General features: G+C 42.8%; 3 protein-coding genes across 8 annotated transcripts in view; all 3 read right to left on the bottom strand.

Annotated features, from left to right (window-relative positions):
* The window catches only part of LOC124000204 (trichohyalin-like), a 12,006-nt gene extending 1,848 nt beyond the window's left edge, over window positions 1-10,158 (bottom strand). The window contains exons 1-7 of one of the 2 annotated variants that reach the window (XM_046306407.1): window positions 9,185-10,158; window positions 4,200-4,296; window positions 3,303-3,380; window positions 2,443-2,636; window positions 1,212-2,259; window positions 880-1,045; window positions 1-593 (exon numbers count right to left, since the gene is read on the bottom strand). The exon at window positions 1-593 is cut by the window's left edge and continues 1,848 nt beyond it. In XM_046306407.1, the coding sequence (XP_046162363.1) occupies window positions 900-1,045; window positions 1,212-2,259; window positions 2,443-2,636; window positions 3,303-3,380; window positions 4,200-4,296; window positions 9,185-9,259 (1,638 nt within the window). In that variant the 5' untranslated portion in view covers window positions 9,260-10,158 and the 3' untranslated portion in view covers window positions 1-593; window positions 880-899. The remainder of the gene's footprint in view (window positions 594-879; window positions 1,046-1,211; window positions 2,260-2,442; window positions 2,637-3,302; window positions 3,381-4,199; window positions 4,297-9,184) is intronic. The other variant, XM_046306408.1, reaches the window with a different exon arrangement.
* Window positions 10,159-48,514: 38,356 nt separating this feature from the next.
* On the bottom strand, window positions 48,515-51,116 carry LOC124000372 (modulator of macroautophagy TMEM150B-like). 4 transcript variants are annotated; one of them, XM_046306687.1, is made up of 8 exons: window positions 50,955-51,116; window positions 50,563-50,671; window positions 50,362-50,444; window positions 50,121-50,180; window positions 49,802-49,869; window positions 49,513-49,640; window positions 49,145-49,322; window positions 48,515-48,846 (listed from the first exon to the last, which is right to left on the bottom strand). In XM_046306687.1, exons 3-8 carry the CDS (start codon window positions 50,424-50,426, stop codon window positions 48,563-48,565), a joined length of 783 nt encoding a protein of 260 aa, XP_046162643.1. In that variant the 5' UTR covers window positions 50,427-50,444; window positions 50,563-50,671; window positions 50,955-51,116; the 3' UTR covers window positions 48,515-48,562. The 4 variants fall into 4 exon arrangements, with proteins under 4 accessions (XP_046162643.1, XP_046162642.1, XP_046162640.1 ...); XM_046306686.1 differs by having other exon boundaries at window positions 48,515-48,849; window positions 50,362-50,436; window positions 50,955-51,111; XM_046306684.1 differs by having other exon boundaries at window positions 48,515-48,849; window positions 50,955-51,110.
* Window positions 51,117-51,898: 782 nt separating this feature from the next.
* LOC124000351 (adenylosuccinate lyase-like) lies at window positions 51,899-65,424 on the bottom strand. 2 transcript variants are annotated; one of them, XM_046306648.1, is made up of 11 exons: window positions 65,179-65,317; window positions 62,138-62,341; window positions 61,953-61,997; window positions 61,690-61,769; window positions 58,928-59,146; window positions 58,693-58,783; window positions 58,470-58,539; window positions 57,858-58,096; window positions 53,849-53,938; window positions 53,495-53,671; window positions 51,899-53,230 (listed from the first exon to the last, which is right to left on the bottom strand). In XM_046306648.1, exons 2-11 carry the CDS (start codon window positions 62,300-62,302, stop codon window positions 53,144-53,146), a joined length of 1,263 nt encoding a protein of 420 aa, XP_046162604.1. In that variant the 5' UTR covers window positions 62,303-62,341; window positions 65,179-65,317; the 3' UTR covers window positions 51,899-53,143. The 2 variants fall into 2 exon arrangements, with proteins under 2 accessions (XP_046162604.1, XP_046162603.1); XM_046306647.1 differs by having other exon boundaries at window positions 51,906-53,230; window positions 65,186-65,424.
* Window positions 65,425-71,844: the final 6,420 nt, after the last annotated feature.

Below are 71,844 nucleotides of genomic sequence, written 5' to 3'. Positions count from 1 at the left end.
CTTGACAAGCATGATCTGTCCACTTCTTGGGATAATAAACCATGCCTTGGATGAGAATGTGAAGAGTTTTTAACCGACTTGATCTCTACTGACTGGAGTGGTTTACTATGCTGTTCAAAAGTCACGAGGGAGGTCCAATAGCACTGAGTCCAACGACAGTCCAACATCCTTGTGAACGTTCCAACGTTCATCCAGTGTTCCGATGATATCTCCCAAAGTTCTAATGTTGTTCCAAAGATCTGTTCCAAAGTTCTAATGTGGTTTGAATGTTCTGTTACGACGTTCCAACTTTCTTGATCCGACTAGAGAAACATCTTTTTTTTAATAGGAGATCATCTTTTGATGGATCAGACATATGTTGATGGATCACCTTAGCCTCGTATGTATTTACATCCCATTCTTCTTGTCCCATATTTCTTTCCATCCAAGGGTTTGTTTTGGGTTCACCAGACAATCATTAGTACTATTAGGGAATACCTCACGGTCACAGGACGAGCAGGTTACTGACACTCGAATATTAACTCATAAGAAAGGAATGAACTGCTCGGTGTCGCCACTGGATTGTCCACAACAAACACAGAGAGCATCACTCCCTGGATGAGAAGGAGAAACAGAAAAATTGTTAAAATTGTTATATTCTAGACCAGGTAGAATATAGTTTTTGTATATGAATATACACTTTTCTGTGGAAAGTGTGTGGAAGGGTTGGGAAAGTATTTGAAAACTGTTTGCAAATACCTTGCCCAAAAAAGTATTTTAAATTGTTATTTGAAAGTACTTGGAAAGTATTTGTGGTATTTGAAAGTACTTGGAAAGTATTTGAATGGGTTTGGAAAGTATTTGTGTTAGGAAACCGTTTCTATCCGTTCTATCTCTCACCTTCAGAGAGATTGTAGGTTCTACATTAGCATTGCTCTCATTGCAGCCTTGCTGATACGCTTGCGGTTGTTCTTCCTCATTCTCTTCCTAGTTGGGCCGGGCCGAGCAGGTGGCCGGGGACCAGCCAGGACTGAGGGCGCTCGCGTCAAAGTGGGTGAAACTGTGTCTGGGAGAATAGGAGAATATTAGATTCAGATGATTTAACAGTTTGGAATACACATGAAACTGAGAAACATAAATCCAAAACACATATACACACACACAGACACAGCCACAGCCACACAGACACACACCACACACACACTTGCTAGCTCACAATGTTCTCTATCTACCTGTTCTTTGTGTGGTGGTTTGAGTTTGATGTTTATGATTAGGCCGATGGTACTGCTGCTCCTCTTCTTCTTGCTGTTGTTTCTGTTGCTCACGTCTCAGGAGCTCCTTCTCATCGTCCAGCCTCCTGTGGAGTAACAACAGCTCCTTCCTCTCCTCCTCCAGCTTCTCCTGTTCCAGTTGGAGAGCGTGCTGGAGGCTCCTCTCTGAATCAGGGGTCTCATTGTCTTTACGTCTTTGATCAGCTTCCTCAAGGGGAGGGAATCTGCTCTCGGGCCTCTGATTGGTTTCCTCCGTAGGATGGAATTGCTGTTCTGTTCTTTGATTGGCTCCCTCTCTGCTTTTGGTTTCCTCTGAGGAGGAGTTGGTCCCCTGTCGCTGTTGCTTTGATGTGTTGGTGCGTAGCGAGGGACTCTGTGTTTGTGTGGCTTGTCTCTGTGTCTCTTGGTCTCCCTCCTCTTCACTGAGGCTCAGACTACCCTGCTGCCTATCTCCCCTACTGACATTTCCCTCAGTAATGTTAAATAGCGAGTCCCCACGCGTCTCGACCCTGTCTCTCTTCTCGTGGTCAAGCTGTGCCATGTCGATGTCCATTGCGGTTGTAGTGTCGTTGACACTACTACTGTCTCTCCCCTCCTCCATGTCATCGTGATGTCGAGGTTCGGTCCACTCGTTATCCCCCAGCTGTCTGGTAGCGTTAAGCACCCACTGAGGATCCATTTTGTCATGGTCCAGCCCATAGCCCCCTTTCCTCTCCCCTGCGTCTGAGGAGGTGTCCTTGGGGTTCCAGTGCAGGTCCAGCAGGTCTTCCAGCTGGATCCTCTGGTTGTGCTTCAGCTCATCTCTGCGGTGCAGCTCCTCCTTGGATCTGGCCTTGGCTGGATGGCCCTCTCCTTTGTTGTCTTTCTGCTGTCTGCGGGGTGTGGACTTCTTCTTGGGGGCGGCCGGGGGACGAGGGGCGGGCTGGCAGCGACACTCCACGTGGTCGTGGACCGAGACGACTGCCTTGGAGTAGTTGGGCCGCTTGTCCACGTACTGGATCTTCATCACCTAGTGAGGAGGAGGAGGCGGGAGATTCAAAACGACTAAATCGCTTTTTATTTTTTATGACTAATCCTTTATTTGACCAGGTAGGCCTAAGTCAGCTGAGAACATTCTCTTTTACAGAAACAACCTGGGAAAAAGTTTCAGGGTAGAGGACAGGTGTTGAGATGGGGGGTGGTGTATATGTACCTGTAGGTGCCTGGTGTGGGTCAGCACGGGGACACACTGCAGGCTCTTGGTGTTGCAGCAGCCAGAGCATCGCTGTACCTCCACACAGGGAGGCCACAACATGAAGTTGGCGTTGCTGCGGTCCAACATGGCACGGGTCACCTCCATCACCTCTGTCCTCACCTTACATAGTGCCTGCTGAGCCGGCTGGGCGTCTGAGACAACAAAGACAGACAGACAGACAGACAGACAGACAGACAGACAGACAGACAGACAGACAGACAGACAGACAGACAGACAGACAGACAGACAGACAGACAGACAGACAGACAGACAGACAGACAGACAGACAGACAGACAGACAGACAGACAGACAGACCATTTAAAACCTCCCATATTACAGACAGGTTTCATAAGATGGGACAGTGTACATTAATCAGCAAATCAGACACATAATTGTAAATGTGCTGGAGCCTCAGGCTTAATGTTAAAAGCATACCATCTACACTGCTCAGTGCCTACAAAACAGCCAGCACATAGGCCTCAAAATGTATAAAACATTTTGTTTACACTAATTCTACTGAAGGTATATTACTTATGCTGTTTAAAGAAATCGCATGCTATTGAAACAGTGTATGCATGAATCTTCATACGTGCTGGAGTGTAACTTGGAGTTGCAAGTCATAAGGCGTTTGTTCAGCAAATAACTAATGAATCGCAATATGGTGACATACTTTATATGTTTCTTTACCACAACATGCATTACACAACTCATTTTGGATGAGATACAGCTGTCCAAAACCACCCAAGTCAACATGAGTGACGGAAATATGTGGAATTATAGCCTAGCGTCAGAGACTATGAGGAAGGTGAAAACTCACCCAGACTCCTTGGCAATCGGTTGCTAGTGTTGTTGGAGTGTTGTCCACTCGGCAAAATATTGTCCGAGAAATCCTCATCTGACAAAAAAATAATCCAATCCAATATTAGTTTACAGATCTAATCAGCTCGTTGCTTCAATTGTTTATTTTTAAAAAAAAATTTTTTAGGGGTTATGACTTTTACTCTCTCTGTGTGTATGTGTGTGTGTGTGCGCGTGCACGTGCATGCATCTGTGTACGGTGCATGTTTGTGTTTATGAGAGAGTTTGAGGCATTGTTTACAAGTTGAGCTTCCCCTTAATAGATGTCTGTTTGTGTGGGAATTTCTTTCTGTCATGACCTCATGTTTGTATGTTTTTGTATCTTGAGACACTGAATAGTTCCCTCTTTTGTTTCTCTTATCTCGTTGAGTTTGTATATAGTGTTGACTGTATGTGATGTTCGCTAATTCAATGATGGGAATATGTGTATCTATTTAAGAAGTCTTTCTGCCCTCTGTGTCACTGACGGTTTTGTCTGTTAGTCAGTCTGTGAGATTCTTTTTATAGTATTTACTGTGTGTGACGTCGGCCTGTCCCTGTTTGGGAATGAAATCTGGGCATCATGTGACAATAGTTTTCAATTTCTTTCCCTCAGTCTCTGTTGGTCAGGTTAGTTCATCTGAGAGAGCCTCCATCTCATGGCGTGACCAGTGTGTCTGGCTGGCTTGTGGTCCTGTACCGCTCAGTTGTTAGAGCATTAGGCTTCGGGAGCCAGGATGTGGGTTTGAATCCCAGGGCCACCCATACGTAAACATATATGCACCTATGACAGTAGGTTTCTTTGTAAAACCGATTCTGCTAAAATGCATATGCATGTTGATGAGTATCAGCATAGTACAACGTTAGAGATATTTACCTACGGAGTCACTGAGCAGCAACAGCTGCAGGTCCTCTATGGAAGAGATAGGGTTGCTCCTAACCAGCTCCACCAAACCTGGAGGGAGAGGATCCCCCTGAGAGAAAGAGATGAGACAGGAATAAAACTAGATTCTCCCAAATCAAATATTTTCTCAGCTTCCCCATTTATTCTGTGTAGATATGGAAGCATAGAGACAACAGCAGTGGTACATGTAGGCAGTGGTGTAAAGTACTTCAGTAAAAATATTTTAGAGTACTACTTAAGTAGTTTTGGAGGGTATCTGTACTTTACTTGACTATTTCTGAAATGTTTTATTTTTTACTTCACTACATTCCTAAAGAAAATATTGTGCTTTTTACTCCATACATTTTCCTTGACATCCAAAAGTACTGGTTACATTTGAAACGCTAAGCAGGACAGGAAAACGGTCCAATTCACACACTTATCAACAGAACATCCCTGGTCATCCATACTGCCTCTGATCTGGCAGACTCACTAAACACAAAAGCATTGTTTGTAAATGATGTGTTGTTATTATGAGTGTTGAAGTGTGCTCCTGGCTATCCAGGATATATATTTACATATTTATACATTTTAAAAACAAGAAGATTGTGCCGTCTGATTTTTATTATTTTCCTTTTGATACTTAAGTACATTTAAAACCAAATACTTTTAGACTTTTACTGGTGACCTTCACTTTTACTTGAGTCATTTTCTATTAAGGTATCTTTACTTTTACTCAAGTATGACAATTTTTCCACCACTGCATGTAGGTAGGTGTGGGTTCGGGTTAGGGGGTTACCCGACTTACCCCCCTAATCATTAATGAAACAAGAGGATGAAGGAAATGGCTGCTTTGATTCACAATGGCCACTAAGAGGGGGTGAATGACTATTGGCCTTGTGTCACCTCATCTGCTAATACTTAGGGGTCACAGGAGTCAGGAAGGGTTCAGGAAGTAGTGGGGGATGGAGTGATTGAGAGGAGGAGGAGGAGAGGTGGATCAGAACTGAGAGATAATGGAGGGATGGGTGAATAAAGGAGAAGAAGTTGCATCTATGGAGATATTAACTCTTGCTAGCTGGGTCTACCACTGTTTGACCTATTGGGTCCGAATCCCAGGTCTCATGCACACCACGATACAGAGTTAGCTCTCTGAGCTAATGCCGTTGGCATTCATTCAGGGAGCTATCACAAGTCGAACCACCTCTGTCCGTTACATTCATCCATTCAGTTTCTTGTGAGAATAAAACTAAGCCCTTTGGGGAGTGCTTTGAGGAGGAAGAAGCCATGCGTGAACGGCATTCACACACTATTAATGTACATAATGTACTTTTCCCCATTGTTGTTGGGCACTGAAGAAAGTCCAGCCATACAAAAGGAAAATGCCATGAGTTAAATTAACATCTCTATTTGTGTAGCAATGCCCCCGAGGAGCCATCCCAGTTATTTCCTCTCCTTGGCCCCAGTCTAAGGGCTGAGGCTCCAATGGCACCCTATTCCCTATTTAGTGCACTACTAGCAATGTCATTTCGGACGCACTCTAACTGTGCTGGCTGCGCATTATGGTCTGGGCCTTTGTTCATAGAGTGGCCGTTGCCATGGCGATTTGTGTCTGGGCGGGGAAAATTAAATAAACACTTCACCCCCTGCAACTGATGTAAACAGAAAATCATAACCTTCACCCTATAATACTGTAGGAATCCAGGAGTTACTCTGGTCCTAATTGGTGAACTCTAAATCAGAACTCTAAATCACACACACAAGTCAGCATCTGACTGGGTCACATCTGGAAGTTCTGGAACAGTCAGTGTCTTCTAAAATGTACTGTCATTCTTCTGATCACACAGACTGAGACAGGCACTTATTTTAGAGCCATCATGCAGTAGACCTCCATCTCTCTGAATAGAGATGGAAACAGAGACAGTCCCAGTCCCCGTATTTCATACATAGTGCACTTAACAGGGAATACATTGCCCCAGTGATGTTTAATGGGAAGTGGGTTGAGCTGAGGAATCCCAGGTACAGGCTATAGGAGTAGAGAGGTGAGGAATAAGGATACATGATTATGGGTCTAGTTTTGCTACCTGCCGGCATGCGAGTACACACACACAAACAAATGTACATACGGCTGCACATTCTCACATGCAATCCCTAAAACCATGCCTATGAGCACATGGTTTATGCATACGTTTATAGGAACACACACAAACACATTCAGACATTACATTATACAGCTAGAATCCATTCTGTGGGATTTAGTTGACTGAGGTAATTCCCTGATGGTATACCTCAAAGACACCTCATGTGATCACTAGCTACAGGCATGTACACCAATACATCACTGGATGGGAGGATGTATAGATAGAAGACAGAGGACTAGTTCGACTATACATTAACAACACTTTCTAATCAACCATTACTGCCACCTCCAACAACCTGTCCTCAGGGCAATTCGTATGATTTGGGACATTTATTTGCATCCCTCCAAGGCTGCCTCCAAAAGCCCAGTCTTTGACATGACAAATGTGGTGGAGAACACACACCACTGGCAGCTCTGGGAACAAGACACACTAGAGGACTGACTTGCCTAGTTAAATAAAGGTTGAGTATAAATAAATAAATAAATAAATAAATAAATAAATAAATAAAAAGGAAGTCATCGATCTGATAGCATGAAAGCAACTGAACGGCATTCTGGGAAACCCAGCAAAGAAGGGGTGGCGCCGCATTTCGCCCTGTTTAAACATCCATTTCCCATAACTGAAGACTGTGTGTGTATGTTGTTATGACCCACATAGTCAGAGCTTTGTTTCACTATAGTCTCTTCCGACAGCCGCTACTGCCCAATCCTGTGAACTTCCCAAAGATGGCCCGATGTACCTCAGTCGGGAGAGTATAGTGATTGCAATTGGGGCGGCAGGGTAGCCTAGTGGTTAAAGCATTGGACTAGTAACCAAAAGGTTGCAAGTTTGAATCACTGAGCTGACCAGGTACAAATCTGTCGTTCTGCCCCTGAACAGGCAGTTAACCCACTGTTCCTAGGCTGTCATTGAAAATAAGAATTTGTTCTTAACTGACTTGCCTAGTAAAATAAAGGTAAAAAAAAAAAAATGCCAGGATAGTCGGTTAAACTCTTGGGACCACTAGCATGTAAAATGCAAGTTGTCTTGGATAAAAGTGTCTGATAAATGGTATATATACACTTAGTGTACAAAACATAAAGAACACCTTCCTAACATTGAGTTGCACCCCCCTTTTGACCCCAGAACAGCCTCAATTCAGTGTGGCATGGACGCTACAAGGTGCCGAAAGCGTTCCACAGGGATGCTGGCCCATGTTGACACCAATGCTTCCCACAGTTGTGTCAAGTTGGCTGGATGTCCTTGGGTGGTGGACCATTCTTGATACACAAACTTGTGAAAAACCCAGCAGCATTGCTGTTCTTGAAACAAACCAGTGCCTACTGACATACCCCGTTCAAAGGCCTTTAAATATTCAGCATTGCCCGTCCACCCTCTGAATGGCACATATACACAATCCAGGTCTCAATTGTCTCAAGGCTTAAAAATGATTCTTTAACCTGTTTCCTCCCCTTCATCTACACTGATTGAAATCAATGTAACAAGTGACATCAATAAGAGATTATAGCTTTCACCTGGATTCACCTGGTCAGTCTAGGTAATGGAAAGAGCAAGTGTCCCTACTGTTTTGTACATTCTGTCTATATTAGTATTATATTCAAGTTAAGGGCCACTTTGGCCTCTTCTCAAGTCTCTCAAAATGAGACCCTCAAACTTGAATTATATCTCCTCTTTTAAAAGATATAAGCCATAATGGGGACGGGACTCATCATGGTTTAATTCACCATGCACTTAACATGTGTGTCATATGCAGGACGTATCCCGAGGAAGGAACTTCTAGGACACTCGCTGTGTATGCTACGATACAAAGTACATCCAATCGACTCCAGCAGTCAAGACGAGACCCCTCTCCCCTTGAGTTGAACACATTTCTTCCTATTCTTTTTAACCGTCACCGTGTGTATTAAGGCCCCCGGCACCACGATTCAAGACAATGGTCAGCCGTAGCATAATCAGAATGATTTATAGTTGTGTTGCTGTGACAAGCGCTCATCCTATTGCTAGCCTGTCAAATATCCTGTGGACACACACACACACACACATTTGGCCTTGCTTTAGCTCCCAGGCGTGTTTCGTGATGGGTCTGGTGAGATTTTAGATGGCCTTCGGCCTTCCACTCATATGATGTTTATCAACAGGTTTATGCGTTTAGGCCCATGTTGAGCATGAGCACGTGGACAAGAATTGGAGGAAAGATTGTTATTTTCACTTAGGGATTCCGGACTATAAGACGTTTAGGTTCTGTAGACGGGTCTGCCATGTGCTGTAACTGTTCCATGGTTACCTTGTCAAGCAGGGCCCAATCGGATGTCCTCACCATGAGGCCCTCACAGCCTGAAGTGAAACTTAGGACTGTTTCAAATCAATTGTATGTAGAGCATTAAAGCCATGAGGTGAGCTGTCATAAGGTGTGGTTCGGAGGATGAGCAGTTTAACTTACAAGACGCAGCTTAATTAATCAACAATAACAAGTGCACATGTGGTTTTATGCCACAAACATACACTAAGTGGAGGGGTGAGGGGCCTGGTTCACATTTATTTTGTACAAAACATTACTGAATGTAACAAGTTGGGGCCTTTTGTTTGGAGAGCACACAAGCCCTAGTGCACACATTGTTAAAATACAATGACCCTGAAATTCAACAATGGTCTATAATTGGGGCCCGGTGTCAAATATACTCAACAATGGTCCCTAATTTTACCATTCACAGTGAAATTAAACAAAGAAAATAAACGTAGCCTTTCAAATGAGCTAAACAGAAAAAACATATATTTGGCAACGGACTTTGGGCAATTAGGCTTACATTTGAATGAATTAATTGACTCATTGTCACATACCTCTGCGCTGCCCGACCGCAGACATGCCGCAAGCAACGCGAGCAGCTGAACCCGAACCCAAACCCACGAGCTCATCTTGCTGCCCAGGCTGGATTCTCCGCGATAGACCAAGCATTTATGGGAACAGCACGAGTCTCTCACTCAGCACTAGGCGTGGGGACAGCGGCTCGCTCTGTGGAATTGGAACTCCTTGCCTTGCAAGTGGACGGACACCTACACTTGTCGTCTCAGCAAAGTATCCAGTGAATTAGCAATTGTAGCCTGCTCAATGATACGCTTCCCACACAGAACGTCCACCCAGTTCGAAATTCCACTAGAGGAGTAAGGCGACTTTTTTAAAGATGATTTGGTCCATTTTCAATTGATGTCTTTAAATCCCCCAAGGAAGTGTTTGTGGTGTGTTCCAAACACAATAATCTCCTGCAGTCGGGATGATAGTCTCAGACTGTTTGGTATCACACAATTTAAAAATGTTTTTAAGACACCAGTCGATACATTAAAAGTCCAGGTGCGAAATTAAAACGCCCAATGTTATAGCCTATGGCTTTAAAATAAACATCTTACATTATCCTACAAAATAATCAATATAATGAGAAAAAAAATCTTCAAACATTTTAAGTTACTTGTATATATCAAACAAAGTTTACAAACAAACAATATTCTAGACTAGATTAGTAAAATGTTATTTATACTACACATTAAATACAGGCAAATGCTAGGTTATCCCTCGAGACATCAAAACTCTTCAAGTTGATTAAAATCCCTTTTTAGTTTCCTTTTTCCACGCGTTGTAGCCTACACGAGGTTATTCTCTCCTTATAACGCACGGCGCGCCTCTATATGGTACGTAGCCTACAATGGGTGTTTGCTGTCCGCTGCCTCGTCACAGGCTTATCAATATCCAAAGCTCTCTGTGGCACAGTGCGCTTCAGCCCTGTTCCCTCCTGATTACGCCTCTACCGCACTTGACCGGAGAGCAGATTTCCAAGAGTTTGTACAGTATCTCTCCCGCCCCCTGAAGGCAGGGCCATCATCTACACAAAAAAGGACTGACTGGGCTCTTGAGGGAAAGGTCTTAAAGGAGAAGTCTCGTGTGAGTTATTGCAAGGGTTTATGTCTGCAACCATGTATTATAAGCTGCAAATTCACACCGAAATGTGTGTCATAGATCTGTCATTCTCATTGAAAGCAAGTCTAAGAAGCTATACATCGGTTCTATATGTGCTCTATTTCTAAGCTTTTCTTCTTAAATTTAGTTTTTGCATCTTTTACTTTCGTTTTTGTACACCAGCTACAAACTGCTGAAAATACAATTATTTTGGTTATGGTAAATATATTTCACAGCGGTTTAGATGGTACAAAGATTCTCTACACTTCCTTACACTTGCTTTTTTTGTCACATAAACTGAAATTAGGTGAACTATTAGAATTTTAGCAACCAGAAAATGGCAGAGCGATTTCTACATATTTTTAATAGCCCATTAGCACAGATGTTTGAAAGTACAGTACACTGTAAAACAAATCATGTGATTGTCACAGTGAATTACTGTATAATCAGCAGTAACATACTTATAAACTGAATACAGTAGATTACAGTAAATTGCATTGCATTGTGGGAAAAATGTATATGTCAGGGAAATATTTGTTGTATTTTGGAATATCACTGTAAAAATTCTGCATAAAACACAGTAGCAGTTTACTTACTGTATTTGTGAATATTCCAATAAAAATGCCACACTCAAAGCTACAGGCAACAAAATCAAAGCAAATCCTCTAAAGCAAGACAGAAAACGTTTTTGCTTAATTGTTATTATAAATGGAATATTTATTCTTCGTTAATTAGTACAAGTCCAGGCAGACTAAATATCCCGAAGCTTCTGCACATGTGCAGATCATGTTCTGTGCAAGTGCATATTTTCTACTTTATGCAGAGAGAACAGGCTACTGAGGAGATGAATGCTTTTTTAAAAGTCAGATCAAAGCTGAATCAATGTCTGCAAGGTCACATAATGATAGTATTCTACATAACAGAACCAAATATTAATAGTGTAGTATAAGATTACTGTAAGACAACCATGAGACATCCCTGCAGAATCTGCAAACCAATTATTTTATCTCAGTCAGTTTCATGGGGATATACGCTACCGTTCAAAAGTTCGGGGTCACTTCGGAATGCCTTTGTTTTTGAAAGAAAAGCACTTTTTTGGTCTATTAAAAAAACATAAAATTGATAAGCAATACAGTGTTAATCTTGTAAATGACTATTTTTTTATGGAATATCTACAGAAGTGTAGAGGCCCATTATCAGCAACCATCACTCCTGTGTTCCAATGGCACGTTGTGTTAGCTAATCCAGGTTTATCATTTTAAAAGGCTAATTGATCATTAGAAAATCCTTTTGCAATGATGTTAGAACAGAGAAATTGCCAATAAGCTAAAAATCCCGTACACCGCTGTGTACTACTCCCTTCACAGAACAGTGCAAACTGGCACTAACCAGAATAGAAAGAGGAATGGGAGGCCCCGGTGCACAACTGAGCAAGGGGACAAGCACATTAGTTTGAGAAACAGACACATCACAATTCCTCAACTGGCAGCTTCCTTAAATAGTACCCGCAAAACACTCCTGAACTTATTTAAGCTTGCTATAACAAAGGGGTTGAATACTTATTGACTGAAGACATTTCAGCTTTTGATTTTGAATGAATTTGTCAAATGAAAAACAAATCACCACTTTGACATTACGGGCTCAATTATGTGGTGTATAGGCCAGTGACACAAAATCTACATTTAATCCATTGTTAAATTCAGGCTGTAAGACAACAAAATGTGGAAAAAAGTCAAAGGGGTTTTGTAACTTTCTGAAGCCACTGCATGTAATGTGTTGTCATAAAGAGTTTAATTTGAATGGTAACATTTGCCTAGGAACTCACTTGGTGAAAGCCACAGGACAGAAAATGAAGGAATTAAACAAATCTGTCAACATTTCCCAGTAGCACCGGGCATAAGGAAAATAATTCAATACAACGTTGGGGTTTGTAAAGACAAAATGCCTTAAATCTCAATGAATTCATGAATGCATTCATCCATTCATTCATTACATATTCACGAAATAGATGCTGCATTTACAATGACCATGTCATGAATAACCCACGCTGACTTCAGAACAGAGATGAATAGGCTACTGCATAACGCAGTGCCCTTCCTTCCTCCATCTCACATGATGAGAGGTCGTGATCGTGGTCCCGGTGTCCTTTACCCACATCGCCCCTAGCGAGAAAGTAGGCCTAAGAGGTGTATCTAAACACCACCAGAGCTATTCTCAGATATTATGACCTTTCCTATCTGTTCACGTTTATGGAACATTTCTGGACAATACCGCCTGTGACTCATCCTAACTTAAACTCACTTAGACTTGAACCCCAAAATAGTGAGCCAACATTATGGACTGGATGTAATGCGTACAGGTTGATTCGATTTGTTGATATGTCTCTATTTCTACAAATTAAAACATGTGTCACTTGTTTTTTTTTATAGTTGTCTGTAGAAGGGGGAGAGAAAAAAGAGGGGAGAGAAAGAAAAAGGAGAAAAGAGAGAGAAGAAAAAGTAACAGCCAAAAGAACTAGCTCCCCCGAGTGAGCTTCAGCAACGGTGTTGAGAAACACCACATCACTTGTTAGCAGATAAGTATGTCATCAATGTAATAGGAAAATAATGTAGTGCTTTGCTGTCAATTGCCAGGGACAAAACCGCATACCGGTCAGGGAGGAAATGTTCATTGCTCACAGACAGAGAAGTGACTGTGTTTGGCATTTTACGCTGAGGCTCATAGAAGCTGTGTGGGTGTCAGAAGAATCGGCCAGTGAAACCGTTCAGTGAAACATTGTGGTTTTAAAAGAGAGGACCAGAGGTCAAGTTTGGATGAGCCACTAAAATGTGGCAAGGCTGAACTCTATTCCCCTGTCCAGCCTCGTTCAGGCTCTCTGCCTTTATGGACATGTGCCCTCTTATCTCATCATGATCATTGACCTTAAACAGGACAAATTTATATGAGCTTTATGCTATAATTATGCTATATTTAAATTCCGTTTCATACAGTAAGTAGGGAGTCGCCTTACACTTCCTGAGAAATAAAGCATGCCGAACTCCAGACAGCACCACACTCCATAATTACAATGGAAACACACTCCATGATATGTGTTGCCTGCAGTTATGGCAACATAAAAAATCTCAATTTCCTTCGGAGGTTGCGTTTAAAGAATAAAGACTAGTTCCATAGTCCCTGTTGACCACACATGACCACCAGTAGGGCTGCAGCCAGAACGTGGCCTAATTAGAGCCTGATGAATAATAGGATGCCATTGTTTCTGTTCGGACTGCAGACAACGGAGGAAACTGAGCTGTTGAGCTATATATATATATATATATATATATATATATATATATATATATATATATATATATATATATATATATATATATATATGTAACGTTCACACATTTATCCAGGGCCCATTATGAGTCAAGTCACTGGTGGAAGTATTAGTCATGATAATGACAGAATGAGAGAGAGAGAGAGAGAGAGAGAGAGAGAGAGAGAGAGAGAGAGGGTCAGAGTAGCGGTTTAAGAGGGGCTTGGGGGGACTGAAGTGGAGTAAGGGTCGAGGCCTATGTTAGGGCTAGAGGTAAGCGCAACACCAAAGGTTAATGGACCAGAATTAGGCAGCAGGACTGACTTTAACTCAACTCTGAACTGGCCCGAGGCTCCACTGCCAACACCAATCTACACCAACCTCCCCACTCTGACGGAAAAAAAGTAAACAAACCCAAAACAGGATAGCTTGTAATGCTTAGAAACATAATATATATACAAACAGCTTCATGTGTGTGTTTATATTAAGGACATTTATATTGAAGGATTTTAATACAGGGTGCTAGCTATTTAACCGCTCGAGGCCATGATGGGAAAAACGGAATAAAAGTAAATACCAAGAGCAATGGAAAATTAGATCTGGAACCCTTGACCCCCTTTGGATCTGTGAAAAAGCCCTCAAATATTTTAGTGAGTGCTGTCATTTCTCAATGGCCAATAAAGCTCTCTCTGTTTGGAGGAAACGGGGGTTAGACAAGGCCAGTGTGTGTGAGTGTGCGAATGTGCGAGGGTGTACATCATTGCACATTTAATGTAGCTGAATGCTGTTCAATGATCTGCCTGTGTATAAAACTATCCATCTTATAAAACGATCCATCGTTGTGTGTATGCGTGCATGAAACGTTCACCTTTCTGTTTTATATCTTATATGTGGCAAGAGGTATAAGATTGTTCCGTACATGTATGTTGGTATGAACGTGTGTGTGTGTTTTGTAGCAATATGTGTGTCCATGCTCCACACAGTATGAATGTGATGTGGTTATTAAGTTGTCACTTCTGTAGAGGGTGATTTATGCCTCTCTCTCCACTTCATGGTTTTGATGTGAGTCGTTATGGTCCCAGGTGCCTCTGGGACGCAGGCAGATGTAGGATCCTCTGTTTGATCTGAGTGCTGGTCTTGTCTGTGGGGAAATCCCTCTCTCATCAGATGCACACTGTACCTGCTCCTCCCTTTCCATTTCTATCTCTCCCTGGAAACCAAATACAGGTGCACACTCCACTCAAGCTGCAAGACGAGAGGCTATAGTTTAACTTTTTTTTTAAATGGTTACTTTATATAGCAAGTGAAGGAAGATTGACACAAGTCATTGTTAACATGTTTTGTGTGTGTGCAGTTTTGAGCTGGCTCATCAGGATTGTACAGTATGATTCTTCTCTATATTGCCAGCATTGGAGTCATCGACTAAGTATCCTACTAAATCCTGGTCTACAGTTTCTCTACTCCCCGTCATCTACGATCTTCACCTCTTGAGATATTAAAGCTACACCTGCACACACAGCAAATGGTCCAGTGTTAAATCAAAACTGAGTGTTACATTTAACACTGGTCCAGTGTCTATATGGGTCCACACTTTTTATTGTTAAATTAACACACTGCTTAGTGTAAAGCACATTGGCATATTTCCCATAGTGCCTGGAGTTTCGAGTGAGTGGTACATTTAACACCCATGACTGTATTTGTTAGTTACAAAGAAAGACATGATGGTTGCATTCGTCCATTTTTTGTCCTGTGTCCTTCACCAAGTGATATCCTAAGTGATGTAATTCCTGTTGGAATCCAGCCATAGTGGGGATCTCCAACATTTGCCATTTGTATTCACCCGCAACCTGCATTCAGAATGACTGAATATATGAGACTACCTAAAGCATTTAAAATAAGTCCAAGTAACAGATTGGAGTGGTTTGGAAAAATGTATGTTTTTTATATTTGAGTAGCATACAATTAATTAATCAATCAATGTACATTCCTTAATGATAGCTATTGAAACAAACAATTGTAAAAATCAACCTGCAATAGAGCTGGGAAATGTGATAATGATTTATATTGGTTTAACACTTGTTTATTACCTCCAACACTGGAGTTATCAGCAGCACCTGACCCCTTAAATATATTCATAAATGTGGACCTATATTCATAAATGTGTTACCTATATCCACATGGAAAACTTTATATCTTGTCTATTCCATGCCTATTACAGGCCATATCATTTCATTCTAGGTGATATCTGGCCTATTCCATGCTTATGCTGTTCCATCTTGCCCTTGATCCACGACCAGTCCAGCTCCAAGAATGTCTCAGTAGGGAGCCTTGTGGAACGCCACAGACTGATCTTCCATTAGTGCCGAGCCTGCTGATAACAGAGTATCAAATACACCACATGGACGGCAGGGAATCATTAGCTCCACCTTTATGCTAGCACCACCATTACCATTCACATGGCTCAGGTTCCCTTGCTGGGTGGAGGAATGTGGCTATCTTGATAAAAAAATAAAAATACAAAAAATTATTCGGCTAGAGACAAAACCAATTCTTATGTGGAGACGATGCAAAGCAAACCAAGGACCCATCTTGGTTCATAGGGCTCACACTGAATTGTGATAGTGTAAGTTTCCACAGAATAAAAGACCACAATGCATGATTATTTTTCAAGATAAACCAATAGCAAGATGTTATTTGAAAAAACGTTTACCTGGCAAGCATGTTTTCTGTATAAGGTGAGAGAAGATGGGCAGGTTGTCAATTGAACCCAAGCCAAAGCCTTATTTGCATCCAAGCAGAAATATTCAAGGACAGTCTAAAGCTCTTTAGGATAGTGCACAGATTACTTTGGCAGGCAACAGTCCGCATCTCGCCCCAGGTGACCATAAGTTAACTAATGCTACAGATGAATGTGGTCTACATGCGTGATTCTTATGAAATAGACAAAATGCTCATCTGATTACGTATTACTGCACGTCAGCAGTAAGCATCCTGTTTCCTTTGATCATCCTTGAGATGTTTCTACAACTTGATTGTAGTCCACCTGTGGCAAATTCAATTGATTGGACATGATTTGGAAAGGCACACAGCTGACGTTATAAGGTCCCACAGTTGACAGTGCATGTCAGAGAAAAAAAACAAGCAATGAAGTCGAAGGAATTGTCCGAAGAACTCCGAAACAGGATTGTGTCAAGGCACAGATCTGGGGAAGGGTACCAAAAAAGCAGCATTGAAGGTCCCCAGGAACACAGTGGCCTCCATCATTCTTAAATGGAAGAAGTTTGGAACCACCAAGACTTTTCCTAGAGCTAGCTCCCCGGTCAAACTGAACAATCGGGGGAGAAGGGCCTTGGTCAGGGAGGTGACGAAGAACCCGATGGTCACTTTGACAGATCTCTAGAATTCCTCTGTGGAGATGGGAGAACCTTCCAGAAGGACAACCATCTCTGCAGAACTCCATCAATCAGGCCTTTATGGTAGAGTGGCCAGACAGAACCCACTCCTCAGTAAAAGGCACATGACAGCCAGCTTGGAGTTTGCCAAAAGGCACCTAAAAACTCTCAGACTATGAGAAACAAGATTCTCTGGTGTGATGAAACCAAGATTGAACTCTTTGGCCTGAATGCCAAGCATCACATCTGGAGGAAACCTGGCCCCATCCCTACTGTGAAGCATGGTGGTGGCAGCATCATGCTGTGGGGATGTTTTTCAGCGGCAGGGACTGGAAGACTAGTCAGGATCGAGCCAAAGATGAACGGAGAAAAGTACAGAGAGTTCCTAGATGAAAACCTGCTCCAGAGCACTCAGGACCTCATACTGGGGCGACGGTTCAGCTTCGAACAGGACAATGACCCTCAGCACACAGCCAAGACAACGCAGGAGTAACTTCGAGACAAGTCTCTGAATGTCATTGAGTGGCCCAGACAGAGCCCGGATTTGAACCCGATCGAACATCTCTGGAGAGACCTGAAAATAGCTGTGCAGCGATGCACCCCATCCAACCTGACAGAACTTGAGACGATCAGCAGAGAAGAATGGGAGAAACTCCCCAAATACAGGTGTGCCAAGCTTGTAGCGTCATACCCAAGAAGGCTTGAGGCTGTAATTGCTGTCAAAGGTGCTTCAACAAAGTACTGAGTAAAGGGTCTGAATACTTTTTTATAAATGAGCAGAAAATTGTAAACCTGTTTTTGTGTGGTATTGTGTTTTGACTGATTAGGGAATTTAAATGATGAGAGAATTTTTTTTTAACTAACATTTTTTTGAATAAGGCTGTAACATAACAAAATGTGGAAAAATGTTGTCAATACATGTTAGTATCACCTTTGGCAGCGATTACAGCTGTAAGTCATTCTGGGTGAGTCTCTAAGAGCTTTGCACACCTGGATTGTACAATATTAGCACATTATTCTTAAAATAATAAAATAATTATTCAAGCTCTATCAAGTTGGTTGTTGATCATTGCTAGACAGCCATTTTCAAGTCTTGACATACATTTGAAATCTGAATTTTACATACACATAGGTTTGAGTCATTTTTCAACCACTCCAGAAATGTCTTGTTAACAAACTATAGCATTGGCAAGTTGGTTAGGACATCTACTTTGTGCATGACACAAGTAATTTTTCCAACAATTGTTTACAGACAGATTATTTCACTTATAATTCACTGCATCACAATTCCAGTGGGTCAGAAGTTCACATACTCTAAGTTGACTGTGCCTTTAAACAGCTTGTAAAATTCCAGAAAAGTATGTCATGGCTTTAGAATCTTCTGATAGGCCAATTGACATCATTTGAGTCAATTGGAGGTGCACCCGAGGATGTATTTCAAGGCCTACATTCAAACTCAGTGCCTCTTTGCTTGACATCATGGGAAAATCTAAGGAAATCAGCCAAGACCTCAGAAAAACTCATTGTAGATCTCCACAAGTCTGGTTCATCCTTGGTAGCAATTTCCAAACACTTGAAGGTACCACGTTCCTCTGTACAAACAATAGTATGCAAGTATAAACACCATGGGTCCACGCAGCTGTCATACCGCTCAGGAGGGAGACGCGTTCTGTCTCCTAGAGATGAACATACTTTGGTGCGAAAAGTGCAAAATCAATCCCAGAACAACAGCAAAGGACCTTGTGAAGATGCTGGAGGAAAAAGGTACAAAAGTATCTATGTCCACAGTAAAACGAGTCCTACATTGACATAACCTGAAAGGCTGCTCAGCAAGGAAGATGCCACTGCTCCAAAACCGCCATAAAAAAAAGCCAGACTACGTTTGCAACTGCACATGGGGACAAAGATTGTACTCTTTGGAGAAATGTTCTCTGGTCTGTTGAAACAAAAATAGAAATGTTTGACCATAATGACCATCGTTATGTTTGGAGGAAAAAGGGGGAGGCTTGCAATCCAAAGAACACCATCCTAATTGTGAAGCACGGGGGTGGCAGCATCATGTTGTGGGGGTGTTTTGCTGCAGGAGGGACTGGTGCACTTCACAAAATAGATGGCATCATGAGGGGGAAAATTGTTTGGACATATTGAAGCAACATCTCCAGACATCAGTCAGGAAGTTAAAGCTTGGTCGCAAATGGGTCTTCCAAATGGACAATGACCCCAAGCATACTTCCAACGTTGTGGCAAAATGGCTTAAGGACAACAAAGTCAATGTATTGGAGTGGCCATCACAAAGCCCTGACCTCAATCCCATAGAACACTTGTGGGCAGAAATGAACATGCTTGTGCGAGCAAGCAGTTACACCAGCTCTGACAGGAGGAATGGGCCAAAATTCACCCAACTTATTATGGAAAGCTTGTGGAAGGCTACAGAAAACATTTAACCCAAGTTAAACAATTTAAAGGCAATGCTACAAATTGAGTGTATGTAAACTTCTGACCGACTGGGAATGTGATGAAAGAAATTAAAGCTGAAATAAATCATTCTCTCTACTATTATTCTGACATTTCATATTCTTAAAATAAAGTGGTGATCCTAACTGACCTAAGACAGTGAATTTTTACTCTGATTAAATGTCAGGAATTGTGAAAAACTGAGTTTAAATGTATTTGGCTAAAGTGTATGTAAACTTCCAACTTCAATATTTTAAGACGATTTTAGGTCAAAACTGTAATAAAGCCACTCAAGAACATTCATTGTCGTCTTGATAAGCAACTCCAGTGTTTGGCCTTGTATTTTAGGTTATTTTCCTGCTGAAAGGTGAATTTGTCTCTTAGTGTCTGTTGGAAAGCCTCTAAGCCTCTAGGATCTAGGATTTCACTTGCTCTCTTCCGTTCCTATTTATCTTAAACAAATCCCTAGTCCTTGCCGATGACAAGCATTCCCATAACTTGATTAAGCCACCAAAATGCTTGAAAATGTGAAGAGTGGTACTCAGTGATGTGTTGCGTTGAATTTGCCCCAAATATAATGCTTTGTCTTCAGGACATGAAGGTAATTTGTTTGCCACATTGTTTGCAGCTTTAATTTATTGCAAACAGGATTCATCTTGTATAGGCTTCCTTCTTTTCTTTCACTTTGTTATTTAGGTTAGTATTGTGGTCATTTAGGTTAGTATTGTGGTCATTTAGGTTAGTATTGTGGAGTAACTACAATGTTGTTGATCCGTCCTCAGTTTTCTCCTATCAGACACATGAAACTCTGTAACTGTTTTAAAGTCACCTTTGGTCTCATGATGAAATCCCTGAGCGGTTTCCTTCCTATCCGGCAATTGAGTAAGGAAGGACGCCTGTATCTTTTGTAGTGACTATGTTTATTGATGCACCACCCAAAGTGTAATTAATAACTTCACCGTGCTCAAAGGGATATTCAGTGACTGCTTTTTAAATGTTTATCCATCTACTTATAGGTGTCCTTCTTTGCGAGGCATTGGAAAACCTTCCTGGTCTTTGTGGTTGAATCTGTGTTTGAAATTCACTGTTCGACTGAGGAACCTGACAGATAATTGGGGTACAGAGATGAATTAGTCACTCAAAAATCATGCTAAACACTATTTTACATACAGTGTGTTACTATTATGTGACTTGTTAAGTACATTTTTACTTTTGAACTTACTTAGGCTTGCCATAACAAAGGGGCTCTATTAATTTGTCAAAACGTCTCAAGGCATTATGGGGTATTGTATGTATGCCAGTGACACAACGTCTGAATGTTATCCATTTTAAATTCAGGCTGTAACACAACAAAATGTGGAAAAGTCAAGGGGTGTGAATAATTTCTGAATGTGCTGTTAATGTTTTCCATCTCCACAGAGGCCTTGTCAAACTGAACTTGACATTATGGTGACTTCAATTGTCCATGATTTGTCCATTTACATTCAACATGGGATGCACCTAAAAGTACTGGAGTTCAGAAACGTTTTGCGCTACTACAGTAAATAGCAAAACACTTAGATACTATTTGTCTTTTCAAATAGCACCGGTAAATGATTTAACGGTGTCTGCCAGTCATTCTTTTGACTCTGCAGTTTCTCCTGGTCGGCGATAGAGAGGTGAAGTTGCTGTGTGTGCTGATGTGAAGAGTGTGACGGAGCAGGTAGACTACAGAGTTAATGTGGCACACATTACATTCTTGACGGTCCAGGTAGTCATGTTTCAGCAGAACACTGTAAAGTAGTGCCAAGAGAACGACCGAGTCTAGGAAAGGGAGAAAGAGAGAGTGAGAAAGAAAGAGAGCAAGAGAGAGTGAAAGAGAGCGTGAGCGGGGAGAGAGAGAGAGAGAGAGAGAGAGAGAGAGAGAGAGAGAGAGAGAGAGAGAGCAAGAGAGAGAGCAAGAGAGAGTGAAAGAGAGAGTGAAAGAGAGCGAGAGAGAGCAAGAGAGGGAGCAAGAGAGAGTGAAAGAGAGCAAGAGAGGGAGCGAGTGAATGAGTGACAGAGAGGCATTACTAGAATGTACTGTCTGTAGTAATACATAGAGAAGGAGTGAAGGATTGACAAGGAGAAGGAGTGAAGGACAAACAGAACATGCTAGAAGAGAGGGATAATAAGAATGGAAAAAAAGACGAATAGAGAGACAGCAAAGGATCTATTTGGAGAAATGAGACACAAACTCACACAGATGTTCACAGACCTGAAGGTATGCATGCTGTTTCAACACATAGTCGAAGTCTCCCCTTTCCAAAGGCGTTATTCTGGCTACGAGCCAAGAATCAAGCTCCTCTAAAATTTGCAGGCTTAGTTGCCCAAAGTAATTTACAACTTTATCATCTCCTGACTGTTTTTCTATCTTCATGCCTCCCAGTACGCTGGCTAATGTAAATTACATTTTTCCAAGCTACGTGTATGTCTGCACTATGGTCCTGTAGTTTTGCACGTGCCAACACTCTACCCACCTACCCACCATCCATTAAACTGATTATTGGACCCTTAGGTCATTTATGAGGAAATGATGCCAATACTTGTTATGCACTTTGCCAAAAACATGCCCTGACTGTGTTTTGGCACACATTTGCCTGCTCAACATATTAAGCCTCAATTATCTGCAGGGTAAATGCCAGGCATGCCTGTCTCGGGATGTCAACATGCTCTGTTTGCTATTCTCTCTATACTGATGTCAACACTGGTTTGCGATTAGATCATGCCTTACTAAGGACTGTCATTGAATCTGTGCCATAGGGACAGGTATTGGGTCTCTAAATACAGAATTATACAGAAATAGAGTACCACAACAATCGAAATATGTTATGTTGTACACATATCAGCCCTCCTTTGACTGTCTGTCCTCAGTACGTGCACTTGTATAAGGTATATTCTCTGACTGCCTATTCTCCCTATCCTGGTTGAGAGAGGGGCTTAATATAGGATATATTAATATCCTATGCAGGTCTCTGCCTGAGACTTTTCCTTTGACAGGAAACCCATTACCTCACTACACAACCCCCCTCCCATTTCTCAAACAAAATCCCTCCAACATTATTTCGACCCACCATCAACCTCCTTTCAATATTCCATAAATCTCCACTCAATTTCCCATCAACCTCCTCCCAACTTTCGCCCAAATCACGATCAACCTTCACACAACCTCCCAGGTCTGAGCAACATACAGGCGCTGTCAGAGACAAGCACAAACCTCGGTAACTGTAAATGTACATCAAAACTAGCCAAACAGAACAAGGGAGGGAGTGTGGAGAGGTGAGCAGGAGACAGCCGGAGAGGAGACCAGGAGACAGCCAGAGAGGAGACCAGGAGACAGCCGGAGAGGAGACCAGGAGACAGCCGGAGAGGAGACCAGGAGACAGCCGGAGAGGAGACCAGGAGACAGCCAGAGAGGAGACCAGGAGACAGCCGGAGAGGAGACCAGGAGACAGCCGGAGAGGAGACCAGGAGACAGCCAGAGAGGAGACCAGGAGACAGCCGGAGAGGAGACCAGGAGACAGCCGGAGAGGAGACCAGGAGACAGCCGGAGAGGAGACCAGGAGACAGCCGGAGAGGAGACCAGGAGACAGCCGGAGAGGAGACCAGGAGACAGCCGGAGATGAGACCAGGAGACAGCCAGAGAGGAGACCAGGAGACAGCCGGAGAGGAGACCAGGAGACAGCCAGACTTGGAGGGACCATCACATCAACCACAGAAATAGAAATGGGGAGGGTCACAGGTGTGTACTCTATTGGTCAGACTGAAGGCTCTTCCCTTCCCCCCACCCCACCCTCCCCACCGCTGTCCTTCCTGTTTAGAGTGCAGCTTCCTGATGACGCTGTCAGTGTCATATTCCCTCATCTGGTATTGCTCTCAGATGAGAGATCACTGTAAGACAGGAGGTCTAGGCACAGAAATATGATTATTAGAACGGACATTCTCACTTGAGTCAATGTTCTGTGCAGTAGCGGTAATACTATTTCTATTGGTCTCGATTCCTGGAGGCTGGGTCTGTGATTACATTAAAACCAATATCAAACTGAGAGCTTACCAAATTTCAACAAATTGTTCATTTTCATTTAGCATTATAATCATATGCATCCTCACAGGACAAGATGAATGTTGTGTTTTTATTTCTTGCTGAAAAGTGGGTTTTTATTGTTCAAGTCCAAAGCACTTTATTGGTTGTTACATGGTTGTATGCATTTACAACTAAGCCTCCCAGTTGGCGCAGTGGCCTAAGGCATCTCAGTGCAAGAGGCGTCACTACAGTCCGTGGTTCGAATCCAGTCTATATCACAACTGTGCACACAACTGGCCCATCGTCGTCCGGGGTAGGCCGTCATTGTAAATAACAATTTGTTCTTAACTGACTTGCGTAGTTAAATAAAGGTTCCATTTATGCCAAGTTCAGGTGAGAAACAAGTAACATGGACAAATGAAGAGAGTAAGGAACACAAGACGTAGAAGGTTGAAAAACAGAGATAATTCATTTGTCCCAATGCCTATCCCAAAACCTTTATAGTGTTGCCATGCAGCTGCACAACCAAAGTGAAAATCCTTATAGGATCTCGTAAATTAAAGACGTCAGATCAACTGGGATTCTTGGAAGACATTTATACACAGCAAATCACATCTGCACTTACGTCAACACACGCACACGTACTGTGTATACACACACCATGCAAACACACAGTGGAGGAGGAGGAGGTGCTGACTGGTTCACCTCAGGATCCAACAATCAAAGCAAATAATCAGACAGGCCCAGACAGCACTGAGCCACTGCGGAATAATCACAAAAGACAAAAAGCAGCAACCGCATCCAAATATATACCACATTTATACGCCTGTGTCTATATACACCTCCTCAGTATACAGTTGAAGTCGGAAGTTTACATACACCTTAGCCAAATACATTTAAACTCAGTTTTTCACAATTCCTGACATTTAATCCTAGTAAAAATTCCCTGTCTTAGGTCAGTTAGGATCACCACTTTATTTTAAGAATGTGAAATGTCAGAATAATAGTAGAGAGAAATATTTATTTCAGCTTTTAATTCTTTCATCACATTCCCAGTGGGTCAGAAGTTTACATACACTCAATATTTGGTAGCATTGGCTTTGTAATGGCCTCTCCAATACCTTGACTTTGTTGTCCTTAAGCCATATTGCCACAAGTTTGGAAGTATGCTTGGGGTCAATGTTCATTTGGAAGAGCCATTTGGAAGACCCATTTGCTTTAACTTCCTGACTGATGTCTTTAGATGTTGCTTCAATATATCCACATAATTTTCCCCCCTCATGATGCCATCTATTTTGTGAAGTGCACCAGTCCCTCCGGCAGCAAAGCACCCCCACATGATGATGTTGCTACCCCCGTGCTACACGGTTGGGATGATGTTCTTGGGCTTGCAAGCCTCCCCCTTTTTCCTCCAAACATAACGATGGACATTGGCCAAACAGTTATATTTTTGTTTCATCAGACCAGAGGACATTTCTCCAGAAAGTACAACCTTTGTCCCCATGTGCTATTGCAAACTGTAGTCTGGCTTTTTTAATGGTGGTTTTGGAGCAGTGGCATCTTCCTTGCTGAGCGGTGTTACGCACGCCTCTATGAAGAGGGAACGCAACACCCTGCTACAACTCAACTCCCCGTGAAGTGAAAGAGGTATGGGACTGTAGGTGCGAGTAAGGATGACAAAGGCAGAGAGAGTGGTACCGTTTACAAGGAATTTATTCCGTCACACGGTATTATGGGGAAAAGGGGCTGGACGGAACCAAAGCAAAGAAAGTAAATCTCAAAGCCCCCTCTCCTCCTTACCTGCCTACCCACGACTTACCTAATTTAGCACCACCTGGTGCCCTAACCAAAATACAGGGGGTGGTCCGCCCAGGTCTTACCTAGTGTCCCTAGACAGTGAATAAACTATATGTATTCCCGCAGGCCTCTTGCCTAAGCACTCCCTAGGTGCCTTCCCCTTCTCCCCTGGGAACAAATAATAAAACAGAATATTAAACCATTTCACAAACAAACTGAGAAACACAGGACATCAAATATGCTCTATCTGACTGAGCAACAAACTCACACAGAACATACTAAAGCTGCTCCCATCTACAACTAACATATGCTATAGCCATCAGCCTCCTCTCTCAGCCATCAGCCTCCTCTCTCAGCCATCAGCCTCCTCTCTCAGCCATCAGCCTCCTCTCTCAGCCATCTTCAATGACCTCCCAGCAATGATCTCTCTCCTGAACAACAGAATACTGGCTTTTATAACTGGAGAAGGAGTCTAATGGGATACAGATGTAACTTGACGAGGGGGCGAGGTCAGCTCCAATTAGCCGTGGAGTCGACCAATCAGCTGCTTGGGGGATTTCAGGAAGCTATCATGAAACACACATTACAAACCACAACCCAGAAACTGGGGAAGGTAACAAGTGGTCTTTCAGGTTATGTTGATATATTACTAGTTTTACTGTGGATATAGATAGTTTTGTGCCTGTTTCCTCCAGCATCTTCACAAGGTCCTTTGTTGTTCTGGGATTTATTTTCACTTTTCGCACAAATTGTACATCTGTAGGAGACAGAACACGTCTCCTTCCTGAGTGGTATGACAGCTGCGTGGTCCCAAATTGTTTATAATTGTGTCCTATTGTTTGTACAGATGAACGTGGTACTTTCAAGCATTTGGAAATTGTTCCCAAGGATTAAACAGACTTGTGGAGATTTACAGATGTTTTTCTGAGGTCTTGGCTTATTTCTTTTGATTTTCCCATGATGTCAAGCAAAGAGGCACTGAGTTTGAAGGTAGGCCTTGAAATACGTCCACTGGTACACCTCCAATTGACCCAAATTATGTCAATTGGCCTATCAGAAGATTCTAAAGCCATGACATAATTTTCTGGAATTTTCCAAGCTGTTTAAAGGCACAGTCATCTTAGTATATGCAAACTTTTGACCCACTGGAATTGTGATACAGTGAGTTATAAGTTAAATAATCTGTCTGTATACAATTGTTGGAAACATTACTTGTGTCATGCACAAAGTAGATGTCCTAACCAACTTGCCAAAACTATAGTTTGTTAACAAGAAATTTGGGGAGTGGTTGAAAAAACCAGTTTTAATGACTCCAACCAAAGTGTATGTAAACTTCCGACTTCAACTGTATATAAGTGAAATGATCATTTATTAAGTAGTTTTGAGGAGACAGCTGCCGGTAAAAAATGCTGATGATCGTTGAGTGAGGTCCCTGGGCAAGTGCCAGAACTGGGTTGAAATAGTATTCAAAATCGTTCAAATACTTTGTATTTTGGTTGAGCCTGCCTGGAGTGCAGATGCGTCCCTGTGTTTGGACTTGTGGAGCTATTCCATTGGTCCCGTTGCACTAAGATCAATCAAGGGCATCCGAAGTAGTTGAAAGCAAACACTTACACACAACACAGGTGTCTACACTGTGAAACGGTGACCTCCCTGCCTCGAGCAGAGGAGTGGTGGTAAAAGAAGCAAGAGGAGGAAGAACCCCATCAAATAAAACGCATAATGGTTTACCAGCGAGGGTAGGAAATGAGAGGGTAGGAGTGAGCGTTAGCGGTTAAAGAGGGCGAGAGAAAGAGGGGAAAATCCACATTTCACCTCTCCAAGGATGAGAGGGAGAGGGTGTGTGCCGCCTGTTAGGTGTCAAGCCAAAAGGCTTGACTACATTCCTAGTCTGCTGCTCTCCTCTCCTGCAGGGCTTTTCATTGGGTTGTCTCCCTCCTGGTACTCCAAATACAATGACATTTGTGTCAGAAAACAATGCGAGCTCTCGGCGCAGTGGAAAGAAAGGTTTGGAGTGGCCTACTTTGACAGGGTAGCAGAGAACTGTGTCAAGGATGTGATGCCTGACTGCATGCGCAACAGAGCAGGGGACTGACAAAATGTTATAGCGTGTGGCCTTACTATTTAACCTCGGATCTGAACGTTTCTTCATTCACACTGCTAGCACCTCACCATGAAGTTAGCTGTCAATGCAACACCATGGCAAATTCACCTTGTGCCCGTACAAACAGAAACATTTGTGAAGTATACATTTTCAGGTTGGTGTTATGGGTTCATGAATCAACACAGGCATGATGGGCTTGATTCCACATTGACCTTTGATCCCTGGATGACAGTCAAAATCAACACGTTTGAACTAAAGGTGATGAGACAAGAACTCTTTCCATCGTTGGGTCTGCTTTCATACAGTACAGAGCAGCCATATCCTGCCCCGCCCTTCCTCGCTACTCAGAGCACCACATGGCTTTCACATCAGCTCTCCTCTCGCCTCTTCCTCTCCTCTCGCCTCTCCTCCTTCAGCTTCCTCTCCTGTGTTTGTTTGTCCTCTGTTCAGGTCCCAGGTGTTTTCCTCCCCTGGCTCAGGATCTGCGTTCTGTAGCGGAAAGAGTTGGTCATCCGCTCTGACTCAGGTACCAGTGGTTTCCCTCCCTCTCCCTCTCCCTCTCCATCGCTCCTCTTCTCCTCCTTTACCGCTGTGGTCCTACACCTCCCGACCCGGGATCCTGCTCCCGGCTCCCTCCCTCTTTCTCCGGCATCCAACCATAACACAACAAACTCCATTTCCTGTCTGAATGGGAACAATAGTAGGATAGCTTTGATGGCGTGTGGTAGGTTGTTGTACTGTAGGTGCTGGCTTTTCAACATTGAAATCACAACCTGAGTCATAGATCTGGAGTCAAACTGAATCGTGGTTGCTCTTAAAAGTTCTTCATATCCTTGAAATAAATTGTTTTTTTTTCATATGGTGTGGTCCGTTTACTGTAGCAGACACTTGCAGTATATTCAGTCAACGTGTATATTCCGTATATAAGGGATAACAACAGCTGTACAGATTAGTTGTGTATGTGTTATGGTACAAACCCCAGCGAAGTGGAAAGAGGTGTATGTGTTATGACACAGACAGCAGCTGGACAGGTGCTGCAGAGGGCACAGGTAGTCATTATTAAATGCATCAGCAGACTACTGTGTAAACACTGAATACATCATCAGCTCTGTCCCTCTGCCATATGGTGCCTTCAGTCCCCAGTCTCCAGCCTTCAGTCCCACTAGCACAAAGAGCCCTGGACATGACTTCTCCTGGACTTGACCTAATAACACAGCTATGTATGTCTGAAATGGCACCCTATTCCCTATATGGTGCACCACTTTTGTACAGAGCCCTATGGGCCGTGATAAAAAAAAGTAGTGCACTAAATAGGGTACAGGGTGCCATTTCGGCCGCATTTCGGCCAGCGGACTGAGTTCACTCACAGAGACTCTCTGATGTGTTAGTCATAAACATCTCTCTCTCTCTCTCTCTCTCTCTCTCTCTCTCTCTCTCTCTCTCTCTCTCTCTCTCTCTCTCTCTCTCTCTCTCTCTCTCTCTCTCTCTCTCTCTCTCTCTCTCTCTCTCTCCTCCTCTTCCTCTGTCTCATTCTCTCCATCTATCAATGCCTCCATTTATTCGATTAGGCCCGAGTCCTCCCGGGGTCATCCTTGTATTAGGATTCCGAGTTGCTCATGGCAACAATTTGATCATCACGCCTCCACACCAAGTCCCTGTCCCTTTTGTCCACACATACAGCGGACGGACGGAGGGAGTGGTGGTTTCGAGGGGTGTGTGGGAAGGTTATTGAGGAAGGCGATGACTCATGCCACATACCACCCTGCGGGGCACAACAGCACCCCCTGTTGATGGGCCGGGGAAACCCCGTGGCGTGGGTGTATTGTCTCTAGAGAGTGGAGTGCAGACATGACATCACATAACAGGATCTCTCCCACTCACCTCTTTGGTTTATGTGGAGGGGAGGGGGGGGGGGGTCGGTGCACAGGTGGATACTAGAGTGTTGTTCTTTCTTTCTTTCTACTGTGCCCATGGCGATAAGCTACTGTTACTCGATCAATGCCCTCCATTGTTTTATTTCATGAGTATTTAGCAGGATTAACAGTGCACAGCACTGATGGATAACTACTGTATAATACTCTGACAGACGCTACACATTGAGGAGTGCGAGGCCACTACTGTAACAATCGCCTTTGAAATCAGACTCGTTAAACAACCTGCTGTTCTGTGATGTGGCTGCATGTCTTGACAACGTCATAATCATAATTGAATGACTCTTATCCTTTTCATGTGTTACTATGTGTTGCTATTTGTTCCTATGCGCCTACTTGTTGTCTTGTTATGTTTGCCGTGCCGTAACACGTCTGTTGGGCAATGAAGTCATCCCTCAGCATCACGGTCTGGGTCCTCGTACAGGAAGCAGTGTTTACTGAGTTGTGAGAGCGATGGATCGTCTCGTCAAAAGGTAGACCTCTGGAACATGTGTTAAGTGAGTGTGAATGCCCTCTCTGCCTTCACACTAGCCCTGTCCTATGTTCCCTTAAAACACACACACACACATCCACACGCATGTGCACACACACACACACACGAACGCATGCCGGCACGCACGCACGCGCATACACATACACACACACACACACGCACACACCAAGACACACACACTCGCGACGCGGCAGGGAGAGGAAACTGCAACACAATGATAAGGTCTCAGAACACAATGGGTCCAGCAGAGCTCACACAGAGCCAGGACCAGTTTAGCTCTGAAAGGTCAACAAGCCTCTCCAGGCTTTCATTCGGTTCCCGCCGTTCTTATGGTTCACGTTCTAATGATTACTCTGATGGTCTTTATTTTGCAAATGTGGAACCATCCGGAAATACCGATGAAATATTGAAAATGCAGGCCAGGAAAAAAAAGAAAAAAAGAGAGAAGGCGAATGTGTTTGACGTCAAGCTTCCCATGGCCTGGGAGTTTTTCAGCTCTGTGGCTGCTGTTGCTGGGATCGCTGGTGAGCTGCCAGGTTAACAGCCCTTAGTCCTTTTGTCTTTGTCTGGGCAGCTAATGGAACAATGGCCATCACTGGACAATGCATGGGGCAGTTTTGGAGGTTTGGGTTGTGTTTTATGAGTTTTCCAGTATTCAAGACTGAATAGAGCACAGTAGAATGTCTCGTGTGGTGATGCTGAATGTCAGGAGAAGGTAATGAATTGTGTCCATATTTTCCCCTCGGATGTTTTAGAGTAGCGACAGTTTGTTACAAAATCCAACTTTTTTTTCCCTCCGAGGCTTATTTAAAGATACTACACTGCTCAAAGAAATTACGTGAACATCTAAACAACACAATGTAACTCCAAGGCAATCACACTACTGTGAAATCAAACTGTCCACTTAGGAAGCAACACTGATTGACAATAAATGTCACATGCTGTTGTGCAAATGGAATAGACAACAGGTGGAAATTATAGGCAATTAGCAAGACACCCCCAATAAAGGAGTGGTTCTGCAGGTGGTGACCACAGACCACTTCTCAGTTCCTATGCTTCCTGGCTGATGTTTTGGTCACTTTTGAATGCTGGCAGTGCTTTCACTCTAGTGGTAGCATGAGACGGAGTCTACAACCCACACAAGTGGCTCAGGTAGTGCAGCTCATCCAGGATGGCACATCAATGCGAGCTGTGGCAAGAAGGTTTGCTGTGTCAGTTAACGTAGTGTCCAGAGCATGGAGGCGCTACCAGGAGACAGGCCAGTACATCAGGAAGGCAACAACCCAGCAGCAGGACAGATACCTCTGTCTTTGTGCAAGGAGGAGCATTGCCAGAGCCCTGCAAAATGCCCTCCAACAGGCCCCAAATGTGCATGTGTCTGCTCAAATGGTCAGAAACAGACTCCATGAGGGTGGTATGAGGACCCGACGTCCACAGGTGGGGGTTGTGCTTACAGCCCAACACCATGCAGGACGTTTGGCATTTGCCAGAGAACACCAAGATTGGCAAATTCGCCACTGGCGCCCTGTGCTCTTCACAGATGAAAGCAGGTTCACACTGAGCACGTGACAGACGTGACAGTCTGGAGACGCCGTGGAGAACATTCTGCTGCCTGCAACATCCTCCAGCATGACCGGTTTGGCGGTGGGTCAGTCATGGTGTGGGGTGGCATTTCTTTGGGGGGCCGCACAGCCCTCTATGTGCTCACCAAAGGTAGCCTGACTGCCATTAGGTACCTAGATGAGATCCTGAGACCCCTTGTGAGACCATATGCTGGTGCGGTTGGCCCTGGGTTCCTCCTAATGCAAGACAATGCTAGACCTCATGTGGCTGGAGTGTGTCAGCAGTTCCTGCAAGAGGAAGGCATGCTATGGACTGGCCTGCCCGTTCCCCAGACCTGAATCCAATTGAGCACATCTGGGACATCATGTCTCGCTCCATCCACCAACGCCACATTGCACCACAGACTGTCCAGGAGTTGGCGGATGCTTTAGTCCAGGTCTGGGAGAAGATCCCTCAGGGGACCATCCGCCACCTCATCAGGAGCATGCCCAGGCGTTGTAGGGAGGTCATACAGGCACGTGGAGGCCTCACACACTACTGTGCCTCATTTTGACTTGTTTTAAGGACATTGCATCAAAGTTGGATCAGCCTGTAGTAAGGTTTTCCACTTTAATTTTGAGTGTGACTCAAAATCCAGACCTTCATGCGTTGATAAATTTGATTTCCATTGATAATTTTTGTGATTTTGTTGTCAGCACATTCAACTATGTAAAGAAAAAAAGTATTGAATAAGAATATTTCATTCATTCAGATCTAGGATGTGTTATTTTAGTGTTCCCTTTATTCTTTTGAGCAGTGTATATGGAGCGTTTGCCTCTGGTGGGGGATCTTGAGCCGAAAAGGGTCGTCCGAAACAGAGACAAACGTTGACTACGGAAACCTTCCCTTTAGCTTAGTCATGAATCACCCTATAGACAGAACACAGAGACAGGACCCGTCTTAACTTCAGTGAGACCGGATCAAGAAAGACAGCAATTCTTCCCAACAACAGTGGCTATGTAGCAGCATCTGTCTGATCTATCCTCAAAGGAGAGGGGAGCAGGAGCTGGTCAGCCCACCCAAATGTCATCCCCGGCTGTTACATAAGCCAGCACTGTATTCTATTCTCCATTATGACACCTATGCCACGAACATTCTCCATCCGGAACACTCCCAACGTGGCGGAAAGGTCACGGGAAGAAAATGAAGGAAAAAAAGAAGGTATTGTCGCTGACCGATGGCATCATGCAAAGGTGAGCATGGAGAGATGATGACTTTGGGTGCATTTTTAGAGGCTGTTTACCCCCCTGATGTATTGTCTGTGATTCATGAATTATGTTCTGTCTGCAGTGAATGGATTGCACTCATTTATCAATACCATTATCCGGGTTCAACTTTAACCTGAACCGTGTGGACATAAGGCCATTGTTGACCCTTACATCTCAATCATCAGTATTCTGTAATTAAAGGACAAATGCAATAGCATTTGTAAAACTACCCTCCGTGTTAGTTTGAAACGTTCCAGCTCCATGAAGACAGCGTGCTTTAGAATGGCTGCAATCTCCTATTGCACACAAGGACAGTGTTTGTTACCATTGTGTACATTCAACCTAAAGCTAATATAAAAAAGGCATCAGAGATGATTTATAATCTGTCACAGAAACTGGAATCCATCTCCCCCGACGCAGCCACATTTATTTTAGGGGATTTTAACAACTGTAAAGTTGTTAAAGTCTTGCGCACATACCATCAGTATGTGAAATGTCACACTAGGAAAAATAGGACTCTTGATTTGTGCTATGGAGACAATACCAAAGGTGTTCTCTGCCACCACCAGACCTCCTCTGGGGACATCAGACCACAATGTGGTCTACCTCAGGCCAACCTACTGTCACCTCCTGGAGAGGGAGAAACCCACAGTTAAAACTGTCCAGATCTGGAATGACAACAGTATCACTTGTCTGCAGGGGGTTTTTGACTCTACAATGTGGGAGGTATTTGAGGACAGCAGCTCTGATCTGGATGAACTCACAGAGGTTATTTCAGACTATGTAAACTTCTGTGTTGAGTCAGTTGTGCCTACTAAGACCTGTAAAATATTCCCTAGCAATAAGCCTTGGGTATCAAAACATCTAAAAATCACTACTTGATAGGAAGAAGGCAGTTTATGCTGGGGGTGATAGACAGGCTTTAAGAGATGTACAACGTGAGATCAAAAGACCGATACTGGTGGACAAGGAGGCATACAAGCAAAGGGTGGAGAGGAGCCTCTCCTCAGGAAACGCAAGGGTGGCCTGGCAAGGGATTAAATCCATGGCTTGCCCCCCCCCACATAGGCAGGGGAAAAACCAGTGCTGACCTTGTGAACATGAGGGCATGGCTAATGAACTGAATGTTTTCTTCTCATGATTTGAATCAGACAACTTCGTGTCGGAGGTAAAACAAATGGAAGCATCATTACAAATGTTTGAGAGAGTTGTTGTTCAACGGTCTGATGTTGTAAAGTTGTTCAGGGGATGTAACACATACAAAAGCCCAGGCCCAGACAAAATAAGTGGACATGTGTTAAAGCACTGTGCTGAACAACTGGCTGGTGTTTTTTACAGACATTTTCCAAACCTCACTCAACCAGCAACACGTTCCAGTATTGTGGAAAAATCTATAATTATACCAATTCCTAAAGCATCTAATCCCTCTGTGCTGAATGACTGTCGCTTTGACATCCTTAGTTATGAAATGCCTTGAGAAAATTGTGAAAAGTCATATTCTCAGTATCACCCAGAAGCTCCTCGACCCATTTCAGTTTGCCTATCAGCCCAGCAGACGAGTTGATGATGCCATTCTTACCCTCCTTAACATGGTCTATAGACATCTAGAGCCAAATCCCATGTCAGGGTTCTGTTTGTTGACTTTTCTTCTGCCTTCAACACAATCAAACCTTACATTCTGGCACAGAGACTCATTCGAGACTTCTTCTTAGACAGGAGGCTGGTTTTGTGGCTGCTGTACTTCCCGAGCCAACGCTCACAGCGAGTCAAAATAGGTCCCCATGTGTCGGATACACGCAATACCAACACAGGCTCTCCTCAGGGATGTGTTTTGTCCCCACTTCTGTACATCTTGTACACTAATAGTTGTACTAGTTCCCATCCTGACAGACACCTCGTTGAGTTCGCCGATGACTGTGAGCTGTGAGGGGAACGGCACCTCAGTACCTCCAGGCTCTGATCAGGCCCTACACCCAAACAAGGGCACTGCGTTCATCCACCTCTGGCCTGCTCGCCTCCCTACCACTGAGGAAGTACAGCTCCCGCTCAGCCCAGTCAAAACTGTTCGCTGCTCTGGCCCCCCCAATGGTGGAACAAACTCCCTCACGACGCCAGGACAGCGGAGTCAATCACCACCTTCCGGAGACACCTGAAACCCCACCTCTTTAAGGAATACCTAGGATAGGATAAGTAATCCCTCTCACCCCCCCCCCCCTTTAAGATTTAGATGCACTATTGTAAAGTGACTGTTCCACTGGATGTCATAAGGTGAATGCACCAATTTGTAAGTCGCTCTGGATAAGAGCGTCTGCTAAATGACTTAAATGTAAATGTAAATGTAATGACACTGCCTTGATCAGCCTGTTGCATGATGACGAGGAACATCATGGCCCGGGGTCCTAGATGACTTTGTAGAGCGGTGTGAGGAATCACACTTGGTCCTCAATACCAACAAGACCAAAGAGATGTGCATAGACTTCAGGAAGCGTACAACACCTACCACTGCAACATCTATCAGAGGTCAGAACATAGAGATTGTAGAGGAATCTAAATATCTGGGTGTTCTTTTGGACAATAAGCTTCAGTGGAGTAAATGTACAGACCTGATCTACAAATAGAGCCAACAGAGACTGTACTTTCTACAACAGTTTAATATAGACTGTACTATACTGACTCTGTTTTACAAATCCTCTATTGAGAGTATTTTAACTTTTTTGTATTGTTTGTTGGTTTGGCATTGCCACTGTCAGCCAGGGAAACATACTGTGAAGGATTATTACCACAGCAAGCAAGGTACTTGGAGTCAAACAGACATACCTGGATGAGATCTTTAAGGTCAGGGCCCTCCGTAAGGCTCACAAAATCATTTTAGATCCAAGCCACCGGCCTCAAATCAAATCAAATGTATTCATATAGCCCTTCGTACATCAGCTGATATCTCAAAGTGCTGTACAGAAACCCAGCCTAAAACCCCAAACAGCAAGCAATGCAGGTGTAGAAGCACGGGGATTTAGGGGATTTGGCACCCCCTGTACCTGGACTTTGAATTACTCCCCTCTGGGCGCAGGTATAGGGCACCTCTCAGCAGGAAAAACAGAACGAGACAATCATTTGTGCCAGGTGTGATATCCCTCCTAAATAGCTCGGGCGAATGTTCTTCTTTTTTTTTTTTTTTATTATTATTTGTATTGGTGTGTAACCGTTATGATAGTTGCGTTGTCAATCTTGTTTTGTATTTAAACGCCACTTTAAATGTGTACATGACACTGCGACAACATTTCGCCAGGGGGACAATCATGTCGGTAAGTAAGTAAGTAAGTAAGTAAGTGTGCATCACAACTAAGACTTCAGAGGAACAAATATAACCCCAACTATAACTGTTGGTTATGAGTTCATCATCGTTTCGTTTTTCCCTTTTACAGTAACCTTTGGATGAGCTTCAGAAAACGACTGATCCTAGACTCTTACTCCTGCTGCTACTGGGAGGCTGGCACTCAGAAATCCAACCAAAAGGCAGAGACGCTCTTTCTTGGAGCCTCTTTAGTTGTAATTACGTGGTGATAAGACGACGACAATGACACATTGCCAGAGAAATGAAGGAAGAACCGCGGAGGAGATAAAGTGTTAGCTCTACTCTTTCTCATCTCTACTCTTTCTTTCTCCCTCTCGCTGTCTTTCTCTCTCTCTCATACACTCACACACTCTCAAAGGTCTGTCTCATCAAGCTTCTCATTAGATCAAACGACTCTCTTTGTGTGAACTACTGTGAGGTGTGGAATTCAGCCTCTGTTTGACTGTCAGCTTGTCACAACAGAGCTAAATGCAAGACCGAGACGGAGAGGGTTGATTTGACGAAATGAGAAGACAAGGAGAACATATGCTCGAAAGAAACTGATGCAGCGTTTTAGCTGACCAGAGCAAAGACGATACCCACTGGCCACGTCGATTCAATGTCTATGGCACTGTGGTTCAATGTAATCTCATTGAAATGACCTGGAAACAACGTTGATTCAACCAGTGTTTGAGATTGCGCAGAATATAGGATTATTATTGCTAATTGATAGGTTAAATTGTCGGTGTTTCTTAATCCTGGTCCTTTATTTTTCCCCGGCACTACACACCTGATTCCACTAATCAAAGGTTGGATGATGAGTTGATTAGTGGAATCAGGTGTGTAGGTACTAAGGCAACAACTAAAATGTGCACCCATTTGAGTCCCCACGACCAGGACTAACAAACTAGGTTAAAAACTTCCCCAGGTATTGGAAAGATTTTGTCGATCTATTTGCGCCTGCAAAGTATCTGTGCCTTTCAAACCCGCACATTGGCAGTGGGATGACAAGGAGAGGGGACAGAGGGCAGAGAGACGGATGGGAGAGGTACATTGTCCAAAATAGCAAGGTTGGCAAGAAGACAAGGCAGTGAGGGAGTGAATGACACCGAACGTGAACTTCAATACAGGACTCAGGGATGAACACGTGAATAGCAGTGTCAGAGAAGAGAGTCGGGCCAATGTAAAGGAACAAGCATGTTCATTGTCTCTCCATTACTCTCGCCTTCCACTCTCCTCCTAATGCGTCAGTGTGTGTGTGTGTTAAAACACACTACAAGAAGGGGGAAGTTCTGCATTGTCTAAGTTCTCCATTCAGTCAGCTCTCCACCACCATCATCAGCCTACCCCCTTTCCCCTCACTCCCTGTCTAGTGCATATTAACAATAGTCTATTCTGTGGCATCCCGTGCAAGAAGGGACACACCCAACCCAAGGCCGGGCTGCAGGGAGAGAAATTTGGGAGGTGGCCAGTCATCAGGGACAGTGGCTCGATTCTCATCTGGGAGCGTGGACAGGGGGGAGGTGGTCTGTCTTAACTGTCCCATGCTAATTGTCATGGTGAGTGAGTGAGTGAGTGAGTGAGTGAGTGAGTGAGTGAGTGAGTGAGTGAGTGAGTGAGTGAGTGAGTGAGTGAGTGAGTGAGTGAGTGAGTGAGTGAGTGAGTGAGTGAGTGAGTGAGTGAGTGAGTGAGTGAGAGACAGAGATGATGTGTGTGTGATTATGCGTGTGTGTCATTGTTATGTTTCAGTCTGTTCATATCAGCCCAGTACATCTTATAGCATGGGGCATTTTTGTCTACTCTGGGTTATTGTCTCACTGCAAAGTGACTTGGTCTCTCTCTCTCTCTCTCTCTCTCTCTCTCTCTCTCTCTCTCTCTCTCTCTCTCTCTCTCTCTCTGTCTCTGTCTCTGTCTCTGTCTCTCTGTCTCTCTGTCTCTCTAAATCCTTCCCTTTCTCTGTTTTTGTACATTTCATGGGCCCCCGTGTCCAGCAGCTAGTGCCGATTGGGCCGCTGGCCCAAAAAAGTCCCCACCCGCGTTACATAGAATCACAATGCACCCCATTACAGTGGGGGACAGACCAGACAGAAGGTCACTCCTTCGCCCTCATGCTCCGACACGACAATCTCCCTCCCTAACTGCACAGCCCACTGTCTTTTGAGCCAGACTTCCTCCATTGTCACATACACAAATATACAGTTTCTGAGTGGCTGGGTCTGCACACTAGTGCAATTATATAATTATGTGATTGTCGCGCGGGGGGGGGGGGGGGGAGACGAGGGCTTTTGTGTGCCGAAAGATGGAATGTGGTGCGCTTGGCATTTTTCTGCAAAAGGGCAGCTTTCTGGAACCTTGTGCCAAGGAGAGGAGGGTGAGATCACAGCTGGTGGTGCCCACTCTGTATCTCTCTATCTCTCCCTCTCTCGCTCTCTCGCTCTCTTACTCTGTTCCTCTCCCCCCCATTCCATTTTCTCTCTCATTCTCTCTTTATCTATACAATATATCCATCTATCTGTCCTGGAGAATTCCAGGTTCGTGTCGCTGCTCTTGGACAGACGTGGCCTTTCACTGGGTCTTGAACAGGATTTTGGGCATCAGAAGATAAGGGTTAGGGCACACTTTGAGACCATGGTCCGAAGGCCTGGGGCGAGTGCTCTGTTCGGCGATATTGTTGCTGGTCAAGAGCTGTTAGTGGGATAAGAGCAATTTGAGCCGAGGCAGGTGTTTATTGAGATTACAGTAGGCTGCAGCACGGCGTCCTTTTGAATCAAATTCAAGACTAACAAAGCAGGCGTTTCGTCAACCGTTCCCTTTTACTAGAAGAGAATGTCCCACTCTCAACCGTTAAAAGATTTTCATCGATGACCTCTCTGACTCTCATTTTTAAAAATGAGGTTTATTTGCTTTGTCAGGGGCCTCCTTTGCCATTTAATGAAAACACCTGGACTAGTTTAGGAATTGCTCCTCGTTAGATGCACCGTACGCAGTTTCAATCCCATCCAGTGAAGATATCTAGTAATCTATGATACTTAATCCAAGTTATGTTCCCACTCTACTTAAATTGTTTCACAGTATTAGGCCTGCATTGCTCCAATGTCTTACTTCGAACCTTATAAACAAAGAACTAAGTTTGAAACGAAACCAAAAAAAAACGGGTACTTGGGGGAAAATTCCCATAGAATTCCAGCATGTCTGATCCCCTCGCCTCTCGTCAAAGGCCCCCTCTAGAGATCACACAGCGCGGAGTATGTGAAAGAATGCTAAGGGGACGGGGGAAAGGAGCTAGGGGGCTTGAGATTCCCATCTAAAACCCATTACTCCGTCCTAAAACGGGCGCCACAGATATTTTATGGCGGCAGTAAAAGTTATGAAATACAAAGAAGTAGAATCAAAAGTAATTTAACATCAACATCTCCGACATCTCCACTTTTATCCAATACAGACTGAATTGGATTAAAAGTGGAGATGAGCCAAGAACCCCTCCCATCACTACGGCTGGCCCTATAAGCAGCCAAGTTGCTCAGTTCATCTTAAAATACCCCGAACAAATTGTTGTGAATGCAAAATGTCTGGCCCGATCAGGGGTATCTTCCAAAATGTTTTGGCATGTCACCAGAACGACATTTTCCCATCAGTATGATAATGCGATGTAGCTCCATGTTGCTCCATAGTGTCTCCGGTGGCCATGCCTGTTCCTACATGGCCATGTCTGTTCCTACATGGCCATGTCTGTTCCTACATGGCCATGTCTGTTCCTACATGGCCATGTCTGTTCCTAAATGGCCATGTCTGTTCCTACATGGCCATGTCTGTTCTTAAATGGCCATGTCTGTTCCTAAATGGCCATGTCTGTTCCTAAATGGCCATGTCTGTTCCTAAATGGCCATGTCTGTTCCTAAATGGCCATGTCTGTTCCTACATGGCCATGTCTGTTCCTAAATGGCCATGTCTGTTCTTAAATGGCCATGTCTATTCCTAAATGGCCATGTCTGTTCCTAAATGGCCATGTCTGTTCCTAAATGGCCATGTCTGTTCCTACATGGCCATGTCTGTTCCTAAATGGCCATGTCTGTTCTTAAATGGCCATGTCTGTTCCTAAATGGCCATGTCTGTTCCTACATGGCCATGTCTGTTCCTAAATGGCCATGTCTGTTCTTAAATGGCCATGTCTGTTCCTAAATGGCCATGTCTGTCCCTAAATGACCATGTCTGTTCCTACATGGCCATGTCTGTTCTTAAATGGCCATGTCTGTTCCTAAATGGCCATGTCTGTCCCTAAATGGCCATGTCTGTTCCTACATGGCCATGTCTGTTCTTAAATGGCCATGTCTGTTCCTAAATGGCCATGTCTGTTCTTAAATAGCCATGTCTGTTCCTACATGGCCATGTCTGTTCCTACATGGCCATGTCTGTTCTTAAATGGCCATGTCTGTTCCTAAATGGCCATGTCTGTTCTTAAATGGCCATGTCTGTTCCTACATGGCCATGTCTGTTCTTACATGGCCATGTCTGTTCCTACACAGAGAACATCTATGGAGTGGAGTAGAAGGCGCTCAACTAACATTAGACGAGCCTAAAATCATGAGAGCATTTGAAGGGGATAGGCGCAAATCTTTCACACAATTAAAAACGTTGTGTTTTCTTAGCTGTTTGAAATAGCTCACAGGATATATTGTACCCACAGAAGTAAGCTGTGTGGCATAGTCGGGCTATGAAGGACATGAGAGATAAGACCACAAAGTGTTGTATTAACCTTTGAACGTTTTTAATACCTGATATAAACGCAACATTCAGTATTTCTACATTATGACAAAATTGCTGCTAAAGAAAAAGTTACTTTACATTTATATAATAGTGACATTCACATGATATCATTGTGAACTTTTCCCTGCCTGCCTGCCTGCCTGCCCGCCCGCCCTCTCTGTCTGTCTGTCTGTCTGTCTGTCTGTCTGTCTGTCTGTCTGTCTGTCTGTCTGTCTGTCTGTCTGTCTGTCTGTCTGTCTGTCTGTCTGTCTGTCTGTCTGTCTGTCTGTCTGTCTGTCTGTCTGTCTGTCTGTCTGTCTGTCTGTCTGTCTGTCTGTGTTAGCCAGCTGACAGGTGGAGAGACAAAGGCCAGACTTTTCCTGATATGGTGACAAAATGCTACTGCCAAGTGTTCAATTCACACATAACACACCATTCAATAAACACACTACTACTCCATAAATAAGGTTGCAAAACTACCCAGTCTGTAAGACATACAGTGGGGCAAAAAAAGTATTTAGTCAGCCACCAGTTGTGCAAGTTCTCCCACTTAAAAAGATGAGAGAGGCCTGTAATTTTCATCATCGGTACACTTCAACTATGACAGACAAAATCCAGAAAATAACATTGTAGAATTTTGAATGAATTTATTTGCAAATTATGGTGGAAAATAGGTATTTGGTCACCTACAAACAAGCAAGATTTCTGGCTCTCACAGACCTGTAACTTCTTATTTAAGAGGCTCCTCTGTCCTCCACTCGTTACCTGTATTAATGGCACCTGTTTGAACTTGTTATCAGTATAAAAGACACCTGTCCACAACCTCAAACAGTCACACTCCAAACTCCACTATGGCCAAGACCAACGAGCTGTCAAAGGACACCAGAAACAAAATTGTAGACCTGCACCAGGCTAGGAAGACTGAATCTGCAATAGGTAAGCAGCTTGGTTTTTAAGAAATCAACTGTGGGCAATTATTAGGAAATGGAAGACATACAAGACCACTGATAATCTCCCTCGATCTGGGGCTCCACGCAAGATCTCACCCCGTGGGGTCAAAATGATAACAAGAACGGTGAGCAAAAATCCCAGAACCACACGGGGGGACCTAATGAATGACCTGCAGAGACCTGGGACCAAAGTAACAAAGCCTACCATCAGTAACACACTACGCCGCCAGGAACTCAAATCCTGCAGTGCCAGACGTGTCCCCCTGCTTACATTACCAGGCCCGTCTGAAGTTTGCTAGAGAGCATTTGGATGATCCAGAAGAAGATTGGGAGAATGTAATATGGTCAGATGAAACCAAAATATAACTTTTTGGTAAAAACTCAACTCGTCGTGTTTGGAGGACAAAGAATGCTGAGTTGCACCCAAAGAACACCATACCTACTGTGAAGCATGGGGGTGGAAACATCATGCTTTGGGGCTGTTTTTCTGCAAAGGGACCAGGACGACTGATCCGTGTAAAGGAAAGAATGAATGGGGCCATGTATCGTGAGATTTTGAGTGAAAACCTCCTTAAATCAGCAAGGGCATTGAAGATGAAACGTGGCTGGGTCTTTCAGCATGACAATGATCACAAACACACCGCCCGGGCAACGAAGGAGTGGCTTCGTAAGAAGCATTTCAAGGTCCTGGAGTGGCCTAGCCAGTCTCCAGATCTCAACCCCATAGAACATCTTTGGAGGGAGTTGAAAGTCTGTGTTGCACAGCAACAGCCCCAAAACAGCACTGCTCTAGAGGAGATCTGCATGGAGGAATGGGCCAAAATACCAGCAACAGTGTGTGAAAAACTTGTGAAGACTTACAGAAAACGTTTGACCTCTGTCATTGCCAACAAAGGGTATATAACAAAGTATTGAGATAAACTTTTGTTATTGACCAAATACTTATTTTCCACCATAATTTGCAAATAAATTCATTTAAAATCCTACAATGTGATTTTCTGGATACTTTTTCTAATTTTGTCTGTCATAGTTGAAGTGTACCTATGATGAAAACTACAGGCCTCTCTCATCTTTTTAAGTGGGAGAACTTGCACAATTGGTGGCTGACTAAATACTTTTTTGCCTCACTGTATATTGAATATATTTAATGAATGTACTTTTGCTTTTTGATTAAAAGATACGTTGTATATTGTAAAGGCTAAAAAGTATTCAGTATGCTGAAATGAGTATAGGTCAGTAGACGGAAATGGCTTGAATGGGCAACCATGTGGTAGAATTAACTAAATACAGTCCAGCACCTCTAGGTCATCCTCACCCTGCAACATTCTGACAACATAATTAAATAGACCCCATCTTTCAAAGATAATTCGTAAAAATCCAAATAACTTCACAGACTTTCCTTGTAAAGGGTTTGAACACTGTTTCACATGCTTGTTCAATGAACCAAAAACAATTAATGAACATGCACCTGTGGAACGGTTGTTAATAAGACTAACAGCTTACAGGCGGTAGACAATTAAGGTCACAGTTATGAAAACTTAGGACACTAAAGAGGCCTTTCTACTGATGCCCAGGGTTCCTGCTCATCTCCGTGACCTTGCCGTAGGCATGCTGCAAGGAGGCATGAGGACTGCAGATGACAGTGCTAGAGGGAAACAGGATGGACAGCTGATCATCCTCGCAGTGGCAGACCACGTGTAACAACACCTGCACAGGATCGGTACATCCAACCATCACACCTGCGGGACAAGTACAGGATGGCAACAACAACTTCCTGAGTTACACCAGGAAAGCACAATCCCTCAATCCCTCAATCCCTCAGTGTTCAGACTGTTCGCAATAGGCTGAGAGAGGCTGCACTGAGGGCTTGTAGGCCTGTTGTAAAGGCAGGTACTCACCAGACATCACTGGCAATGTTGCCTATGGGCACAAACCCACCGTCGCTGGACCAGACAGGACTGGAAAAAAGTGCTCTTCACTAACGAGACGCAGCTGTGTCTCACCAGGGGTGATGGTCGGATTTGCATTTATTGTCGAAGGAATGAGCGTTACACCGAGGCCTGTACTCTGGAACGGGATCAATTTGGAGGTGGAGGGTTCGTCATGGTTTGGGGTGGTGTGTCACAGCATCATCGGACTGAGCTTGTCATTGCAGGCAATCTCAACGCTGTGCGTTACAGGGAAGACATCCTCCTCCCTCATGTGGTACCCTTCCTGCAGGCTCATCCTGATATGACCCTCCAGCATGACAATGCCACCAGCAATACTGCTCGTTCTGTGCGTGATTTCCTGCAAGACAGGAATGTCAGTGTTCTGCCATGGCCAGCGAAGAGCCCGGATCTCAATCCATTTGAGCACGTCTGGGACCGGTTGGATCAGAGGGTGAGGGCTAGGGCCATTCCCCCCTTCTGTAGCTCAGTTGGTAGAGCATGGCGCTTGTAACGCCAGGGTAGTGGGTTCGATTCCAGGACCACCCATACGTAGAATGTATGCACACATGACTGTAAGTCGCTTTGGATAAAAGCGTCCGCTAAATGGCATATTACTTTTCTTTTCTTTTAAATGTCCGGGAACTTGCAGGTGCCTTGGTGGAAGTGTGGGGTAACATCTCACAGCAAGAACGGGCAAATCTGGTGCAGACCATGAGGAGGAGATGCACTGCAGTTTAGTGCAGCTGGTGGCCACACCAGATACTGACTGTTACTTTTGATTTTGTCCCCCTATTATTCCACACAGTGGACACATTATTCCATTTATGTTAGTCACACGTCTGTGGAACTTGTTCAGTTTATGTCTCAATTTTTGAATCTTGTTATACAAATATTTACACATGTTAAGTTTTCTGAAAATAAACACAGTGAGAGGACGTTGTGAAACCGTGTGTTTGATAACATTTCATTTATTCCATTCCAGCCATTACTATGGGCCCGTCCTCCCCAATTAAGGTGCCACCGGCCGCCTGCGATTCCGATGAGACCGTTGGTGCTCTGGGTCTCACTGAGACCTTGCTTCTGCACAGTGAGCTGGTGACAGTCGATGTGACGGAACTCAGACCAAAACAGGTCAAACAGGCCAAAGAAGGACATGACCAGAGCCCACTCAGAAATGGCCACTTCCAGAGCGGAAGCGCAAGAGAGTATGCCTATAGACACTAAGGAGGGAAAGGACAGTCAAGGAAAATACATTGGTTTCCCCACAGACAGAACAGCTACATGATCTTCCTCATTCTGTAGAGACAGACTCTGATTTGATGGTGCTGCCACGGAATCAAACACACGTCACCATACAACATAGCCATACACCATACAACATACACCATACACCATACACCATACAACATAGCCATACACCATACACCATACACCATACAACATACACCATACACCATACAACATACACCATACAACATACACCATACACCATACACCATACACCATACACCATAGCCATACACCATACAACATACACCATACACCATACAACATACACCATACAACATACAACATACAACATACACCATACACCATACAACATACACCATACAACATACACCATACAACATACACCATACACATACACCATACATACACCATACACCATACAACATAGCCATACACCATACACCATACAACATACACCATACAACATAGCCATACACCATACAACATACACCATACACCATACACCATACACCATACAACATAGTCATACACCATACAACATACACCATACAACATACACCATACAACATAGCCATACACCATACACCATACACCATACACCATACACCATACACCATACAACATACACCATACACCATACAACATAGCCATACACCATACACCATACAACATAGCCATACACCATACACCATACAACATAGCCATACACCATACACCATACAACATAGCCATACACCATACAACATAGCCATACACCATACACCATACAACATAGCCATACACCATACACCATACAACATAGCCATACACCATACACCATACAACATAGCCATACACCATACAACATAGCCATACACCATACACCATACAACATAGCCATACACCATACACCATACAACATACAACATAGCTAGGCAACAGCATATTTCACTCAGCAAAGGAAACATTTGAGAAAGCATTTGGCGCTCAGCCAGACTGCAAAAACAAGGGGGTCAAAATCAAATGTTAATTGTCACATGCGCTGAATGCAACAGGTGTAACCCTTACCGTGAAATGCTTACTTACAAGCCCTTAATTAACCAATAAATCAGTTTTAGAGTTTAAGAGTTAAGAAAATATTTACTGAATAAACAAAATACAAAGAAGGCTTAGAGAAGAGAGAAGGCTGTCGCATGCCAAAGACAGAAAATAATGCTGAGTATAGTGGTTTGAACTAACCTTGAAAGTGCTGAATAAATCCACTCAGCCAAGACAGCACAGATGTTGCAGACCTGGGAAAAGCTACAGCTTTGTGGATCATAGGTGCCACATTAACTGGAAGACAAATTCAAAATGCACTTCTCTACAGATACTGAGAAAGCATTAGGAGCACACTGTACATTACACTGCAGTGGGAAAACTGAGGAAATAGAAGTTGCATCTGTTAGGGAAAATATTGCACCAGTTTAACTGGTCTGTGGTGGTGCCGATCCAAGATGCTGATTGAATAAGATAACTTAATTCACCAATTGTCCACAACGTCCAACCAAAATGTAACTTCTGCTTTATCCCAACCCTTCTAAACACACACATACATATACAGGTTGGAGCAGGGGGCTGCCACACTGGGCGCCTATGGAACAGTTGTTGTGGGGGGCTATGTGCCTTGCTCAAGTGCACAACGGCAGGCAATTGCATCTAGGATTGGATAGTAGCAACCCTCCGGTTTCCAGCTCACTTCCCATCAGACCTGGATTCAAACTGGCAACCGTCCAGTTGCTGGCACGCCTCTCTAACCGCTAGGCTACCTGTCGAAATGCCGATTTAATAACTTCCAGCCGTAATTTCATTTCACGATGACAAACAGCGACAAATGAACGCAAAAGCTCGTTCTGTCTGAGGAATCACAACATGGTAACAAGAGAAAAAATATAAGTATTGCCATTGGACTTTTCCTCTCTATGCTCAGTCATAGAATTCCTAAACTTAATCACCACTTAAGTTGGATATATTTGTGGCTACATGATTTGCGTACTGTAGGTCAGCATTACTCTGGAATCGTTAAACCCTTCACAGTGTTGTAAAGACCTGATGTAGTGGAATCTCTCTGTGAATCTCTCTGTGATATTAACAGTCTCAGCGATACCTGGCAAGAACAAGAACTGTGTTTAGTATTTCAACACTTCAGTTACACTCAAACCTTTTTCAGAACACACTGTGGAGTTTGACACAAACAAAATTGAGTTATTCAGTTTGTGTTTTGTTTCTCGCTCTCAGAAAATAAGTTTTCTGTGTCTGTTACTTGCACCAATAGTACTAGATTTTACTATAGACACCATTTCATTGTACATTAGCTTGAGATCTCAGTGACCACAGCAAACCAGCCGGTCAGATACTAGTACCGTCCAAACGCCCACAGTACCAAACACCGCCAAACCGATCAGAAGTAGCACACAGGACCACCTTATGATCCACTTAGGTCACCTGGGATAGATGAAACTAGACACCACGGTGCCATTAAATGATCCTCTTTGCTCTTCTAATGATTATCTAATCACATATAGACACAAGCTATGGACTAAATATGTTGTATGTTCTCTACTCGGTTTTGGAACACAGAGATGCAGTATAATGTACTTTAAAAGTTCAAAATTGTAAGCTGAAAGATATTTGCCACTCAGTTGGTATGATTCTGTACGTAAATGCGAAACTCCATTTAGTACGATATATTTAGGTTTCATTTTCAATTAGGTTACGTTAGGTTACATTATTAATGGAAAAACGCTCGTACAATATCATCCGACTTATAGGAGGCATAATATCATACGTACAATAGCATACGAATTGGATGAGACCAGGTTACTTGCTGTAGCAACGAATTAGAATTATGGGAATTATGGGAATTTACGTTGATGGTTAGGGAAACTAACTACAAAGGTTAGGATAATTTACATGAAAGGTTAAGAGAACTAACATGACAAAGGTTGGGTGAATTTATGTAGCAGGTTAGTTTTCAAGATCTGTAACTTTCAAAATACAGAAATCATCCCCGTATGATGCATTTTACATGAAGCAAACGGGGATGATTTCTGTATTTTGAAAGTTACAGATCTTGAAAATGTGATTGTTGACAAGGAAAACATTGTGGGAATATGTTTACAATGAACTAATGAAACAAATACCAAAATAACGTTTTTGGGTGGAGTTTTCCTTAAAGTTTTGAACAAGGGTTAGGGGACGGGTTAACGAAAATGCATAAGTTGTCCCCTACTCAACTGAAACATGCAACTTTTGGATTGCTAAAATGGTCATGGCTTACACACCCCACCCGACTGACCAACTAACCAAACTCCCTCCTTTTGTTTCTGTCTCAGTAGGTATCATATGTCTTGGAGGTGCTAAGAAATAAAGTCTTGGAGGTGCTAAGAAATAAAGTATGTTTCATATGGCTCTGAGGCCAGGCTGACTTACATGGCCTGATGGTGCTACCATGTGGTAGAATGGACTAACTACAGTGTAGTGCCTCTCTCACCCTCAGCCTACAGATTCCTGTAACAGTGAAAGCAATACAATGAGACAACCTACCGAGAGAGAAAACATAGCAGCCACCACTGCTGTAGTCAAAAGATGAACAAAGATCCAAAAAAAATCATTCTCTATTTCCCAGAAACTCAACAGAAACCAAACAAAAAGAGGTTTAGCTAAGGAGATGCCGCATCAAAGACCGTAGTATTTTATTAAAGAAAAAGAGTAGCATTTTATTCAACAATAGGTTTCAAATATGTACACTTAAGTGGAGCTTCATCAGTCAGAGCTGAATGTTCAAATGTTCTGTTGGCTGTACTATTGTACATTATGATCCCACCACTGTTGATGCTCTGGGTCTTGCTGAGGCCTTGGTTCTGCACGGTGAGCTGGTGATGGTCGATGTGACGGAACTCGGATGCAAAGAGGCCAAATAGGACAAAGAAGCACATGACCAGAGCCCACTCAGAAATGGACGCCATTGAGCGGTAGCCAGTATCAAAGAGTAGACCGATGGCTACTGAGGAGGAAAGGGGAGTCAAGGAGCACAACCCAAACTGGTGACAATGTCTAAAATATAGCGGTTTGTAGGGAGGACATACAGTTTTATGATAGTATTTTTACGCGCAATGTTTTCACTGTAAATTCAGGTAAAGAAGCATGATTTAGGATGATTTTTTATAAATCATTTACAATTAGCTGTGTTGACCCTGGATCACCATTCAGCTGTGTTGATCTTGGATCGTCCGGCACTCCCCTTGTGCTCTCCCTCTCTCTGATTTATCTCAGCTGATAGATCTGATGTTAAAGGATACTGGTGATGACCAAGATGGTGCAGATGCTACAGAGGGCAGCTCTGAGAGGCCCCATCCAGCGACGGTCTTTAGAGGGCTGGACTTTATAGGTGAGCCACACCTGCAACCAGAAGTAGGCCAGGCCCACAAAGAAGGCCAGAAAAGCCCCGAACACATGGATGCCAAACAACACAGATTGCTGAAAGAGACAGATGGAGAGAGGAATGGTGGTGAGAGGGAAAGAGCCAGGCAGGATATTGTCAACCATATTTCAGGGTATATCAATATGGCATCTATTTAAGGGAACATGCTAGGATTGGGACGATATTGGGATTCGTATGACGATAATACTGTAGTTATAGTATCCTATTGTAATCGTAAGGAGATACCCGAAAGCTGCCGAGGATGGAGATGCCCAGAGATGAGATGAAGCCCAGTACGATACTGGCGATGTTCACCTTGCTGTTCTGACCATAGTCCCTGACCTGCTGAAACCGGATCACCACAACCCACAGGACTGACAGAGAGAGGGAGAGGGAGAGGAAGAGAGAGAGAGAGAGAAAAGAGAGAGATGGGGGTGTTAGAGGAGGGTAGAGTGGGGAGGATAGAAGGGAGAATAAGGTTGAGGTTACAGACAGAATAATAAAGTGGTATGAACCAACATGTAAGTGCACTTACTCAAGACAGCACAGATGTTGCAGACCTGGGAAAATATACAGCTCTGTGGATCATAGGTGCCACATTCACTGGAAGACAAATTCACGTTTGAATTATTTACACATTTGGAAATGACTTGGTAATGAAATATAGACTTTTAAACACATAGCCACCAGTGTGTTAATGGTATTGTGGCTCAGTCACATTTCCCAGCATGTTTTGTTAGTGGTTATACCCGTTTAACTGGTCTGTGTTGGAGCCTCTATTGACATAGTCTAGATACACAGTGGAATTCAGGGTAAACCTTTTACAGTGTTGTAAAGACCAGCGTCACTCTTACCTGATGTAGGGGAATCTCGCTGTGATATTAACAGTCTCATTTGATACAGCGATACCGAACCTGGGAAGAACAAGAACTGTCGTTAGCATATCAATGCTTCAGAGGTTTTCTGTTTGTTATTTGCACTGAGAGTACGTTTATTATCCTCAACACAATCTCATTGTACCGTAGCGTAAGACCACACTGTTATTATATCTAGACAAGTAGCTGGAGAGAGCAGACCAGTCTGTTAGATACTCACACCACCCATATTCCCACAGTGCCAAACACCGCCAAGCAGATTGGAAGGAGTGCCCAGAGCCACATTATTGTTTACCTACTTCCCTTGGGAAATATGAAATGAGACAACTGAGACAGCCAGATACACTTTAGCCTAATTTCAATAAAAAAAGGGACAAAGGCCCTCAACTGAGGAACTCAGGAATCCATAAAAATATCTTACCCCAGGACATTTCACATGGTGACTATCCCAGAAAAAGATTTCTGCGATGATCTTTGAGGATCCCCTTCCTCGGAGCCTTAGACAGGAAACTGTCAGAGGCACCTATAACCTGGTAACGGAGAGACCCAAGAATAGTCCAACAAACTAAGGTTAATCATTGTATGTTGAAGTGAGCATAGGCTTGATGGTGCCACCATGTGGTAGAATTGACTTCCGCATCCCCCTCACACAGAGATTCCTGTAGCAGGGAAACCAATACCATGTGACAACCAGCAGAGGGACGAAACAGAGCATCCACCACTGCTGCTGTCAAAACATTGAGGACATATTCTCCCCTTTCAACAGAAACAAAGAGATAGGCTCTAGGTGAATAGATGCTGTAGACGACTTACCCAGAAGCAAATCTTGACCTGTATTTTCTGCAATAACTCTCAGGGTTGACTGAGACATCATGTAGCATGCTGTCTTTCTAATGCAATGTGAAACAGTCAGTCTTCACCTTCAGCTCGATAGCCTGGTTAAACGGACTGACAAAACAAGAGTCTGAAGAAACTGCAGCATTCTCCTTGGCGGGCAGCCAATCTGTCTGTGCCGATGCAACGGCGGAGGACCGGGTGTGTTCAGGAGGGTGCAACGTTAAAAAACATTCAGCTATAAATGCGTTACGTAGAACAACTTGGCTCCAGCAAGATAATGTTCTTAATTATACAACTACCTTTTTGCCAAACTTGTAGTTAAGTTTTCTAAGTGCTATATGTCACATAGAATTAGGTGTCATGCCATGTCTATAAATTATATTTCTATCTGCAACGTTCTTAATACTTTTACCTCTCTGAATACTCCTCTGGTTGTTTGTGTGAGATGGTAAATCTGAAGAAAATGAAGGACAGCACAGCTGATGACAGCCACCACCTGCACACAGCACTCACCGAGAGCAAATCAGGAACGGGTGAGTTTCCCAAAGGTATTCTTTATGTTTTTGGGAAACTCACACCCAAGGCTGCTTGTCCTAAAGGCTTGGACACACAGTGCTATATGCCTATTTAATCAGAAACACTAATACCACTGAAAACAGATTTGGTACAATATCTATCAAAAATATGGACCTTTGATGCAAAAAAAAATTGATTGTTTCAAATGTTTGTAAAGAAATTAATCTGCTGTTTTACACTGCAACATAAATATAAAACAAGTTTTTTAAATGACATGTGTTTGCACTGGGAGAACAAATGTCATATTTTTTATTTGTTTTACATGACAGACTGATGGAAATGCTCGATATTCTCTGTACAGTAAGTTTAAAGTGACATTTTATTAAACATTAGTCAAATAAAATCACTTACAGTTATGTAAACCCTCAGACACTTATGTAAACCCTCATGACATACAAAAAAACTTTTTTGAAGTATCAGTTCCTGTAACACATCATATTGAAGTTGATTTCAATTTCCATGGCAATAATCAGTTCATTCCTCTTCCTCTAGATAAATACTCTAGATATGTTTCCATGTCTTGATGTGCCATTGAAATAATATCTGTTGGTACAAAAATAAAACCAAAGGGGAGAAAATCTTAAATCCGCTTGACTGAATAACAGTACAAGACAATTAGAATTGTGAAACATTTTTTTATATAACTTTATGCATTTTTTCAATACTTTCATAACATAATATTCAATAAGTAAATAAATAACAGTAATACAAAAGTTGTTTGTGCGTGTACAACAAAATGCTGGGTTGTTCGACCCAACTATTGGGTTGCAGCCATTGGGCCACTTAGTTGGGTTGTTTTCTTTAAAAAGAAACTGCTGGGTTATTGATGCTGGGTTATTGAGATATGACCCAGCGGGTCAGCTCAAAAGACTGGAGTCGTGGCTTTGTAGGGGCATGGCTTTCAGATAGTTATTTTTGGCCACCCGTGAGAGTACATGTCATTCTGGTTCATGTGTTCTGTTGTATTGTTATCACATGTTAAGGTTAAACACAGACACTTTTATAGCTTTAATGATGCTTACACAAGTATGTGAGTTCCGCAAGAGCTTATGCTAAAATATGGGATATCTCAATGTTGGGATATGTATATAATAATGTTATAAATGTTATATTCAAATATGTAATGTGCAAAGAAATTAGCAGTGTACAAACTTAACATGATTAACAGGAATGACCTTTACTCTTACAGGTGGCCAAAAATCATTATTTGAAAGCCACGCCCCCAATAGGCCATGCCTCATGAAAATAACCTATGATTACATTTTTTACTAGGATTAGATGTCAGTAATTGTGAAAAACTGAGTTGAATGTATTTGGCTAAGGTGTATGTAAACTTCCGACTTCAACTGTATGTATACGTTGTAACCCTGCTAGTTAAGCATTATATCATTACAAACTCACCGACTTTTGATTTCAGTCTTTTATTGTCTTACAATACAGCATGCAATTAGTCAGTCATGAGGTTTATTTTGGTGTGTAAGAGTATGTGTTTTAGTGAAAAGGCCACACAAAATAATATAATAATTTCAGAATTGGTTAAAACTAAGTTGGTGTTAAATTAGTCGTTTCTTAGGTCAGTGTCCCCTGTTTTAGAGCTCCAGCTCAAATTTGACGTCAATCTCGGCCTTGTAAGGTTCCAACAGAGGGCGTACCTCCTCAGAGAGAAACCTCGCCACCTGAGAGGGAGACAGAATTATGAGTCAGGATGGGTCAACTATAAGCGCATGGAGAAAATCTGTATACTCTACTAAATACCAAAGAGCACACTGGTGATATTGATGCTCAGATTGAATGGATATTTTGCCACCATGAAATCTGTACCAAGTGTGCTGGAGATTATTTTCTGTTTAACTAAAGGTTAAACTAAAGATTTTACAATACTCTTGAGGCCAAGTTGTGAAAAACAAAGATAACTGGTAGTGGGGTGTTCTGTATAGTACCTGTTGGGGGGCGCGGCCGATGAAGGTCTTGGGGTCCAGGATGTTGTCAAGATGGCCCAGGATAGGGGCGAAGTAGGGGTCAGCCTGGACCCTGGCCAAGAGGTCATTGTCCCCCCCCTCCTGTTTCACCACGTTTGCAGCCTGCTGGGACAACACACGGATCTTCTCATGGCAGTCCTGGAGCAAGAACACAGGCAAGAGAAACTGTTACTGTGTGATTACACAAAAATCTAAATATGCAACATGCAACCATTTCAAAAGGTTTTGACTGGGAATATAGATAAGCATCTGTTGGTTACAGATACCTTTAAAAAAAAGTTGACTCATACAGCAGACATCTGTAAGGGTGTGTACCTGTCTGTTGCCTCCAGCCTTCACCATAGCCATGATGATGTTCTCTGTAGCCATGAAGGGAAGCTCATGACGGATGTGTCTCTCGATCACCTGAGAGCGCGAGAGAGGATGAGAGAAAGCGAGGGGGAAAGATGAAAATTATGATGAGAAAGGGATAGATTACATTAGGAGTGTAACGGTTCACCAAACCCAGGGTTCGGTACGTATTGCGGTTTTGGGGTCACGGTTCAGTTTCGGTAGAGCAGGACATTTTTAAAAAGGCAACAGTTACTGTGGTTAATTTTAGTTTTGGCAAAATATGTCAAACTAACCCAGGAAAAGATCATGAGCCATATAATGTCGGGCCCAATAAAAATGTTTTTGTTTTTCCAGGTTTCTGATTTCCCCCTGTCAAAAACACTTTAAAAAAAATAAAATGCACCAAGACATTTTAGGTCTGGCAAAAAAACAAATACATTTCATTTTTGGGTGAAGATAACCTTTCATTTTAGGTGATTTTCTGGATTTTTTTCTCCCCTCATTTTGTCTGTCATAGTTGAACTGTACCTATGATGAAAATTACAGGCCTCTCATCTTTTTAAGTGGGAGAACTTGCACAATTGGCGGCTGACAATACTTTTTTGCCCCACTGTATATTTTTTAAATGAAATATTGAAATGAATATAAGTATTCAAACACTTTACTCAGTACTTTGTTGAAGCACCTTTGGCAGCCTCAAGCCTTCTTGGGTATGACGCTACAAGCTTGGCATACCTGTATTTGGGGAGTTTCTCCATTCTTTTCTGCAGATCATCTCAAGCTCTGTCAGGTTGGATGGGGAGTCTCTCCAGAGATGATCGATCAGGTTTAAGTTCAGGCTCTGGCTGGGCCCCTCAAGAACATTCAGACTCCCAAAGCCACTCCTGTGTGGTCTTGGCTGTGTGCTTAGGGTCGCTGCCCTGTTGGAATGTGAATCGTCGCCCCAGTCTGAGCTCCGGAGCAGGCTTTCAATCAAGGATCGCACTGTACTTTGCGCCGTTACTTTTGCTCAATCCTGACTAGTCTTCCAGTCCCTGCCGATGAAAAACATCGCCACCACCATGGTTCACCGTAGGGATGGTTCCAGGTTTCCTCCAAAAGTGACATTTGTCATTCTGGCCAAAGAGTTCAATCTTGGTTTCATCAGACCAGAGAATCATATTTCTCACGGTCTGAAAGTCTTTAGGTGCCTTTTGGCAAACTCCAAGCGGGCTGTCATGTGCCTTTTAATGAAGAGTGGCTTCCGTCTGGCCACTGTACCATAAAGGCCTGATTGGTGGAGTGCTGCAGAAATTGTTGTCCTTTCCAAATCATGTCCAATCAATTGAGTTTACCACAGATGGACCCCAATCAAGTTGTAGCAACATCAAGGATGAAGAATGGAAATATGATGCACCAGAGTTCAATTACGAGTGTCATAGCAAAGGGTCTGAATGCTTGTGTAAATAAGGTGTTGTTTTATTTTGTAACATGTTTTCGCTTTGTCATTATGGAGTATTGTGTGTAGATTTTTATTTATTCTAAAATGGATTTAGGCTGTAACGTAACAAAATGTGGAAAAAGTCAAAAAGGGTCTGAATACTTTACTTTGTAGTTAACATTTCATTGAGAAGGTTTTTGGGAAAGACTTTCCATCTACCAGAAGACAGCTGTCCTTAGCATCATCGTGTACAGCTGTACACGGACAGGGGCATCCCGCTCCATTGCCTCTTCAGAAAGTTGAAGGAATACACTAATGACGTACATTTTCTTCACGTCTTATCTTGGGCAAATTAATGCTCTAATAAGTTAAATACATTTTTGCTTCTACGAGGAAGCCAAAATGTTTCCTAACTGGAGATTTAAACAATGGAGGATCATCCCATTCTGAGATAGATATATACACACACACAGTTGAAGTCGGAAGTTTACATACACCTTAGCCAAATACATATAAAATCCATTTCACAATTCCTGACATTTAATCATAGTAAAAATTCCCTGTCTGAAGGCAGTTAGGATCACCACTTTATTGTAAGAATGTGAAGTCAGAAAAATAGTAGAGAACGATTTACTTCAGCTTTTATTTATTTCATCACATTCCCAGTGGGTCAGAAGTTTACATGTTAACAAATACCAATTAAGTGTATTGGCTTTAAACTGTTTAACTTGGGTCAAAGATTCCAGGTAGCCTTCCACAAGCATCCCACAATAAATTGGGTGAATTTTGGCCCATTCCTCCTGACAGAGCTGGTGTACCCAGGTTTGTAAGGCCTCCTGGCTCACACACACCCTTTTTCACTTCTGCCCACAAATTTTCTATAGGATTGAGGTCAGGGCTTTGTGATGGTCACTCCAATACCTTGACTTTATTGTCCTTAACCCATTTTGCCACAACTTTGGAAGTATGCTTGTGGTCATTGTCCATTTGGAAGACCCATTTGCGACCAAGCTTTAACTTACTGACCGATGTCTGGAGATGTTGTTTCAATATATCCACAATTTTCCCCTCATGATTTTGTGAAGTGCACCAGTCCCTCCTGTAGCAAAGCACACCCACAACATGATGCTGCCACCCCCATGCTTCACGGTTGGGATGGTGTTCATTGGCTTTGCAAGCCTCCCCCTTTTTCCTCCAAACATAACGATGGTCAATATCGCCAAAGAGTTCCATTTTTTTTTTCTTCATCAGACCAGAGGACATTCCTCCAAAAAGTACAATCTTTGTCCCCATGTGCAGTTGCAAACCGTAGTCTGGCTTTTTTATGGCGGTTATGGAGCAGTGGCTTCTTCCTTGCTGAGCGACCTTTCAGGTTATGTTGATATAGGACACGTTTTACTGTGGGTATAGATGCTGGAGGAACCTGTTCCTCCAGCATCTTCACAAGGTCCTTTGCTGTTGTTCTGGGACTGATTTGCACTTTTTGCACCAAAGTATGTTCATCTCTAGGAGACAGAACGCGTCTCCTTCCTGAGTGGTAAGACAGCTGCCTGGTCCCATGGTGTTTATACTTGCATCATATTGTTTGTACAGATGAACGTGGTACCTTCAGGCATTTGGAAATGGTTCCCAAGGATGAACCAGACTTGTGGAGGTTTACACATTTTTCTTGGCTGATTTCGTTTTGATTTTCCCATGATGTCAAGCAAAAGAGGCACAGAGTTTGATGGTAGGCCTTGAAATACAGTCACAGCTACACCTCCAATTGACTCATACGTCAGAAGCTTCTAAAGCCATGGCATTATTTTCTGGACTTTCCAAGATGTTTAAAGGCACAGTCAACTTAGTGCATGTAAAATTCTGACTTCAACTGTGTGTGTGTGTGTGTGCTATATTCACTCAAAGTGCTGACCAAACAGAGGTCCCCATACCAAATGGTTCAGATACGAATGTGTACCGTTATACCCCTACATAACATCAAATCACATTTTATTGGTCACGAACACGGTTAGAAAATGTTAATGTAATTGTAGGGAAAATCTTGTGCTTCTAGTTCCGACAGTGCAGCAATATCTAACAGTTCCCCAATCTAATACACAATCTAAGTAAAGGCATGGAATAAGAATATACAAATATATGGATGAGCAATGACAGAGCGGCATAAACAAAAGAGAGATGCAAAAGATGTATAAAATACAGTATATACATATGAGATGAGTAATGCAATATATGAAAACATTATTAAAGTGGCATTATTAAAGTGACTAGTGATCCATTTATTAAAGTAGCCCATGTCTGTATGTAGAGGCAGCAGCCTCTGTGTTAGTGATGGCTGTTTAACAGTCTGATGACCTGCAAGAAGAGTGTGAGTTGAATGTTGTTCCTCTGTGTGCAGATATGCAGTTGTGTACTCATGAAATGACAAGGTTTAAAACGCTGGTGATAATACCTTGAGGACAATGGTAAAAATAAAAACAATTAAACATCCCGGTTTATTGTGTTTTTATCCTCAATTTCTGTCTGGAGAAGATTACTACATCTAATTATCTTTAAATAACTCAATGACTCTACCTTGGGGTAGACCACCAGACCTTCAGTGATGTTCTGCAGGGTGCTGAGGATGATGTCAGCAGTAAGGAAAGACTCAGGGAGAGAGATTCTCCTGTTGGCACTGTCATCTAGTGTTCTTTCCAGCCACTGGACAGAGGCGGTCTGGAGGGGATCAGCGAGCAGCGCTATCAGGTGGCGGGCCAGACTACAGCAACGCTCACAACGCATTGGGTTCCTCTTGTAGGCCATGGCACTGGAGCCTAGTGGGGGAGAGACTTGTCAGTGGGACCCAGACTAGTAACAATGGGTTGGCATTTAGGAAACAACTTAAACTAGCGGTTTACTCTGAGTCATCAGGATGATTTACTGTTTGGTGCCTTAATCAAAGTGAAATCTAGGGCCGAAACTCAATTGTATATTATTATTGTATATTATCCTCACATCCTTCCTCCACAGCTCCTTGTCAAAGCACATTGGAGCAGAAGATCAGAGGTAAAGGATCTTCTGATCTTTTGCTCCAATCCACTTTGAGAAAAATGCAAGGAGAGAGGAATCGAGAGTCACCCTCGTTTTGGGATTAGATTCCCCTATACCTGGGTAGGATGTTGATCAATTTCCTTCTTATAAACTCACCGATCTGCTCCTTCTCAAAAGGCTCCTCTATCTCTTTAAGGTTAGCCAGCAGGCGGATGTCAGTGCAGATCTGAGGAGGAGAGTATAAGTTATTACCTGTGGGTCATTCATTCAACTACTGTTAAAGACCACCAGGAGGCATTGTTTCGCCGTATATAGACTTGTGACTTAGGGCTGTAAGGATGACAAACTGATTTCCACTAAAGTAAAATCTCATCTCCACCTTGTGGATGGTGGCTCCCATACTGGCCAGGTGAGAGAGGGAGTCAATGTCCACCTTACGACTGTACGTCTGTCCGGTCACCATGTAGGCCCTGGGGGAAAAAGGAACAGGATTAGAGAACATAAACCTAAAAATTAAAAAAAGTTGAGGGATCTGTTTGTACTAGGCTCAAATTACAAAACTTGTGGTAGATAGAAAAATCAAGACTGTTGACAAAAGTATAAATGCAACTCGCTTTTTGAAGCCTGCCATCTCTGTGACCATTCTGTCCAGATCCTCCACCTTATCATGGTCCCCCTGGAAGAGCTGCAGGAAGCTGGCCTGGGTGCCTGTAGTACCCTTCACCCCCCGGAAACGCAGGTCTTCGCGGGCACGCTGAAGGTTCCGCATGTCCATGGCCAGGTCCTGGAGCCACAGACATGCTCTCTTACCCACTGTGGTCAACTGGGCCGGCCTGGTAGAGAGCGAGAGAGAGGTGGAGGAGAAATAAGATACAGAAAGGTGAGAAGAAAAGTTCAAATAAAATGTAGAGGAAAAAAAGAAGTGAAGATTCAAATAAAAACAGAAAGATGAAGACAGAAATAAGCCAGAGATTAAAGTGCACTGAATATCATCCACCTCTGGCCTGCTCGCCTCCCTACCAAAAAAGTTGCTCAAGTCAAAATTGGAACAAATAAAAACAGAAAGATGAAACCCCACCTCTTTAAGAATACCTAGGAAATAAAGTAATCCTTCTCACCCCCCCTTAAAATATTTAGATGCACTATTGTAAAGTGGTTGTTCCACTGAATGTCATAAGGTGAATGAATATTTGTAAGTCGCTCTGGATAAGAGTGTCTGCTAAATGACTTAAATGTAAATGTAATATATCACTTTAATCCTAGAGGAATATAAGAACATTTTGAAGATACACAACTTAGAAGATGAGAGGACAGGAGAACTAAAAAGTAAATAGAGTGCCAATGGTCAATAGGGAATTGTCAATGGAAATAATTGGTCTTTAGTTCAACAGCTGTTCAGAATCTTTGGAATGTCAGAGAGGTATGACGGCTGTGTGGTCCCATGGTGTTTACACTTGCGTACTATTGTTTGTGCAGATGAACGTGGTACCTTCAGGCGTTTGGAAGTTGCTCCCAAGGATGAACCAGACTTGTGGAGGTCTACCATTTTTTTTTCAGAGGCCTTGGCTGATTTATTTGATTTTCCCATGATGTCAAGCAAGGAGGCACTGAGTTTCAAGGTAGGCCTTGAAATACATCCACGGGTACACCTCCAATTGACTCAAATGATTTCAAGTGGCCTATCAGAAGCTTCTAAAGCCATGACATAATTTTATGGAATTTTCCAAGCTGTTTAAAAGGCACAGTCAACTTAGCATATGTAAACTTCTGACCCACTGGAATACAGTGAATTATAAGTTAAATAATCTGTCTGTAAACAACTGTTGGAAAAATTACTTGTGTCATGCACAAAGTAGATGTCCTAACAGACTTGCCAAAACTATAGTTTGTTAACAAAATTAGTTAATGACTCCAACCTAAGTGTATGTAAACTTCCGACTTCACCTGTATCCACAATGGCACATATAGTCCATGAGCCAGGGGGGAGATTGGTCGGGCTCACTTGGGCTGACAATGTCTCAGTGATTACCTTGAAAGTCTATAGTCACTAGCGTTAGAAATGTGTCAGTATGCAACAAGTTATATGCTCACATATATCCTTTAATTATATATCACTGGAAAGCTTTGATTGGCATCTGTGAATCTGTCAAAACATTTTTGATTTTCAGGTCACCATAACCTTGACCTTTGACTTCTAGGGTACATATCATAATTACCTGTATAAATTGCTTTAAAAGGAAACCCTGATACATGTGTATCTTTGTTTGACAAGTGGTTCTGAAAGGGTACTCCCAACAGTTAATAGGATAACATTGTATAGAATGTTAATCAGCTCATCCATGACTCTTCACTCTTACATATCCATTTTACATGTTTGAAGAGAAAACATTGCAGTTATTGATCACGACATCTTCAGAAATAAGCAATTCAGACAGATTTTTAGGCACATTCTTACAGTTCTGTGAATGATCTTTATATCTGCACAGCTGGCTCATTTGGTTGTGTACTCTACATGACTATGAGCATGTTATGATATTATTGGGCACGCTACAGTTACATTCATACAGGTATGATCGTGTGAAGTTGATACAATAAGATCCTATCGAGTTGCTTGGCAGCCATATAGGAAAAAGGTTTCTGTGGAGTTAATACGCGAATCCTGTGATGGCCCTGTATCTACAAATATTTTTTAAAAGGCCTGTTCTAGCAGTGTGTGTGTGTGTGTGTGTGAAATGTGGTGCCTCCGTCATCAAAGTTTCAATCCAAAAACACATCTGCCCCACTACATGGAATTCTGTGGCTAAGCTTCCAACATTCTAATGTCTATGGCACAATATGGGCTATTTAAAAATAAAAATAAATAGTTGTATAGCTGGTGCTTTCAAAAGTTGGTTATATTATATATCATTTTAAAAGGTAACTTCAACTTCCTTTCAGAACCACTTGTCAAACAAAGATTAAAATGCATCAGGGGTTTCCTTTAAGTGATTTACACAGATATAGCAAAGGTCAAAGTTCTGTTGACCTGAACATTCCAAAAATATGTCTGATGGATAGCTGTGAAGCTAAGCTTTCCAATGATATAGGATTAAAGGCTATACGTGAACAATACATTGTTCAAAACTGACATTGTTTGTCATCGGGTAAAATCCCTGTGGGGAAAATAAATGGGATGGAGGGATGAAATAAAGTGTGATAACACAGAGAACGGTACCATTGCTGCACTGCTATCACACATTTTCCAACTCTAGAGACACAAACCTTGAAGAAAATCACTGGGACATCGTCGGCCCAAGTGAGCCCGACAGCCCAACTTTGAGGGTCATGCTCATGGACTAACAAAGACGTTCGAACCTCCTGGGGTGTTCATACTTACTGGTAATGTGTGAAACCCAGGGTGGGGAGACCAGCGTATTTTTCAGCAAAGTTTGACACTCTGTCGATCACTCTGGCCAACTATAGAGACAGAATACTGTTTTTAGTTTACGGAAGTGATAAGGATATATAGGATCATACTTGTTCGACGCTCGCAGACATTTTCAACAAAGTTGCACATAACTTTACACTATACTATCAGTATCTAGTGCTGCCCTGGCGGTAGTAGTATTAATCCTTTCTGGTCTTAAACAACTCATTTACCTTCGGCAGGAGAATGTCAAAACCGTCACGAAGCAGGATCAAATCCTGGGAGGGAGGGGGGGGGGAAGCAGGTATATCAGTCAATATGAATAAAAATTTCAGTCGTATATATACACCCATGAGAAACAAACATGACCATTAAGCACACTCATCCTAAAATAACGTGGTTGTCGGGCTTCTCTTACCGTGTTGTCTCCCACGTAACAGGAAGTGGCGCCCAGGTGGATGATGGGAGCAGCGGTGGGGCAGCAGTGGGCGAAAGTGTGGACGTGGGCCATGACATCGTGCCTCAGCTTGCTCTCCTCCTCCGCCGCCATGGCAAAGTCGATGTCCTCAGCGTGGCTCTCCATCTCGGTCACCTGGGCGTCGGTGACGAGCAGGCCAAGAGCCTGGAGAAGGGAGGATAAGAAGAGGAGAGAGAGTTAGAAGGAGCAGACAAAGATCCTGGAGGTCAGCGGGGGAGGGGGCAAGAGAAGCAGAGACAGAGATGGTACTCTAGGGGTGTAGGGAAAGCACTGCAGCCTGTCATTGTAGCTGATACACTGGATGCATATCCCAGAGTAAGCGCTAGCTACTTTATCAAGTGTTCCCTGGATTTTATTAAGCCAAAACATCGTTGCAACATTGCAGCTTGTAGTAGTTGCACATTGTAGGCTCCCATGTAATAAAAAGTAAGCCAAGTGGGTCAATGGGACGTGAGGTGGAACGGTTCAGAAAGTGGGTCAACATTTTCCAATCACTTTCAAACAGATAGCTAGATGCGTTGTTGTTTTGATCCATATCTCACAGAGTACTTTGGAAAACTATTCAAGCGCAATCATCACGGTAGGTCTATTTAAAACCATTGAAAAATAGAATGTGGTGTTTGAGTAGAAGATCAGGAGGTTGGCCCTGTTTATTAGAATAGCGAGTGACATTACTGGGCAGCGTCTCAACTCCCTCCCTACCCCTCCCCTTAACCGTAAGCAACAATGTTTTTTACTTGGCTCTGGATAGGTAGGCAGTGCAGTTTCCACCATATTGTATACAATTTACATATCTGCAAACATAGAAGGGCTACTTAGGGCCAAGGAGAAGGGAGTGAAGAGAGTAGAGGTTAACGCTCAGGGGGTGTCTTATTACCCTGACATTTTGGCCTGGCTATTTTAGACAACCCCACCCCAACAGAAAAACACTGTAGCCCAACTTGCTACTTGACATCTGACAAAACAAAGTTTTGTATGGGAACACTATGTACATTCCTTTTCATAAGGACACAAGTTTAAAGTATCTACTAACGAGTGTGAGAAGAGAGATTTCCAACACCCCCATGGCCCTGTGCATGCGTGTGTGTCAGCTGAGCTGCTAAAAGGCTCCATAAGCAGAGATGACCAGTATTTAGGGAATGGGGAACACCTAGTCAGTTGTCCAACTGAAATGTGTCTTCCATATTTAACTCAACCCCTCTGACTCAGAGGTGCAGGGGGGATGCCTTAAATCAACATACATGGCGCTCGGGGAACAGTGGGTTAACTGCCTTGCTCAGGGGCAGAACGACAGATTTTTACCTTGTCAGCTTGGGGATTCAATACTGGCCCAATGCTCTAACCACCAGGCTACCTGCCTAATTTATGTTATGTATTAAAAAATATATTTTAATTACTTCAGAGTATTTTGAATTACACTGGGCTGAACTAAACTCCAAATGTACTTTGTATTTTCAAAAAGAAAAATATTTTACTATAAAATGTTGTATAGTGGTTCACATTTTGTGGCTCCCCTTTCACCCTACATTGGAATCAGAAGTCTGATAGCACTGTGGTGTGATAAAAGCATCTGCTAAATGAATTAAATATAAATGTACAATACCAGTCAAAAAGTTGACACCTACTCATTCAAGGGTTTTTCTTTACTTTTACTACTTTCTACACTGTAGAATAAGAGTGAAGACATCAAAACGATGCAATAACACATACAGAATTATATAGTAACCAAAAACACTTGACCAGGGCAGAAATTTTACAAACCGACTGGTTGGAAAGGTGGCATCCTATGAAGTTGAAAGTCCATGAACTCTACAATATGGGCCAGTCTACTGATAATGTTTGTCTATGGAGATTGCCGCCCTGTGTGCTCGATTTTATACACTTGTCAGAAACATGTGTGGCTGAAATAGCGAATCCACTAATCGGAAGGAGTATCCACATACTTTTGGCCATGTAGTGTTTATTTGCACACACATTTTGTCGTATATTTCGATACAAAATATAACGATCAATGTATCTGTATTGTCATTTCTGGCTATCCCTGCCTATATCCTTACCTTTTTGTAGTCCATTTCCCCTCCACTAACAGAACAGATGAGCTGATGCATTTGTCAGAGGGTCTGATAGTAACTTTAATTACACACACACAGCGCCCCTGTAAATTAGAAGAGTTGTGGAAGTCATTTTTGTCTTTAAGCTAATCAACAAAAAAATTGCTCACATCCAGGCCGTGATTGGGAGTCATTTGGGTGGAGCACAATTGGCCTCCGGGTTTGGCCGTCAATGTAAATAAGAATTTGTATTTAATTGACTTGCCAAGTAAAACAATGTTAGATTTTTTTTTAAATGCCTAGTGTTTCTCTTAAAGGTTTTTGCTTTGCAACACTTCTTTAGGTTTCAAAGTCTGCACTTTTACTCATCATGTTGACTAGCTAGACATATATCCAGTTTCCAAATAGTTTAGCCCAACAGCAGTGGATTATTGGAATTTGCAGTGTGGTCACGAGGCTGAAAGTATATGGAACCCAGACATTAAGTCGAGGCTAGATTCATTGAAGGGGATAACGTTAAATCTGAAGGACTACTACAGGGTTGATTGAAAGTTGGTAAAGTAAGTTACACTAGTCCAGTGTTAACCAATCCTGGTCCTCGAGTACCCTCAACAGTACACAACTATGCAATGACGGATCACAAGACACTGCATCCTACTAGAAAAACTAGCTTGTTTAGCTGCTGCCTACTATGGTTCGCATCTTCTCTCTTGGGAAGGCAAACATTCTGAACCTGTTCATTTACTGTAAGGTCCCCATATTTATAGCAGGGAACTTGAAGTCTCTCAAGGTCGCAACTTTTACAATAGACTTGCAAAATATATTTGGAAAACAATAGCTAGCTAACGTTAGTTACTGAAATACAAACGAGGGCATGCATAACAGTTACATGTTCATCCCATGATGGCTAGCTAAGTTACTATAAAATACCTAACACCTTTTCCGCTTTGGCCAGGTAGATCCACAGTTTTCTCCACGTTGTGAATTTCTTCCTGTCACTGAAGTTGTAGGCCATTTCCTTGCTGGCATATCGAGACACCAGCGGCGAACGATACTTACTAAATTCGTCCATAACTAAAACTCGCTTATCACCAGCATGCGTGCAGTGCTGCCAACTAATTTTCAGGCGAAATTGCTAGAGGCAGGTCAATTTGTTGCAAAAAGTTGCTCAATTTACGTTGTGATGTCATTACGTAATAACGTAAAACTGTGTCATTACGTAGAATACGCAACAAAGTTACTGAAATTGACTGGCCATCTCTGCAAAAAATATGATTGACATTTGTTAGTAAATATTTCTTTGTTTATTATCATATATTTTTATTTGTAAAAGTAATATAAACACAACACATTTTATATGATCACATTTTTATTTTGAAACACAACACATTGAATTATTAAACAATTACATTTTATATATTTATTTTTTAACCACTAAGCCTACACATTCTGAACAATTATAGTTTTAAGCAGTGTATTGGTATTTAGTTAACATGCTACCTAACTGCTCAACAATTATAGGTACAGGCTAATAACAAGGTATATAAGCTATCTTATTGAACAAGCAACTTAACTCAAATAAGGATGTATGCGCTAGGCATCTCTCTCCAGCTCTCTCCAGGTTGTTGTGCTGTTTGGCTGGCTATCTGCTCAATGGTTTCCTCCAGATATTGCCACTGTTTTCACACACACTGCAGTACACATTGCCACCATCAGCTGTGTGTCTCCGCCAGTTCCAGAAAGTCCACTCCTTCCATACGTACTGTAAATATGATGAATCATAGGTTGGCAAGGAAATCCTATTCATCTTCATAGTCACTGAGCTGGAACCAGCAGAAGAGGATGGAGTGGCCTTAAAGCTGTATGCTGCTATGCTGCCAAACTGCTGCAGAACTTCACTTGGTAGTTTATGCTGGTAACAGGTATCACCAGCCAGCTTCAGTCCATAGCGCACCAGGAGTATGGAGTTGACAGTTGACAGTGACATTCTATTTCTTATAACTTTGACTTGACCACACTCATTTGGCTGAACAGCCGTTCAACCTCCGCGTTTGAGTGTGGCAAGGAGAGGGCAGCGAATGCAGCTTTGCACAGTTCTTCAAATGAATTTGACCCGGAAGAGTCCGTGTAGTTATTGACTTCTCTCCAAAACTCGACTGTATTTTCAGTTGAGTCCCACCTAAACAGATGGAATTTCTCCATTGAGGAACCAATGTATCAATTGTTTGGGGCCGGTATCCCAGTAGCTCAGCTACTTTAATAATTTCAGTTGTGCCTTTATTGAGCTTTAGCTTTTCCTTAACACTGAACAAGGCCATGTTTCGCAAGGTTTCAAGGTTGTCTGGGAGCCTTGCTGGGAGCTCCTTGCTTAAAGCAACAATGGTGTTGATGCACTGTCTCCGAATGACCTTTTTGTCCTCTGGCACAAGACTGAGTTGGTACACCGTGCTCTCGAAAAGGTACCGAAGGTATGGTGATGGACTGAGATGTCCATCAATGGCATCCTTCAGGACATCAATTTTTGCCATAGTGTTGACTACTTTGCTGCAAATTGATGTTAAGAGGTGTACCAGATTGTCCAAAAGCTTGACAGGATCTGTTTGCTCTCCCTCAAATGACTTCACTGCAACTTGTACGTCAGACAGGATTGATTTCAAGAATGTCAGGTAGACATAGTTGGTCTTGTCCATGTACATGGCGTGTAGCACATCCACCATGTAGCAACGCTCTCTGGCCTTGGTCAACTCAAAGTGGAGTTTCAGTTCTTCCCACTGGCTCAATATACGAGTTACCGCAGGCTCAATATACGAGTTACCGGAGGCACAATATACGAGTTACCGCAGGCTCAATATACGAGTTACCGCAGGCTCAATATACGAGTTACCGCAGGCACAATCCATAGCCAACGTGTGGCACACACTTTGGTGATCTGCAGGGGTTTCTGGCCACAATGAATGGTGGCATACACTGCTTTGTACTGCTTTGTACGCCTCGCGCCGTTTTGGGGTAATCGAAAACCAGTTTAAGATTGAGTATTCAACACTCCTAGGGATGGTTTCTTGGGATGCTTCACAGACAGCCAATTGTAAAGACTGGCACACACAGCGGATGAGTACCAAATTGGGCAATGCACATTCTTCCTTTAAAGGTTACACTTCTCAAGAAACTCAACTACCGCCTTTGCCATTGATCTGGCATCACCCCCCCCCCAATTCAACCAGCCCAAGAAATGTGGACACAACAGTTCTTTTTTTAGCACTGGAATACCGAATCACCACACCCAGGTATTTCGAGACACTGACATCAGTGGACTCATCCAAAAGGAGACTGAACTTCTCATCCCCCACATCTGATGTTACCCTTCTGAGAAAATAAGTAGCAGGTATTCCCCTAATCATTCCTGTGCACTTGGTGCGGTGCATTTGGAAGTTTGTTGCTGCCGCAGAATCTGAAAAGGCAGCTTTGCAAGCCATACCTAAAGGTTTACATGCTAGCAGCAAACAATGCTCTGCAGTGGCCAATGGCCATAGTAGCTTCTGCGCTTTTGCAGTTATCCACTTTTTTAACCAACTGTGGTAATGTAGCCTGAGTTGTGGGGTTGTACTCTTTCGATTTATTTATATGCTTTGCTGTAGCACAATGTTTTTTGATGTCATACATTTTTGCAAGCAATATCTGATTTGCAGTACACACAGTATGCCTGACAATCATCCCCAATTACTGGCTTCAGCCACCCTTTAAATTCAGGTACAGACTCACACTCTTTTCTGTACTTCTGTCAATAAAATTTTGATTGAGAGATGTTGATTGATGTTGTAAGTTCTGTTCACGATCAAACATTTGTCACCAACTATATTCATTGGGTTTGTCTCATCAAACGCATACTACTGCTGCTGCAGTCAGCCAACAATGATTTGCAATTTGCTGAAATTGCTGCTAGCCTGCTGCTGCCTGTGCACGAGCTGAGCGCCTGCTGCTGACATCACTGTAAGGGTTGTCGTCGGGGGAAGAAGGAAAGGACCAAAGCGCAGCGTGGTTAGTGTTCATCTTTTTTAATAAAAAACTGAACACTTCAAAAATACAAAACAACAAAGTGACAACCGAAACAGTTCTATCTGGTGCAGACACACAAAGACTGAAAATAACCACCCACAAAACACAAAGGAAAACAGGCTGCCTAAATATGGTTCTCAATCAGGGACAACGATAGACAGCTGCCTCTGATTGAGAACCATATCAGGCAAAACACAGAAATAGGAAATATAGAAAAACTAACATAGACTGCCCACCCCAACTCACACCCTGACTATTGTTGATAAAAGGTTATGTAGAAGGGTGAGCCGGTTAAGGATCGATTCAGACAAGGTGGTAAAATTGTACTACAAGCGACAGTTTATTCAGAGTGAGAATATCTGGTACACGTAAATACGGCTCTCCCGTTCGCTCGCACAGAACAGCAGGAAAAGAGAAAGAGTGAACCATTACAATACAATTTATACAAAACAGAAAGTAGGTTGATCCTGGGAGATCAGATCTTTGGATTGGTTCAGCTGGGGTGTAGTCTGTAGTCTTCCGCCATTGGCTCAGCTGGGCCGTCCGTCACTCTAGAATCCCGCCGTCACATCCGTTCAGCTAAAGGAGACTGTGTGTGTGCGCTGGTTTGGCAGTCAGTGTGTAATGTGGGAGCTATCCTGTAGGGGACCCCACAGGCTTTACTGTGAGTTGTAGCCATGTATTTAGCAGTAGGCTGATCACTTGCATAAGAGAATAGCAATTCTTTACACTATACTAAATAAAGACAAAACAAAGGAATAAAGGTCAGAACATGACAATGACTCACAATGCACTGTTGCAGCCAGGCACGTGTGTTGTGACTGAGTGTGTGACAGAGGAAATCGTTATTGTGTCATTTAGAGGAGAAATGTGTGCATTTTAGCATTTGAGTCACTTTGCAAAAGTCGCTAAACGTTACAAATACATTTTTAAAAGTAGCTACATTTGTTGCTAGGTGCTGTTTGAAAGAAAAGTCTTGCACACCCAAATATCTATCTGCAACTGCCACCACCACCTCAATTTTCTGTGACTTACATTCCATCCCTGCAATACAGTTGATAACCATTGTTATAAAGCACAAAAACATCTAATCTTACTGAAACATACAACACCAGTCATACGTTTGGACACACCTACTCATTCAAGGGTTTTTTATTTATTTTTACTATTTTCTACATTGTAGAATTATAGTGAAGACATTAAAACTATGAAATAACACATATGGAATCATGTAGTAACCAAAAAAGTGTTAACCTCTTCAACCTACGGGGGCGCTATTTCATTATTGGATAAAAAAACGTGCCCGTTTTAAGCGCAATATTTTGTCACAAAAAAGATGCTCGACTATGCATATAATTGACAGCTTTGGAAAGAAAACACTCTGACGTTTCCAAAACTGCAAAGATATTATCTGTGAGTGCCCCAGAACTGATGCTACAGGCGAAACCAAGATGAAACTTCAAACAGGAAATGAGCAGGATTTTTGAGGCTCTGTTTTCCAATGTCTCCTTATATGGCTGTGAATGCGCCAGGAATGAGCCTTCCCTTTCTATCGTTTCCCCAAGGTGTCTGCAGCATTGTGACGTATTTGTAGGCATATCATTGGAAGATTGGCCATAAGAGACTACATTTACCAGGTGTCCGCCCGGTGTCCTTTGTTGAAATTGCTGCGTAATCTACAAGCTGCACGCAGTCATCCAGTGATTGAGAGGAGAGAGGAGACTTCCACGAATGATATATCATGAAGAGATATGTGAAAAACACCTTGGGGATTGATTCTAAATAACGTTTACCATGTTTCAGTCGATATTATGGAGTTAATTTTGATGACTGAATTTTCGGGGTTTTTTGTTAGCCAAACATGACGCAGAAAATGGAGCGATTTCTCCTGCACAAATAATCTTTCAGGAAAAACTGAACATTTGCTATCTAACTGAGAGTCTCCTCATTGAAAACATCCGAAGTTCTTCAAAGGTAAAGGATTTTATTTGAATGCTTTTCTGGTTTTTGTGAAAATGTTGCCTGCTGAATGCTAACGCTAAATGCTACGCTAGCTATCAATACTGTTACACAAATGCTTGTTTTGATATGGTTGAGAAGCATATTTTGAAAATCTGAGATGACAGTGTTGTTAACAAAAGGCTAAGCTTGAGAGCTAGCATATTGATTTCATTTCATTTGAGATTTTCATGAATAGTTAACGTTGTGTTATGCTAATGAGCTTGCGATTAGGATTACACTCCTGGATACAGGTTTTTTTCATAGCTAAACGTGATGAACAAAACGAAGCGATTTCTCCTGCACAAATAATCTTTCAGGAAAAACGGAACATTTGCTATCTAACTGAGAGTCTCCTCATTGAAAACATCCAAAGTTCTTCAAAGGTAAATTATTTTATTTGAATGCTTTTCTGGTTTTTGTGAAAATGTTGCCTGCTGAATGCTAACGCTAAATGCTATGCTAGCTATCAATAAATACTGTTACACAAATGCTTGTTTTGATATGGTTGAGAAGCATATTTTGAAAATCTGAGATGACAGTGTTGTTAACAAAAGGCTAAGCTTGAGAGCTGGCATATTGATTTCATTTCATTTGCGATTTTCATGAATAGTTAACGTTGCGTTATGGTAATGAGCTTGAGGCTGTATTCACGATCCCAGATAACGGGATGGCTGGTCGCAACAGGTTAAAAATATCAAAATGTATTTTATATTTGAGATTCTTCAAAGTAGCCACCCTTTGCCTTGATGACAGCTTTGCACACTCTTGGCTCTCTCTCAACCAGCTTCACGAGGTAGCCACCTGGAATGCATTTAAATAAGCAGGTGTGCCTTGTTAAAAGTACATTTGTGGAATTTATTTCCTTCTTAATGCGTTGAGCCAATCAGTTGTGCTGTGACAAGGTAGCGGTGGTATACAGAATTTGGTAAAAGACCAAGTCCATATTATGGCAAGAACAGCTAAAATAAGCAAAGAGAAATGACAGTCCATCATTACTTTAAGACATGAAGGTCAGTAAATCCAGAAAATGTGAAGAACTTTGAAAGTTTCTTCAAGTGCAGTCGCAAAAACGATCAAACACTATGATGAAACTGACTCTCATGAGGACTGCCACAGGAAAGGGAGAGCCCGAGTTACCTCTGCTGCAGAGGTTAAGTTCATTAGAGTTACCAGCCTCAGAAATCATCAATTAACTGCAACTCAGATTGCAGCCCAAATAAATGCTTCACAGAGTTCAAGTAGCAGACACATCTCAACATCAACTGTTCAGAGGAGACTGCATGAATCAGGCCTTCATGGTCGAATTTCTGCAAAGAAACCACTCCTAAAGGACACAAGTGGAAATCTGTCCATTGGTCTGATGAGTCCAAATTTGAAGTCCAACTCCAACAGAAGTCCAACTTCTGCACACTTCTCACACCGAGGAACATCCCTCCTACACATTGCTGCCATATGCCCATAAGCCATCATTTATATATCCTAACATCACTTTGTCGGGCAAAGACTCAACATCAAAACTCAAGGACAGACAACGACTCTTCT

This window comes from Oncorhynchus gorbuscha, linkage group LG16 (genome assembly GCF_021184085.1).
Source record: "Oncorhynchus gorbuscha isolate QuinsamMale2020 ecotype Even-year linkage group LG16, OgorEven_v1.0, whole genome shotgun sequence".
Lineage (NCBI taxonomy): Eukaryota > Metazoa > Chordata > Actinopteri > Salmoniformes > Salmonidae > Oncorhynchus > Oncorhynchus gorbuscha.
Note: the sequence above shows the minus strand (reverse complement) of the source record. Positions and strands in the feature narration are given on the sequence as shown.

Excerpts from the sequence above, each read along its gene's own strand:
- LOC124000351 (XM_046306647.1), bottom strand. The coding sequence starts at position 65,320 with ATGGACGAATTTAGTAAGTATCGTTCGCCGCTGGTGTCTCGATATGCC. Across the intron at positions 58,097-58,469 it reads TTTTGAGAAGGAGCAGATCG|GCTCCAGTGCCATGGCCTAC; the intron begins GTGAGTTTATAA and ends CTCCCCCACTAG. Across the intron at positions 53,231-53,494 it reads TCGGCCGCGCCCCCCAACAG|GTGGCGAGGTTTCTCTCTGA; the intron begins GTACTATACAGA and ends TCTCCCTCTCAG.
- LOC124000372 (XM_046306686.1), bottom strand. The coding sequence starts at position 50,426 with ATGTGGCTCTGGGCACTCCTTCCAATCTGCTTGGCGGTGTTTGGCACT. Across the intron at positions 49,323-49,512 it reads CCATCCTCGGCAGCTTTCGG|CAATCTGTGTTGTTTGGCAT; the intron begins GTATCTCCTTAC and ends TGTCTCTTTCAG. Across the intron at positions 48,850-49,144 it reads CACCATCTTGGTCATCACCA|TAGCCATCGGTCTACTCTTT; the intron begins GTATCCTTTAAC and ends TTTCCTCCTCAG.